At 40.7% G+C, this 58,554-nt stretch overlaps 3 protein-coding genes across 5 annotated transcripts in view; 2 read left to right on the forward strand and 1 right to left on the reverse strand.

The window, feature by feature from the left end:
- Positions 1 to 15,068: 15,068 nt before the first annotated feature.
- On the reverse strand, positions 15,069 to 18,467 carry LOC146389931 (heat shock 70 kDa protein 12A-like). The gene is made up of 4 exons (XM_084913943.1): positions 18,186 to 18,467; positions 17,641 to 17,865; positions 17,400 to 17,571; positions 15,069 to 16,222 (listed from the first exon to the last, which is right to left on the reverse strand). Exons 1-4 carry the CDS (start codon positions 18,465 to 18,467, stop codon positions 15,153 to 15,155), a joined length of 1,749 nt encoding a protein of 582 aa, XP_084770069.1. The 3' UTR covers positions 15,069 to 15,152.
- Positions 18,468 to 18,630: 163 nt separating this feature from the next.
- LOC146389932 (uncharacterized) lies at positions 18,631 to 25,870 on the forward strand. The gene is made up of 12 exons (XM_084913723.1): positions 18,631 to 18,653; positions 18,892 to 18,927; positions 22,222 to 22,257; positions 22,364 to 22,411; positions 22,723 to 22,770; positions 22,918 to 22,965; positions 23,784 to 23,831; positions 23,906 to 24,083; positions 24,165 to 24,263; positions 24,349 to 24,426; positions 24,600 to 24,891; positions 25,842 to 25,870. Exons 1-12 carry the CDS (start codon positions 18,631 to 18,633, stop codon positions 25,868 to 25,870), a joined length of 963 nt encoding a protein of 320 aa, XP_084769849.1.
- A 31,026-nt stretch (positions 25,871 to 56,896) lies between these two features.
- Positions 56,897 to 58,554, forward strand: part of LOC146389933 (desmocollin 2-like protein) — a 13,242-nt gene continuing 11,584 nt past the window's right edge. For 2 of the 3 annotated variants that reach the window (XM_084912686.1, XM_084912693.1), the window contains exons 1-2: positions 56,897 to 57,045; positions 57,992 to 58,554. The exon at positions 57,992 to 58,554 is cut by the window's right edge. The gene's annotated coding sequence lies outside the window, so the exon portion shown is untranslated. Of the gene's footprint in view, positions 57,046 to 57,991 lie in introns of those variants that run through there. The other variant, XM_084912697.1, reaches the window with a different exon arrangement.

Raw genomic sequence — 58,554 nt, forward strand, 5'->3', positions numbered from 1 at the left:
GAGTTCTCTCTGACTGTCTCCTTGGTGCATTTAAACCCCTGTTCCTCTCTGTCCTCATCGTCTGTTGTCTTCATCTCCATTATCAGTCATCATAATTTTACCATCTCTGTGCAAGTCTGCAAATTTCTTTATTAAATCATAAGATTCTTAAATTCGTCATAAAACATGACATCACTGTTTTGTACATTTTAACATAATTTAATCCCCACATTTGTGAAAGAAAAGCAAAACACTTTTTTGAAAAATCTGTAACAAAACCATCAAATCGGATCAAGGTTATTTAAATGCTGCAAAAGAAGAATGGATTGGAATAAAAAAAATACATATCCTAACCTTAATTACTGGGGGAGAATAATGAATGATGCTCATAGTTAGGGATGGGTATCGTTTAGGTTTTATCCGATACCGGTGCCAAACCGGTACTTTTGAAACGGTGCCGGTGCTTAAACGGTGCTCGAACTGGTGCTTAAAGAATGGAGAACACAAAATTGGTCCAAAAACCTCTCATGTTCAGCTGTTTTTTTGTAAAAAGATAACAATGTTAGCCTTTTCTGCAGCTATGGGGCATATATGGTATCATTCTTGGCTGGAAGCAGTGCTTAAACAATGGAAAAAACACAAACTTTGTCCAAAAACCTCTCATGTTTAGCTGTTTTCCACTTCTTCTTTGGTCATTTTAACATTTTTGGCCAGGGTGAAGGGAGTATCTGCCATCAAACAAGAAGACAGCCGCATGTAACTACAACGGTGTTTGCTAGTTCACCTTACATGCATTTATTTAATAACGTGGTTAGCCTACTCAACGTAAATTACACACAAACAACATTAAGCTACTCACGCAGAGAAGAACGGCTGCTGCTGCCATCATCATCCGTCATCATTTCTGCTACACTGGCAGGGCTAGGGGCCTGGACTCTACTCTTCGGGTTTTTGGGGGATGTTGCTCCGGGTCAGATAACAGGCACCACACCCACAGTAGATGTGCTCGGTGTGAGGTCTCGCAGCAAGCTATCAAATACGGCGCATTTCTCGGCTTTTAAAAAAAACCGCTATGCATCGCCAGATGTTTCATCAGATTCGAGGTGTTACCTCCTTTGACAGTATCACAGTATCACCTTAAAGCACTTGTTGCAGGCTGCTGAGTTTGCATCTTTTGCTGTGAAGTACAGCCAGACTTTTGATCGCTTCACCTTGGGCATTTTTAATCTGTAGCTCTGCTCTAAAAGAACGTACGTACCTGGACCCGCCTGCTATCCTCGGAAACGTAAAATGATTGGCTAGAATCTAAAGTGTATCACAGCTCAGGAAAAAAAAGCACAGAAATAAAGCACCGAAATGTGCGCTGCTTTTCGGTCTGGTTACTACCGTACCCATCCCTACTCATAGTGAGTAAAAAGTAAACTGAGTGCATTTTTTGGACAGAGATTCACTTTTAATGTGTATGTATAATATAATACAGATACATAAAAAACACTCCGGAAACAGAATTATTACAAATAAATTATTACAAAATATTAAAAATATATATATATATAAAAATGGAGGCAACTTTGCCTGTGGTAGAATGTATACCATGCATGAAAACATCTTTACTGCAGACACTAATTTTACTAATTTAATAAGACTAATTTTGTGTTGTAAGATTTATGAGTTTCATGCTTTCATAGTGGTACTTAGGAGAGCTTGACATTTTTTATCAGGTGGTACACACTGTAAAAAGTTTGAGAAACACTGATAAGTGTGTGTGTGCTTTTGGAAAACATTTAAAGCTGCAGTCCAGAATCTTTAAAACAAGCTTAAAACATTTTTAGAATATAAACAGAGCATCTGCTTCTCTTTACAGCTCCTCACTCCACCAGGGCTGTTTGGCACTTTCTGATAGTGTGCAAATGTGATGTACGTACTGCAGCAGTCATACAGACAGCTGGACGGTCCAAAAGTTGGCCTACCTATTACTGGCTGAGGTTTTAGTAGAGTTGTGGCTGAACCACATAAAAATATATCATTAATTTTCATCTCCCCGATCAATGATAATGTTATGTTGGAATGTTTTTAAAGAGGGTCAAAATGTTTCAACCCAGTTTGTTTAGCAGATTCTGAATAGCAGCTTTAATATAGGGAGAACACAACTTCCTGATTGTGTGAGTAAAATCAGGTTTTTTCTCTTTGTCAGTTTAACAGTTTCTGTTGTGCCTGTCACTGTTCCCTGTCTGTTTTCTTACCTGGTTCTTCCTGACCTTGTACTTTCTCCTCACGTTCCCCTCTTTCCTCTCTCCCTCTTTGGACTGACAATCATACACAAATAGATTGTATTCAATTAGATGAAAAATTATATTAATATGAAAAAAATACTATTAAGATCACCAACAAAAAGTCTTCTCTCAGTGTACTTTCAACCAAAAGGCAAATAACCAAACCACATGAACATCTAATAAAAGATAAATATTGAAACACTGATCCAACATTATTCTTGATTGATGGATCATTTGATTTTACACTTTTACCTGAATGTGGCTCCTTTTTTTTGAAAAAACTTCCTTGTATCCATTATGAACCTGGCTGTCTCTTTGTACACACACACACACACACAACAGGAGTTATAAGGTCAATGGGCATTCAGTCAGTTAGCTAGTTAGTATCAATTTCAAACAGGACAGTGGTAACAACAGTAGGTCACGGACAATTTTAAGTTTTAGATTTTAAATAGGCTGTATACATTTCAATGGGAGCAACAGGACGGTCAAATGTTGCTGAATTTACTACAGAGCAGGACGGATTTTAGGGTAGCAAACATCGTCGGAAAACACGTTTTCCACACTGCAGGTTACCTGGTGTAATGCTTTTCAGCTAAAAAGAAACATGGTCTGACTCCTACCTAACTATATAAAGAGTAACTGAAGGTTAAATGCAGCTAACATGTCCTGTTTTAAGCCAGGCACTTACACCTCCGCTCTGCTGTGTCTCAGCCACCATTGCTCTGGCAGTAGTGATGTGCGGATCGATCCTGAAATATCGATTCCTCCGATACCAATCATTTATGTTCTAGAATCGATTCTCACATTAAAATATCGATATTTTAGTAATTTAGGGTAAATTTGTAGTTTATCATTAACAGGAACACAGTGGAAAGAAACTATAACATTCGGATTGTCTACATTCAAAGGAACTACTTCCTCTTCCGCCTTTCATAGTCATTTGCGAAATAGGCTGTCTGTCTCGCAGCCCCTTGGCGTGCGCACTCACAACAATGGCTGAGCGTAATTGGAGTCATGTGCGAACCTATTTTACCTCCACAAAAACTGAGACGTGGTTTGCGATACATGTGGCAAAAACGTGAGGTGTTGTGGCCACACTAGGGAGGCATTCAAAAAGGCTGTTGGGGGGATAAATACATTTTACAGTGTTTATTTATCGGATAAAATACGTTAAATGTCCGGAAACAGCGGGGGTGTCCAAATTCAGAGGCTGCTTCCACCTGAGGACCCGGACTTCGCGGTCTAAAGAAAGAAAGAAAAAAAAAGAAAGAAAGAAATAAAAAAATATTTTGATTTAATGCTGATAAATGAATACTGAGAATTTAGAAGGAAATGTTTTCATCTCAGAACCTGATTAAAACTGTCACACTAATCTCTATGCTTTTTTAAAACTCAGCAAATATGAAACTAAGTGCTGTTTTGAATGCTCTCATTTTTATGTGATGTGTAAATAATTCAGAGCAAAGTGTTTTGTTCCTCAGTGGTTCACTCTGTAGCCTCACAGTAACGTGTCTACTTCAGGAGCTCCAATTTCTTCAGCCAGCATATACATTTCAGGCAGAGGGAATGCTTCATGCACCAACAACAACATCATCACACAGCCACATCCATTTATACCAAATAAGGAAGCACTAAGATTTTATCGAATAATCAATCTAACCTGCTGAAATTATGAAAGCCAGATTTTTAGCCACCATGTAATACCATCTGCAAAGCATCTGATTGGATGTGACATCATTATTCAGGATAACCTACTGACCTATTGCCAATCAAGTAAAAACATACCCGGATAGATGAACTATCAGTCAGGATTGGTCTCCCTAAAACCCAGAGAACTGCTAAAGCAACCAGATGTATGTGTCAGACACTGAGTGCCAGTGTACTGTATGTGTGTGTTTGTGTGTGTGTTTATGTGTGTGTAGCACCCCAAAATGGGCTACGTTTACCAATCAATCAGCAAGTTTAATTTCAGTTATTTAAACATACAGGAAAACATGACTCATGATTAATATGCTGGTTTTACAACACATACATGCAGATTGTAAACTGGCTTGTTTACTAAGAAGCATGTTGACATTGATCGAGGTGTCTACTTGTGTAAAAACAGTAAAAACACAATAAAAGGTCTTGTGATGTGATGACAAATTTGTACCAATGCGAGAGAAAAAGTGAGCTAAACCAGTGAAATCAGCGTGTTTGCAGACAGAAAGATAATGAAGACATGCTGCTAGGAAATGAAAGATACAGATAAAACGAATGTAGTGTGTATTGTGTAACTGCCTCAGTACTCATGGACATTATAAATTCTGTCTGTATTCTCTTTACAGTCATTGCGAAACATTACAAACGCGGTGACACGTTAACACTAGTACAGTAAATATTAGTAACTACAAACTAATTTTAAAGATTCTGCTGTTGGAATTTAGTAATTTAATACAAACATACCTTATTATTATTATATATCTCACAACTACCTCATAATAATAATAATAATGGATTGCATTTATATAGCGCTTTTCGAGAACCTCAAAGCGCTGTACAATTCCACTATTCATTCACTCTCACATTCACACACTGGTGGAGGCAGCTACAGTTGTAATAATGAAATCTCTTCCTTGTTTTATACTTTATTCCACACAGTTAAGTATTGCAGGGTAGTTTTAGAAGTAGATGGAGGGAGGGTAAGGCGTGGTTTCCATGGTGATCTCTGCATAAGGCAGTGGTTCCCAAACTTTTTTTGCTGGGCCCCCCTTTGTTTTACAAGAAAAATGTTTGCCCCCCGTGCGTGCCAAGGCACATCAGCTCTATGTTCACAGATGGAAAAATGAAGCATATCAAGAAAAGAACACTGTCCCAACTGTGAAACATGGGGGAGGCTCGGTTATGTTCTGGGGCTGTTTTGCTGCATCTGGCACAGGGTGTCTTGAATCTGTGCAGGGTAGTCGCAGGTCATAGGTCTTACAACAGGACAATGACCCAAAAACAAAGCTAAAAACACCCAAGAATGGCTAAGAGGAAAACATTGGACTATTTTAAAGTGGCCTTCTATGATCCCTGACCTCAATCCTATTGAGCATCTTTGGAAGCAGCTGAAACATGCAGTCTGGAAAAGGCTCCCTTCAAACCAGAAACAACTGGAGCAGTTTGCTCATGAGGAGTGGGCCAAAATACCTGCTGAGAGGGGCAGAAGTCTCATTGACAGTTACAGAATTTGTTCGATTGCAGTGATTGCCTCAAAAGGTTGTGCAACAAAATATTAAGTTGTGGGTACCATCATTTTTGTCCAGGCTTGTTTCATACATATATTTTAAAATAATCCAGTTGAAGCATGGTTGAAAACCAATGTCTGACTTTCATTGGTTAAGATTTATAGAATTTTTATTTATTATTACTTTTGTCAGATTAAAGTTATTTCTGTGACCATTGTGGGTTTTCTTACATTGACCAAAGGGTACCAACAATTTTGTATTACAAGTAGCAGCTAAAGTTCATAAAATATATTGCAAGCATATTACTAAAATATACAAATAAGAGCATCAGTGCTTGAATCTGGTGTGTATGAATCCTGTTTCCTGCAGGGTTCATGGTGTTTGTCATTATTTACACTCTCCTCGGTGTGTGTATAATGGTCCTGTCAGTTTCAGAGTTTCAGTGTTTTTTAAAGGGAGTGTTTGCCCAGTGCACCAGACAGGCTAGGACTGTCCCTGTGTGTGGAATGCATTTTATGTTCTCTGTGAGATTCACATAGTACACCTTGCAAGGTGTGTGGCCAATGAGTGTATGCACTCTGTAAAAAGTCAAGAAAAAAAAAATAAAAATAAGAGCCACTAGGTGGCAGCACCGGAGCTTCAGTTTGCTCAGCACATGATGGTTTTCATCTGAACTTGAGACTGACCCCAGCTTGGCTGCCCCCAACAGGCCTCATGTCCCATCAGTGATATATTTATATACAGTAATATTTGAATCTCTGTGTTACTTTAGTGCTAATATATATAACTGCTGGTATCTACTGATCTAGTAAGAGAGAGGCAGCAGGAGCAGGTCTACACATTACTGCATTTAACGTCTGAGCCCCGCAGATCATACAGTGAAGTGATAATGCTGACAGTCCTTGGCTGATCAGTTTTTACGTTATTAGAAAGATAAATAAAAGTGAGATTTTCTGTGTTTGCAGGCCCAGCTGGTTCAGAGACTTATCACCCGTGAACAAAGCAAGACAAACAGCGATCCATTTTAACTTGCAAGGGAGGTCGATCGGATCAGGCTGCAATTCTGTACCCGACCTCAGACGACTCCGACTCCCAGTGTCCTCTTGCTGCCATGATGTCGGGGCAGCATGGGTGTGAGCAACATGCTGCCCCAATGCCATGATGCCGCCCAGGGCAACCATCCATGTCGCCCATATCAAAAACCGCTACTGGAGACACACAGAAGCATTCGTTATATCTGAATGGGTGTCAGAAATGATGACGGTTTAGTGGCAGTTCAACTGAGTGACAGAAAGTACCTGAAAGTGCTTCAGGTGTTTCACATTTCAACATATCCCAGACCTTGGACAGGATTTAACATGTTTGTATTTGGCCTTTGGGAGAATACGTTGGTTGCAGAGAAAGTTCACAGAGGCACAGGGAGAACATGCAAACTTCACACTGAAAGGTCTGGGAAATTTAAAGCAGCAGTTTGACTTCATTTAAAAAGATCTTAAATTACCAGACAAAACATCTGGACTTCTTTAAATTGGAAGTCTAGATGCCTTTTCTTTCCAAGCTCCTTAGAATATACTGAGTACATCAAAATTACACTGTTAATTAGCAGTAATTCTTTGAAACATTATACACTTCTTATTACACTTTAGAAAGTGCCTTTTCTTGGAAATTATTCCACTTTTCCACTTTCAAACAGGTGAATCTCAGTTCCCATTCATGCACGTCATGGAAACTGACACGTGCAGAGACTATTTTCCGAATAAGTCTGTTTGCGTGTCAGTTTTTCAGTGGTTAAATACTTTTAACTGCCATCCCCAGGAATGCACACCCTGTTCACCCTGTTCATTACAGAAAATAAGGCACACATGAACGGTATACTGGAGAAACAAACACAAAACAGGTTCAGGTTCCCACTGTTATTTCAAAGGACTTGCTTGTTGGAATGTGTGGATTTATTGTCGCTCTTTTACAAGCTTCTGTTCTTACTGAAAGTGCTGCTCAAAAAAACTGTTCCGTTGAGGAAGTTGTCAGTGACATTCAGAGTCAAGGAAGAGAAGTAGTACTCCAAACATTTTCCTCTCATAGTAAGGAATCAGACATTTACAAAAGAGTTGAGCACATTTTAAACCAATTAGATAACTGATTTTCAAAATTAACACTGAGAAAAAAAAAGACAGAAATATTATGATTAAAAATGTGAAATAGTTGAGCTTAACCTCCTAAGACCCACATTTTTAATTTCTCTTTGATATTTGGGCATATCGGGGTCCGATGAATGTAAAAACAAAGAATTACCAGATTTTTTTTACCTTATTTTTGTTTTTAAGATTAATAAGAGCCACATAGGAGGGGCGATCGTGGCTCAAAGGTTGGGAGTTCGCCTTCTAATCGGAAGGTTGCCGGTTTGAGCCCCGACTTGGACAGTCTCGGTCGTTGTGTCCTTGGGCAAGACACTTCTCCCGTTGCCTACTGGTGGTGGTCAGAGGGCCTGGTGGCACCAGTGTCCGGCAGCCTCGCCTCTGTCAGTGCGCCCCAGGGTGGCTGTGGCTACAATGTAGCTTACCATCACCAGTGTGTGAATGTGTGTGTGAATGGGTGGATGACTGGTTGTGTAAAGTACTTTGGGGTCCTTCGGGACTAGTAAAGCGCTATACAAATACAGGCCATTTACATATGAGCATATTCATTTAAAATGTTGATAGAACAGTAGCAGTATAATGTCCTTATAAGTGGATATCAGGCCCTTGTTGAGCAAAATTGAGTATTTTGGTCTAAATAACCCAAAATGTGATGTCCACATATGTGGATGCCAGGTCCTAGGAGGTTAATGAATTTGTACTTGGTGTAAGATTGGATACACATAGACTTAGAACTACAGGTGTTTATAGTGAAATACCTGTCAGAGACAAATACATGTATGTGCCCATTTTAGTTACAATAAATTGATTTTCAAGTATAACGAAAAATAGAGAATATTTCTTGCATGAATTTGAAAGACAAACTGGTTAATATACAAAGACATTAACGAAGGATTATATTTCCAAAATCATTCTGTTTCCACAACAGAAATATGCTCTACACATTTTACTGTATTATGATGATTTTGAAACTGCAAACATATTAGGTTCCAAGATCCTGGAACTGGACTGTATTTATTTCACTATAAAAAAACTAAAAAAAAAAACTTCCACAAAGGTTAAGTCTGTACTGAAGAGCCTACATTTAACTGCTCTTTTCTACAAAGAAGACAAGAAATATGGTTTTTTAAAAAAAACATGGTATGGAGGTCTACCCCGCCCCCCCACTGCCAGTGAAAGACGTCCCCAGATATCGGTGCATTGGTTGTTCTTTGTGTCCGGGGATGGGCATCCAGGTACACACCGACACACTCCTGGTTGCTGCTTCTCGGGGCTTGGAGCCTGGGGCTCGCTCGGGCCCCTTCGGAGGTGGGGTGCCCTCGGCCTCTTGGCCTGGGGCTCGGTCACTCTGGCATAGCTGGCTGCCGGCGGAGCTCACGGGCACGTCACTGCAACCCCCCCTGGCTTCTGCTCCGTGGCTGCTGAGTGACCCCTCATCTGGGGCTCTCCTCAGCTCTTTCTGGGATAGTGGCGCGGCTGCCCCTCTGTTGGTCTTCCTTGGTCTCTTGCGCTCTTGGGGCCTCTGGATGTCTGGAGCCTTGATCTCCTCCATACCTGCTTCATGCCCTGGAGGACGGGGCTGTGTCTCCCCACACCCTCTAGCAGATCATCACATGAAGGAACCTGTTAAATACAAGCATGCTCATGCTCACAGGTGTTTCACACGGGTGCTCACACACACAAACTACACCCTTTTTGGCTCCTACCTCAAAGCACACTGTGCGCTGTCGATCCTACGTGCTGCACAATAATGTTTAATATTTAGTATTTACTGTTATATTCACATAGATAATTGCGATGATGTTGTTTATTATATTGCTCTCTTTCTTTTGCTTGTTTTCTCTTTTTTTCTTTCTCAACAGGTGATCCAGGTGATTGATATATGTTTTTTTTTGTCTGTTTGTTTTGTTGGCTTTTGTTTTTTGCCCTTTATCCCCGTCCCTCTTCCCCACTCTTTTTCTTTCCCTCTTTCTTTCTCCCTTTTCTTTTCCCCAGTCAAGTCTGTCCCATACTTAGCAAGTAAAAATAAAATAAAATTGATGGCAAAAGAACCAAACGGGACAGGCAGGGGGGAAAAAAAGAGAGAGAGAGACAGAGAGAGGCGTTGAAAGGCTGCCCCAACGGAACTGTTTCAGAGGAAAACACGAACACAGTGTACAGTTCAGTCTAGTAGTTTACTTACAACTGGGCTACACTGCCCATGAGGCTACATTCTTCAGGGCAATGCCTAACACTCTGCCTATTGCCTTCATATTAAGTAATTTTTTGAAGAATTATTTTTGAAAATGTTTGGTCACGTCATTATTCGGGCCGCAAGTTGAGGTGACATGTGCCACGAGATTGAGACAGAGCCTTGGTCTCAAGTTTGTGTTTTGTTTGTTTCCAACAGGGTGGAATTACCAAAAATTGAGAGGGGACGGACTAACATATGAAACAGGAAAAGACCACCGTGTATTCCATTTATTTCAACAAAAAGTAACTGTATTCGGAATACCACCATTTTAAACAGTAACTGTATTGGAATACAGTTACTTATATTTTGTATTTTAAATACTTAACGGCTGTACACCAGGAACGGCTGGGACCAGGGAGCAGAGTTGCAGTCTTACACGCCTCTCTGCAGCTTCTCTCCTCCTGTTACCCCCGCAAAACCCATCTCCATAGAGACTGTGTCAGCTCCCAAACAGACGAAAAACAAACTAAAAACCAGCAACAAACAACTTAAACATAAAAAAATCACAAAGAAAGAACAATACAGTATCCACATCTGAACCAAAGAGTAAAACAGTGAAATGTGGATTATTAAATATTAGGTCGCTCTCCTCCAAGACTCTGTTAGTACATGACTTAATAATTGATCAACAAATTGATTTACTCTGCCTTACAGAAACCTGGTTGCAGCAGGATGATTATGTTAGTTTAAATGAATCAACACTCCCGAGTCATTCTAACTACCAGAAATTTCGAAACACAGGCCGAGGGGGCGGTGGGGCAGCAATTTTTCACACCAGCCTATTAATCCTATTAAGCCTGTCTTTCTCTCTCTTTCCCTCCTACTCTGCTCCTGTGCTACTGAGAGTGTAACTACCCCCCCCCCCCCCCCCCCCCCCCCCCTTCCCTTCCCAGCGCAAAGCACAAGACTCGCGTGCAGAGTGTAGCGGAAATTAGTGAGAGAGAGGGTGAGAGAAAGGGAAAAAAAATCCACGGGCTCATGTCATTAACTTCAAAGATCCGTCTCTATGAGCCGTTTCGTTCGCAACCGACACATGACTACAACTTTCATTTCATATCAAAAATCCTTGAAAGAGTAGTTGTCAAACAGCTAACAGATCATCTGCAGAGGAATGGCTTATTTGAAGAGTTTCAGTCAGGTTTCAGAGCTCATCACAGCACAGAAACAGCTTTAGTGAAGGTTACAAATGATCTTCTTATGGCCTCTGACAGTGGACTCATCTCTGTGCTTGTCCTGCTAGACCTTAGTGCAGCGTTTGATACTGTTGACCATAATATCCTATTAGAGCGATTAGAACATGCTGTAGGTATTACAGGTACTGCCCTGCAGTGGTTTGTATCACATCTATCTAATAGACTCCAATTTGTACATGTAAATGGAGAGTCCTCTTCACACACTATGGTCAATTATGGAGTTCCACAGGGTTCAGTGCTAGGACCAATTCTGTTTATATTATACATGCTTCCCTTAGGCAGCATCATTAGAAGACATAGTATACATTTTCACTGCTATGCAGATGACACCCAGCTTTATCTGTCCGTGAAACCAGATAACACACACCAATTAGTTAAACTGCAGGAATGTCTTAAAGACATAAAGACCTGGATGGCTGCTAACTTTCTGCTTCTTAATTCAGATAAAACTGAGGTTATTGTACTCGGCCCTGGAAATCTTAGAAATATGGTATCTAACCAGATTCTTACTCTGGATGGCATTACTTTGGCCTCCAGTAATGCTGTGAGGAACCTTGGAGTAATTTTTGACCAAGACATGTCCTTCAATGCACATATTAAACAAATATGTAAGACTGCTTTCTTCCATTTACGCAACATCTCTAAAGTTAGAAATATCCTGTCTCAGAGTGACGCCCCTCCCTGAGCCTGGTTCTGCCGGAGGTTTATTCCTGTTAAAAGGGAGTTTTTCCTTCCCACTGTCGCCAAAGTGGTTGCTCATAGGAGATCATGATTATTGGGTTTTTCTCTGTATCTGTTATTGTACGATCTACTGTATAATATAAAGCGCATTGAGGTAACTGATGTTGTGATTTGGCGCTATATAAATAAAATTGAATTGAAAAGTTTATAGCATGTGAAAAAGAGGTTTTATGAATCTAAGATGTCTCTATTTGTTGTTTTGTGTTTGTGTGCTAGGATCAGATACTGATGGAAGTCATTGCTTCACTGTTTGTTTTCGCTTTGCTTTACAATGTTTTATAGTGCTGGATGTTGAGTAACAGTACAGCTGTTAGAAATCAACTGAGAAGTACTTCTTCAGTAAGGAATTTTATTCTAATCAATCAACAATACGTTTTTAAACTGATATAACTTAAATTTCTATTGTAATGAAACAAAAAGCGGCAATTTGCTGTTTATATGTTTTATATTGAAATCAATTAAAAACAAACAAAAAAAGAAAGTTTGGGCTTTTTTGGATTTTTTGTTTTGTTTATTTATGTACATGTTTTTACATCAAATTGGCATAACATTATGACCACCTACCTACCATTGTGTTGGTCCCCAATTTGCTTGCCAAAAAGCCCTGTCCTGTTGAGGCATGGACTCCTCTAGACCCGTGGAGGTATTCTGTAGCATCTATACCAAGATTTTAGATCCTTTAAGTCTTGTAAGCTCTGAGGTGAGCCCGCATGCAACAGACTTGTCTGTCAAACACATGACAGATGCTCAATTGGATTAAGATCTGGGGAATTTGGAGGCCAAGTCGACATCTCAAACCGGTTGTTGTGCTCCTCAACCTATTTGTAAACCATGTTTGCTTTGTGGCAGGACGCATTATCCTGCTGAAAGGGGTCATCAGGGAGTACTGTTGCTATGAAAGGGTTTCTGCAACAGTTCTTAGGTAGATCCAAGGTTTCCCATAACACTGCCCAAAGTGTCACATCCCCCCATCAGCCCGCCTTCTTCCTGTAGGACATCCTGGTGCCACATTTTCCTTAGTTAAGCAAAACACACAACTGGGCATCTGCCGCAGTGAACATTTCTGAACAGAGATGGGCAGTAACGCATTAATTGTAATGCATAATTGTAATCCGATTACTTTTTTCAAGTAACGAGTAAAATAAGGGATTACTATTGCATAAAATGTAATTAGATTACTGTTACTTTCCCATAACCACGCTGCGTTACTACGTCATGACAATGACGTAAGCGAGTGCGACATTTGTGGCAACAGCTGTGTACAGATCAACAATGGATATTATAACAAGTGTGGGAGAGAGTATGACCGTGCAGTGTTTAAAGCATGGAAGAACTGACCTTACTTTGAGTTTGATTCTGTAAAAGTGACAAAAACATTAGCGTCCGCTGTTCACTGTGTGGGAAGAAAACTTTTTTTTACAGTGAAAAAAACCCCTAAACCTCTGAGCAAGCACCGAGTAGGCTACGCTACCACGAGAATGTGAAATTCACAGAAAAACACGCAGATTCTTCCACTGACCACTGCGGCACACCTGCACCAGGGCAAACCTCCACCTGCCCCACTCCTGCTATACAGGTGAAAATAGAGTAACAGGACTGCTGAGTCTTTGATTTTATTTATTTTCCGCTGTGTTTTATGTGCATCTATTTGAAAGAGTAAGTGTCAGCACAAAAAACTATTTTATTTTATGTGCTGGAATATGCAGAAAATCGGTTTAAATGTTAAACAAATTTAGTTACTTATTACTATTTTCAAGAAAGTTGACCAACACCGTTTCTAAAAAGAATGAGAGAGAAATTTAACATATTTAATGAACAAGTAAGGGTTAGTTGCAGTTGTTTTTAGCTAAGCTTTTAGTTAAATCACATCTGATGACCGTCATTAAATGTGTCTGTTAGCAGTTCAGCAGGTAAGGAGAGTAGAGATCAGTCTCCACCGGATCTCAAGCCTGAAACTTCTTTTAGCAGTTGGTTAACAGGTAACTCTACCACCATCAAATTTCACTTCCAGAGTCATTAGGAGTGTAAAATAAAGCAAAACATTATTTACAGCAATATTCTAAAATAATTTTCTTTCCACCTGTTGTTTACAGCATAGTTTGATACTTATAATAATGGGAATATGGTAAAGTACAGTTTTGTATTTTTTGTAATGTCATGATGTGTTAGAAAATGTGATGTATTGGTCATTTTGTCATGGAATGACAAAATTGTGTGTATTTTTAATGTTTACAAAATTAACCAGGAAATTAGTTTGCTATTGTTACTGGAGGTAGATGAAGACCTTCATCCTCCAACTCCAATACAGGTGAATGCGATGAGTCCACAGGTTTTACAGACAACTGGTTTCCTTACAGTAATGTCCCGAATCCCACGAGGGCCGGTGTCCTGCAGGTTTTAGATGTGTCCTTAATCCATCACAGCTGATTTAAATGGATAAATTAGCTTGTCAACATGTCTTGAAGTTCTCCAGAGGCCTGGGAATGAACTAATCATGTGATTCAGGTGTGTTGACCCAGGATGAGATCTGAAACCTGCAGGACACCAGCACTCGTGGACTGGGATTGGGGACCCCTGTCTTACAGGAAGAAACAGGTTTATATCGTAAAAAAATAAAATATTTTATTGAACAATGGCTTTAAAACAACATATGAAAGCCCTTTATTGTGGTCGAACAAGCATTAATAGGTGTTGTACAGGCTCATTAGGATACAGGGTCTAGTTATTATTAGCTATTAGCAATGAACGATGATAGTAGTAACTGTGTACCTTCCAATGGGAAAAAACCTTTTAACACTCATTTTGGAAGAAAAAACATCAACATTTTAGGATATTTCTTTTCCAGATTTGATGAATCCCCGAATTATCATTCAAATTACAATTAATAAAGTAATGCTACAAATAACTTCAAAGTAACATTTTCAAAACTTTCTTCTATATAATTTTGGTAAAATTATTTAAGAATTGTTCACTGAAAAAGCCCTGGATAGATCATAAAACATATAAACAGGAATTATACACTAATGAAAATATTTTAAATTATACATTTTGAAGGATTAAAATTTATGCAGTGTCTTTGGACTTTAAGGCACAGGTTAGAATTTTTACGAAGAAAAGAAACAAAGAAATTAAAATTCCAGGTTTATTAAAATTGGATTGGATTATACAAAAGTTTTATTTATAAAGTTTAACGGTAATAAAAAAAAAAAAAAAACAACATAACCACAATGTAACTTCACATAGGTTCTCATCAGATTTCATAAGAAGAAGGATGTTTTCAATACTTCCGTGACTAAAGATAAACTGCTAGAGTACCTATTATAACTTAAGGACAGCAGTGGCTCTAACAACAATGTATCTATTTGTTTGCCTGATGTTTCATGAATTCACTTCTGCCACACGTTGTTTCTGAATGATTTTATTGATTTAGCCATAAAATCTAGGTCAATTTTAACTGTGGAACCTGAATCTACGTCTATGGCTGTGGCCGTCATTTCTGTGGCACCAAACTTGATTTCTAGTTTGATTTCACGATTCATGCCGCGTGCTGTATCAGGTGACTCAAGAATAATAGAACCAATTTTCTCTATTCCCCACTCATCCACATACATTAGATCTTGGATTTTTCTCTCTGTGCGATAAAATGCAAAGGTAACCGCTGTCTGATCTCTTTCTACTGGAGTGAAGCTGTGCTCACTGGTTTTATCCCAGCCCACTTCCTCATTTTCCTTCACCAGTACACAGAAAATACCATCACACCACTCGCCCTCTTTGTTTGTGTATTTCTTGTCTGCCCTATGCTTGGATGCATCAAACCTATGAGACAAAGAAACCCCGTAAGTAAAGGCACTTATTCGAGATGCCACCAATGCTGGGTTTCTTCCAAACATCACAGCTCCCTTCATGATTGCTTCTTGAGGATGAGAAGGACACAGAACTTTACACTGATCACTAAACTGATTGGTAATATGCTGACGCAGAATCAGGCTTTGAGCGTAGCCCCCCAATAACAGAATGTACTTAATGGTGAAACCTTTCTTCAGGATTTCTCTGAGACTCTTGGTGATGCCATTCAGACTCTCAGCAAAGAAAGATCGTACTTTCTGCTTTGAGATTTTGATGGCTCCTTGATTCCAGGAAACACCTCTCAGCGATTCAAAAAACCTTTCCATTTTCTGCTTTTCTTTTGCCATTTCACCCAGGTTATATGGGCAGCTGATGTCCACATCATCATCATTCTCTTTTAAAATTGAGATATCATACATCATCTTCTGCAGCTCTCCTGGATGCTCTTTTTCATATTCATCCCACAAACTATCACTGAAGATTTCTCTGAGAAACTCTTTGAATTTGTTATCCACAGTTTGTCCCCCAAAATCATTTCCTGAGGCCTTGTGCAGCTCTTTCAGGGCTCCTCCCTCCAGGACTTCATGAACAGTGATGTCAATGGTTCCACCTGCAAAACACAGGAATTAATTAAAAGTGACAAGTGATAGCATCTATACCAGGGGTTGGAAACCTTTATGAATCTGTGGCAAGATCTGAAAACTGCTGTTCACAAACGCTGTTCATCTAATCTGACTGAGCTGGAGCTGTTTTGCAAAGAAGAATGGGCAAGAATTTCAGTCTCTAGATGTGCAAAGCTGGTAGAGACATACCCTAAAAGACTGGCAGCTGTAATTGCAACAGAGAGAGAGAGAAAGAGAGAAAGACGAGAAAAAGAGAGAGAGAGTTTTGAGATGTGAGAGATTTGTGATGTTCAGCATTTGTAGTGTGTAGTTAAATTTGTTGACTTGTGTAGTTAGTGTGTAGTGTGGATAGCTTTGTGTTATGTGTCAGAACAATGAGGCGACTGCTGATTACACCTGCTGCTGTCGGTCCCGCAGGTATCAGGCTGTGATGTTCTCCTTTATAGTGGACAGAAATTATTTTTTTTGGAGTGGCACAAATAATTTGTGTGGCATCTTATTGAATCCAGAACAGCTGATTGTTCTGTAAATAGTTTGAAATGGTTATTTAAAAAGGGGGTAAATGTAAACGGCTGCAAATAACTTTGTTGTTTGCAAAACTGATGCATATGATTTTAAAATTGACAATTTATATTTGCATTAAAAGTTGTGAAATATGATTCAATAAACATGTTTGTGGTTATAAACAGTACTTTTTCTACTCCAATTTTATGTTTTTTGGCTGATTTTAGATCAACTGTGTTAATACAGTATGTCAAAATGAAACTGTAAAAACAAACACTAACAAACACAAAACTCAAACACGTGAGGTTGTGCTGAAAAGAATGATTCCTTAGTTTGACTTCCCTGTAATTGATTCCATAAGTTTTGGAGCAATATAAATTTAGTTATCTGGTATCAATTCTGACTAACACCGCTCGATTCAATGTTTTAAATGGGAGTCCTGAATGGTTTTAGTTTCATCCTCCCAGGCTAACATAAATAAATATCCAAAACGCTACATTATGTGGGAGAGGTGTTCTGTCTAAATAATCTTCATTTTATTAATAATACATCGATAAACTTAAATTTTCTGAATTCCTGTAAACTTTGACAAAAACATCCTCGTGTTAGTAAAATGTAAAAGTAAAAAAAATTGCACTTTGAAATGAAAACATAGAGTACCTCCACAGTCCACCACAATGTATTGTGTTCCTGAAGCCTGTTCGAATGTGACTTCACTGTTATTTTCTGTTTTAAAACCATCAGCTGGCAGCTTCTTACACCAGACTGAGGCTGCTTCTGGTTCCAGTGCAATAACCAGTCTGTCTTCCTTGCCTGTGGTAACAATCCCTGCCTATAAATCAAAGGTAAATAAATTTTTCACTTTAAGCAGTACAGTTGATCTGTTTATTGTCTTTGTTACCTGTGTCGCAGCTTCTCTCATGAACTGTTTTGCTGAAGGATCCCAGATGGCAGGTACAGTCACCACCCAGGTGAAGTCAGAGGCTATGAACTGCTTCCCACCAGCATTTTCTGAGATGAATTTCAGAGCGTCATCCTTCAGGTATCTCAGAGCTTCTGTGAACACCTTCAGTGCCTTCATTGACCGTCCATTTGCAGCTTCAATTGTCACATCACTATTAACTTTCTATGATGGCAGACTGGATATTAGTTAATAGGTTTGTAACTTCCTACGTGAGAGTCTAAATCAAACAGCAATTTACAGAGATTTAAAATCTTTTTCAAAAATGACTAGCCAAAAGATGATATTTATGTTTAAAATTGATGTATTTATGTTTATGTTCTTGTGGCTATCATCTTACATTATATCACAATTAATAAGGTTGATCAGGAAAATGCAAGAGCTAAAAGTATTTAACTATAATCATCTATAACACACTCAACACAACACAGAAAGTGTTAAACCATAATATAAGATTATTGATATATTTAGATCGTTACACTTACTTTGCCATAGAGGGACATCTTGAAGCATTCAAAGAAGAATTTCTTTCTGGCTTCATCACCTCGTGTTCTAAAATAAGCTGACTGGGCTTCATAACCAAAGCTGAGAAATTTTCCATGTTCATCAAAAAGGATGCAGGTCGGAGTCTTTGGGGTCCTCAGTGAAACCTGTTGACCCCAGTACTTTAAACGAGGTTCTGTTTCTGCTTCTCTTTTTGTCAGACTGAAAGCATATCCACTGTACGCAGTGCCAAAGTCTATCGCTATAATGTATGAGTTATCCATTGTGGAAACAGTGCTGAAGAGCAGCAGTTACAGAGTATTTATAAACAAACCAGGGGGCGGACCTCACTGAACTCCACCCCCTGGTCTGTGGAGTTCAGTGTAACAGTCGTACTTGTGTCAGACTGCAAAAAGACTTTCAATAAACAAGACAGAACACACCACGATGAGTATTCAAAAGATCCGCAGGTAAATACATTATATCAACCTGTGTCACTGCATAAACTGTCAGATTTAAATGTTTATACAAGTTAAAAGTATATAAACATGAAAATGACTGAATGTAATTTAAAGTTTTGTTCATCAGTTTTCCTTAGTTTGAAATGATATGATGAGTATGTAGTCCATAGCTTAGGTTTAGTATTTTTCCTCTCTGGACATCTGCCTAGATATCTGTGATATCAGTGTTTCTTTACCTTCAAATTAGAGATCGGAATCAATCAGCAGCTCCACAGGAGCTGAGGTAAGGATTCACTCTTTTTAATATTATTTGATGTTTCTGATCAGGAATTTTAAAAATTGCTTCATTTACCTGGTTTCCACAGCTGAACATAGGATAGACTGCATGAATTATACTATATTTTGCTATGTGATCATCTCATCATAAGATTTTTTATTTTATTTTTTTTAAAAAAGCTCAATAAACCTTACTCTGAAATTAATGCTTATAATTTTTTTTATGTAAAATTAATATTTTTGGGCATGAATATTTCTTCATAATTCTGGAATACAATTTCCTAATACACCAGATAGTAACACAAACAGCAGAAGTGGCCATTTAGCATACAGGCCAACACAGACATGTAATCACATACTTAATATATTTTGGTAGTTTATTGTCATTGAAGAGTTTTGTAGAACATCACTCATTATTTCTGGTGAGTTTAGGTTTATGTTTACTGAATTTTGTACATGTTTTTTTGTACATATTTTCTATGCTGCAGATTTCAAATGGGGTGGCAAAATCAAAACCTTTTTTTTTTTCAAACTCACATGTCAGGTTAAATCAGTCATGTGATTTGGAGGTGCAGTGTTTCTGTGGACCCCAGAGGGTTAATGACACTCACCTTCATTCCATTTCCAGAGTGTAACAACCAACCACATGTGAAATCTGAAATTCCCACGATGTTGTTCAAAATGTGCTCTGGCACAATCATAAGCATCGCTTGCTACTGAAAACAAGGCTGAACCATTTGTTAATGGTGTGTGTGTGTGTGTGTGGGGGGGGGTAACACTGTGCAATATATATTTAGTTTTAGCATTTATATTCACTGTTAACTGTGAATCCGCTCAAAGTGTTAATGCTATCTTATTTTAATAAACAACACTGTACCTGCCTTCACGACACGTGACCATGTGAAGCTAGACAGCCAGTGAACAAAATAGATGAGATCTCTACACAAGGCTTGCTTTTCGTGATTTTAATGAAGATCTTTTTAAGCCTTTTCCTCTCTCGAGGCTTCTCCTTGCCATCTCTTTTTGGTAACTGAAATATACAGAAAGTAAAAATAAATTGCTGGCTAATACACATCTTAATTTACAAACTTAATGATTAGCCTAGCTTAACACATGCGTTGCATTAGCATTACAGTTCACTTCATGTAAACACTTATAAAAGTTGTTTCTGAACACATTAATATTCACAAAGACAAACATTTTCCAAGGTACAAGCATGTAGGGCAGCGGTCTCCAACCTTTTTTGCGCCACGGACCGGTTTATGCCCGACAATATTTTCACGGACCGGCCTTTAAGGTGTTGCGGATAAATACAACAAAATAAAACTAGTACTGGTACCAAAAAAAAAGAAGATTTATTCATAACACACGTGAAAAGACCCAGGAAAACCGAGTTAATGATAAAAACCCTCCCTTCTTTTCCTCCCCATCCCCGGCTACCTCCCTCTTCCCGCTCCACCACACCCACCCACACAGGTAGGGCCTTGGGGTGCGGGTGTGTCACCAGGGTGCAGGGGAGACATGTCTGTCTGAGACATGTGTGTACATGTCCATTTATGTCAATCCTTACATTGGGTGAGTGCTGAGTGTTTGTATATGTGTGCATGAGGGTGGGAATGCATGTTTGTGTCTGTGTGTGCTTGTTTGTCTGTGTCTATATGTCAGGTCGGGTCTTAGACTCCACCTCTCTGGGAACTCCCAGGCCCTCCAAAGTGTGGAGGCCTATCTCCCCTCACCACACTCCCTGCCGGTGACTGATGCCCTCAGGGGTTGGTGCATTGGTGGTTCTTGGTGTCCGGGGCTGGGCGCTCAGGTATGTACCAGCTCACTCCCAGTGGTTACTTGGCGGGGCCTGGCGCCTGTTGCTCGGTCAGGCCTCTTCCGGGGCGCGGGGGGCCCTCGGGCCTCCGGCCTCTGGGCCTGCGGCTCGGTTCACTCTGGCACAGCTGGCTGCCGGCAGAGCCGGCAGGCACGCCGGTGCAGCCCCCTCTAGCTTCTGCTCGGTGGCTACTGGGTGACCCCTCGTCTGGGGATCCTCAGCCCTTCCCATGAGGGTGGAGAGATGGATGAGATCCGCCCCTGAAACCTGACAACATTGATTTTTAAACTTAGTTTTACTGGTTTCAGTAAGTAAAAGAAAAGAAACATTCCAAAAATCCAGACCTGTGTTATTGAGCATCAGGAAGTGTGATCTAAGGAGCTTGGAAAGAAAAGCGTCTGGACTTCTTGAGTTGCTTGAAGACGTTTCACCTCTCATCCGAGAAGCTTCTTCAGTTCTAAAGGTCCAATTGGTGGGGAGTCCCAGATTTAAACCCAGTGGTAGTGTCCCCCCAAAGAGGGACAAAGGACCCCTGATGATCCTCTACCTAATCACATGAGCCAAGGTGTGAAAGCAGGTGTGGGTCCTAATCAGCCAGGGTTTCGGGTGAGCTCATTGTGAAACCTGGCCCCACCCTATCATGTGATTTCCTGAGGTCAGATGGCCCAGGATGTAAATGGGCATTAAGGCATCTGGGAAGGGATCTCAAAAAAGGATTATAGATGGAAGACAGTTGGTGTTGTAAACCACCGCCTCTGTTCAAAGATGGTTTGATGATACATACAGGTGATACATACATTACTGCTACTGTTCTATTGAAATGTTAAACGAATATCCTCATATGTGGATCTCATTTTTCTTAGAAACACAAAATAGGTAAAAAAAAAATCTGGAAATTCTTGGTTTTTACATTCATCGGGTCCCAATATGCCCAAATATCAAAGAGAAATTAAAAATGCATGCCGTGGAGGAGTTCGGGTCATAGGAGGTTAAAGAAATATCCAGGTAACAAAACCAAAGGGTGGGGGATCATTACATATGGAGAGTTCATGTCAATATGCTAGAGAACAACACATTCTTCCTAGGAGTGTGTGTTGCAGCAAATTCATCACAAGGTTGTGCAACAAACCCAGGAACTCTACAGGCCTCAGTGAGCAGGTTAAAGGTTAACATTAATGACATCACAATTAGAAAAAGACTGAACAAGCACGGCTGCTTGTAAGGATTGCAAGAGAAATCCTCTTCTATCTAAAATAACATAACTAAATGGCTTAGGTTTGCAAAGCTAGGGGTGAACAAAGCACAAGACTTGATAAAGTGACACATCACTGCAGGTTACTGCTGCTAAAGTATGTTCTACAAGCTGCTGAATCCGGTGGTGGACTTGTACACAAAACTGTAGATACAGATGTATTTCTAACCAAGGGGCTGAGTGAATATATTGTATATTGTGAATAACCTCTCTATGATGTTTTTAAACAGTTTGGCTGAGATGGGAAAAAAACTTTGTGAGGCAAAGTAAACATTCTTTTTTTTCTCATATTTCACAAGTGCCTCAAGTTTCTCATTTCCTCTTTTTATTTCATCCTGTTTTATCTGTTCATGCTGTATATTTGTCTCACAGTATGGTGGTGAAACGTCATGAGGAGGAACTGAATTCAGTCAAAGAGAGGTACTGTTGGTATAATCTGGTGAAATATCACATAACATATTTGCACTTACATTGTTAAAGTATTAAACTGTGAAATTTTGCAGTCTTTTGCAGAGTGGTGTGACTGATCAATAACTTTGCAATATTGCTTATTAACAGTGGCCTACAAAAACAACAAAATTGATTTGAAAGACAAATGTAGAATTTAAACAGTTAGTGTTGGTTTCTATATGTTTGGCATTATGTTTAAAATTGTTGATCTGTTATTGTTTAATGATGAATTTGTGATCTGATGTGTTTTAACAGATTAATCTGTTTACTTTTTTAAATAGTTTGATGGAGGTGAACACATTTTACAAATTGAGCCTCAGAAAAGCAGGGTAATTATATTTCTGCAATATTTATAGACACCCATGAAACAGTATTTGTATCCACTGTCAATCAACATACACACACACACACACACACACATATATGTGTATATATATATATATATATATATATATATATTTGATTTGTTTTAACAGTTTGGCTGCAATGGAACAGTTTTATAAAGAGAAACTCCAAGAAGAAAGGTAAACGCATTTCAATGCATAAAAGACTTAAAAATGTTTCAAATCCACATCCAGGCTGTGGTGACAGTCAACTTTTATTATTTTATTTATAATTTTATTAATAGACAACAATCTTGGCACAGAGATACATTAACGTAATACCTTAATGTTAGAGCACGACAATGTGTCGTATCTAGGTATTCATGTTCATAACTTATTATTAAATGTGTTACCTGTATGACTACTTGCTGCCTTTAAATTTGATTTTCCCCAGTTTTCATCTTTAAGGAACTCCTCTGTTGGTGTGGCTGTATGCTTGTGAACAAAGAATTAGTTTGGTGGATGTATTCTTATTTTTAGATTCAAAATAGCTTCTTTGGCAACTAAGGAATTCAAAAGTCATGACAAATTATTAATTCATAGTTTTCAGATAATACAGGAAATTTGAACCACCTGGGGAACCAAAAATACCCAATACGGCAATCGTGGCTCAAGAGTTGGGAGTTCGTCTTGTAATCGGAAGATTGCCGGTTCGAGTCCCGGCTCGGACAGTCTCGGTCGTTGTGTCCTTGGGCAAGACACTTCACCTACTGGTGATGGCCAAAGGGGCCGATGGCGCGATATGGCAGTCTCGCTTCTGTCAGTCTGCCCCAGGGCAGCTGTGGCTACACCTGTAGCTTGCCTTCACCAGTGTGTGAATGAATAGTGGAATTGTAAAGTGCTTTGAGGGGTCCCGAAAAGCGCTATATAAATGCAATCCATTCTTATTTATATATATATATATAATCCTAATGTAAACAGAAACAAATCACTTATTTGTACCAAACACTATTCCACAGATCTGCACATAAAGAAACTGAAGAAGAATTGAAATCATTCAAAGACAGGTACTGTACTGAAACGTTGATTTAACACCATCTGTTTTTTTTACAATTTCAACATTATCTATTACTATTACCAGAGTGGCAGGAGAGGTTGACATTGCACTACAGGCCGGGAACTCTGAAAACATGAACAACCCAGTGAATGAAACCAGACTGAAAGAGATGTATAAAGAGCTGAGGAAGGACTGGGCTAGAATCAAGCATTATCTGCAGAAAGTTCACAGCACCCCAGAGAGAATCAAAGCCTGGATTCAGGTGGGGCATTAGAGTGAGATTATAGTGTAGTATGAACTTTATTCTTATAAAAAATATTTTTATTCCCTCTGCGAATTATAGCGCAGCTTTCTGTGTGGGACAGGGGATATGGAACAGAAGAAGAAACTGATAGAGTTAGCATTTAACCTAAATGCAGACCACGCTCAAGCATCTCAGAAGGTACTGATGTGTTTGGGATGTGTTAAACATGATCACTGAAGCTTTTGTGATAAAGATCAATGACAGGTTTCATTATTTGTTTCAGGTTCATGAATACACAAACCTAACCCTTCACAACCTTCAGCTTGCTTTTTACTACAGTTTCATAGACACTGCTGCTCAGGTTTGTTGGACATTGCACACATTGTAAATACACTACACTGTGCATTTGTGGGACATGAAACCAAACCCAGGTTATTAAATTGTTTGTTTAATAAGAAACTGTAACTTAAACACAACAGCTCTTTTTTGAATTAAATGTTTGTCATTTAAACTTGAATAATTTCTCAATGGCAGGGGTTCCACGGACAGGAAGGTGAAATTCATGATGCTAGCTTGAATAACCTCCTCTCGAAGTGCCGCTGGCTGAGCGGTTTATTTGCTTTGAACAACCCCCCTCTTCTGCCTGACTGGATAAATCATCATCCCGGGCAAGATGCTTGGAACATTTTCCCACAAGAGATCACAGCTGATTCTGCCATGTCACTCTGCCAGGGCCACTCTGCAAATGTCCTTAAATGTCTTTGCCCATTACAGGGCATGAACGAGAGTGGAGACCTCTGGAACAATGCAGCAGAACAATGTAGAAGTAAGAGAACTCCAACGTAGCTTGTGAAATAAAATGAGTTATTTCTTTTTAATATATCCATGAGAGATCGAAAAGAAGAAAACTGGACTAGTTTTGGGTTTTTAATGACAACATAGACCCTTACCCAAGAGGCTTCTTCAGTTTTACAGTAATTGCTAGAGAATTCCAGATGATTTAAAAAAATTAAAAAAAAAAAGCTATTGGAGGCTTTCCTCTTGGAGGTGGTCATGAGAGTCGCTGGCCCACTTTTGATTATGTGAGTCATCACATGAACCAAGGTATGGAAAACGTCACTGAGAACAAGATGTAAAACCTTAGTAAAACATTGCCCCACCCTACATGAGTTGTTGAAGTCACATGAGGCAAGGGGTGAGTGGAGGTTGAAACACCCAAGTAGGGATCTCAAGACTGCACTGACTGTGAATAATAGGTGGTGTTATAAGTCATCACCTGCGTTCATCCCTGAACAAAGTAAAGGTCTACAGAATCGCGTTACTTTACACTTTAAAATCAGTTCAGCATATTACATTCTGCAGCATCCATGTTCAATTCATACTGTAGCATTTTTATGTTACTGTATGAAGTATTTTTACTTTTATTTTTATGTCTCCAGTAACACTTTGAGGAACCTTGGAGTCATTTTTGACCAGAATATGTTCTTCAAAGCACAATTTGAAATAAATATGTAGGACTGCTTTCTTCCATTTGCACAATATCTCTAAAATGAGAAATATCCTGTCTCAGAGTAACGCTTAGTTACTTAGTTATGCTGCAATAGGTGTAGGCTGCTGAGGGATTCTCATGAAACATTACGTATTGTTTCTTCAGTCACCTTTCTCACTCACTATGTGTTAATAGACCTCTCTGCATTGAATCATACTTGTTATTAATCTCTGTCTCTCTTCCACAGCATTTCTTTTATCCTGTTTTCCTTCTCTTTCCCCAACCAGTCGCAGCAGATGGCCCCTCCCCTCCCTGAGCCTGGTTCTGCTGGAGGTTTCTTCCTGTTAAAAGAGAGTTTTTTATTCCCACTCTCACGAAAGTGTTTACTCATTGGCGGTCATATGATTGTTGGGTTTTTCTCTGTATATTTTAATGTAGGGTATACGTTACAATATAAAGCGCCTTGATTGTTGTTGTGATTTGATGCTATATAAATAAAATTTATTTGAATATAAACACATGTCCCCTCCGCCATCCTGACACTGCCCTACGAGCGCCCTGCTTCATCTCTCCACTGCAGAAGACCAGAGACCACACCCATGGCAAAAATTTCAGAACATTTTACCCCCGACTGACAGTAATGTGAAAGTACTGCTTTGAAAGAGGTGCATGTTTTATTTCCTTGGCTTATATAAAATTAACATGTTTGACTTGACCATTCTTAGTGTCCTGTGTGTTTTAAAACTTGGGATATCCTTTAACGTAAACCAAGGAAAATGAAGAAAAACACATGCTCCTTCTTTGTTTTTGCCTCATAGTAGGCCACTGTTATGGATGTATGTGATTTGACTTTAGAAAAAATTGAGTGGAAGGAGCAGAAGATGATAGTCAGCACGATTTGAGTGTGCGTTAATCTGTCAGAAGGACAAACTGGAGGACTGAGGGGCTCAGACCAAAGTGGGAGGAAGCTGAAGTTTTGTGGCCCTCTGGAGGTCAGATATAATTTATGACATTCATTTTGCTGTGACAAGAGGAATTTTCGATAGTGGTGAAGAGTAAAGAGAACACGCCAACATCTATTAATCCTCATACACATTTTTGTGGAAGTTTTCCAGAGACACTGATGCACAGAAAAGTTCTCTGCCGGTTTCTACATCCCACAGGGATTCTGTGGATTCCCCTTTGGACCTGAAAACTCCAGCAAGTATAAGAACCCCAATAGGCCTGTAGGTCAATGTGGTCCATCTCCTTCCACCTCTCTCCAAAAACACACCTTCCTTCTAGTTTACCGCAATCCAGAATAGTTTTCTGGATGGAATCTGGGATGAAAAGCTCAAATGAAGACTTGATGTCCTGCACATGAGTAACTGCCAGCCGTGTTGGCCCTGGTTGCATCCTTATCACATTAGCAGCTCTGCAGGGTGGCTCATTTCTTGGGCAAGAAGAACATTCAATTTCACCATTTTTTGACATCCATTTCTCTTTACTTGCTGTGTTGTGGGCTTGTTATGGTCCCGGAGCTGGCTGCTGATGGGGTACTCATCTACTCTCATCCTGATCATTTGTGAGAAGGAACCATATTGGCAAAGTCTTATTTATAGTATTATGCCCCTAATTTGCAGGTGGGAAAGGGTATGAGAAAATAAAATTTGGATCCCTCAAGAAAGAGGGTAAAATGTGTGGGAATGTAAGAGCAGACGGTGTTGATAGTTGAATAGTTGAACTTTGTGCGGGAGCAGGAGGGGAAGAAAACACTATCAGCAGCACCAGAAAGGAGGAAGACAGAGTGTGGGAACACAGGACCTACACTTTCAACACTTTTATTAGACCTGGGTCCAGTGGACCCGAACACCTTGTATGTAATGTAAATGCGTGGGGGGAGGTAGAGTATGAGGTCATTGAAAATGTGTTGGGATTTATGTTCTTCACAGAAAATAAGCCAAAGCCAATGAATTTCAGGTTGAAAAAAAAATTAATTGTTCAATTTGCCTTTTGAAAAAAAAAAAATGAAAACGGGTCTCACAGACCCGAACACCATACAAGAATAATGCAGTGTTACAAATGTCATGTTTACTGGATATAAGATCACAGCTGCTAGCTTATAGGAGGTTACATGTTTAAAAATATAATGTTGAGTATGATTGGGTTCAGATAATCAATTCGATTTACTTCAACTTAGATCTTTAGATCTAAGTCTGTACTTGTGGTGCTTCCCTCCTGTCTCTGCATTTAACGCATACACTGAGTTTTTCTGTGTGTAGCTTCTTTTAACCATAAATCACAGTGAACAAGTATCCACAAGAAAACACGTCTCAGTTTCTGGGAACTGTAGAGGCTTACAGCAGCTGTTTTTAAAGATGAGCTCTGCAGGCACAGACAAGAAGACTGAAGTCAGTTTTCTTGCCTGAAGCAGAATCAACAATCAACCTTTTTGAATCAGAATGCAAGACTGTGATTGGCTCCATGAACCTGCATGGGCACAGAGTTGTTGCATTATTCAAAAAAAAGAAACGAGCTTGAAGTCTGATGTAATAAATACATAACATGTGCTACACAGAGGTGTGCAGGACTGCATTTAGCAGTCAACAGTGGTCAGACTGGTTCAACTGTTTGGAAGGTGGTCATTGACTTAGGTGAGGAGTTGATGTCCCCTGGCTCTGATGGAGGATAAAAGTTTAGACAACACATCTCCAGTGATAATAACTTTTCAGGCACATCAGAAAATTGCATGTACTGACCATGAACATGCATTGACCAAAGTGTACCAGAGTGGGGAAACTTTTAGTCTCTCTGTAAGATTTACTCACATAAAACCTCACAAAGATCAAGACAAATCAAGTCACTGGCTTTTAATCATTTAAGTTAATTTGAACCCGGCTTCTGAAGCCAGTGTTTCTGAAGGAACTAGTCAATGTTTTATTTCCTCATTGCTTCATGAGTTTCAATCTGTGCCAAGTTAAACTGAGAACAAACAATCCGACAAACGTTTTGATGCATTCTAAATCATCCAGGAGAAATCCGACAAACGACTTTTACCTAAAAGTGGGTGGATCCAAAGGATTTCATTGGTTAGTGTTAATAAGTTATTAAGAATTGAAAGAAGAAGAAATATCCTGCTTTAGAGAAAAGGAAAGTAAAGAAGTACATTTTATTTGAAAAGACAGAGCACCTGCAGTTTACAGCAGTTGGAACACGATTTGTCTTCTGTTATAAGTTATTTAAAACATTTTTAATGCCACTGTGTGCGTCTGAAATGAATGGACACTGTAGGGATTCTCTGTTTAATAAGTAGATAGTAGATAGAAGCAAATGAGTTTTAACAAATGAGTGCAATACAAGAGAAGATTTGGGATCCTCTATAGGTCAGAGGTCAGATTTAATCACCATGAGGCTGCTCATGTTTCATGCACACTTGTTTATTGTGTAGTTAGACACAAATTCGGGTTCATTTACAAACAGATTTGGGTTAAAATAAAGGTTATCTATAGTCACTTCTACAATAATAAAAAGTATGCATCTACAAGAGCACAACACATTAATACGTTTTTAAAATCTAGAAATATTTAATACTTCAGTATTTTTTGTTATTATTATTATTATTATTATTATTATTGCTGCTATTTTCTTGTTATTTTCAATTCAATTCAATTCAATTCAATTCAATTCAATTTTATTTATATAGCGCCAAATCACAACAAAAGTCGCCTCAAGGCGCTTCATAGATACAGAGAAAAACCCAACAATCATATGACCCCCTATGAGCAAGCACTTTGGCGACAGTGGGAAGGAAAAACTCCCTTTTAACAGGAAGAAACCTCCGGCAGAACCAGGCTCAGGGAGGGGCGGCCATCTGCTGCGACCGGTTGGGGTGAGAGAAGGAAGACAGGATAAAAGACATGCTGTGGAAGAGAGACAGAGGTTAATAACAGATATGATTCAATGCAGAGAGGTCTATTAATACATAGTGAGTGAGAAAGGTGACTGGAAAGGAAAAACTCAATGCATCTTGGGAATCCCCCGGCAGCCTACGTCTATTGCAGCATAACTAAGGGAGGATTCAGGGTCACCTGGTCCAGCCCTAACTATATGCTTTAGCAAAAAGGAAAGTTTTAAGCCTAATCTTGAAAGTAGAGATAGTTTCTGTCTCCCGAATCCAAACTGGAAGCTGGTTCCACAGAAGAGGGGCCTGAAAACTGAAGGCTCTGCCTCCCATTCTACTTTTAAATACTCTAGGAACAACAAGTAGGCTTGCAGAGCAAGAGCGAAGTGCTCTAATAGGGTGATATGGTACTACAAGGTCATTAAGATAAGATGGGGCCTGATTATTTAAGACCTTGTATGTGAGGAGCAGGATTTTGAATTCAATTCTGGATTTAACAGGAAGCCAATGAAGGGAAGCCAAAACAGGAGAAATATGCTCTCTCCTTCTAGTCCCTGTCAGTACTCTTGCTGCAGCATTTTGGATTAGCTGAAGGCTTTTCAGTGAGTTTTTTGGACATCCTAATAATAATGAATTACAGTAGTCCAGCCTGGAAGTAATAAATGCATGAACTAGTTTTTCAGCGTCACTCTGAGACAGGATATTTCTAATTTTAGAGATGTTGCACAAATGGAAGAAAGCAGTCTTACATATTTGTTTAATACGTGCGTTGAAGGACATGTCCTGGTCAAAAATGACTCCAAGGTTCCTCACAGTGTTACTGGAGGCCAAGGTAATGCCATCCAGAGTATGAATCTGGTTAGATACCATATTTCTAAGATTTTCAGGGCCGAGTACAATAACCTCAGTTTTATCTGAATTAAGAAGCAGAAAGTTAGCGGCCATCCAGGTCTTTATGTCTTTAAGACATTCCTGCAGTTTAACTAATTGGTGTGTGTTATCTGGCTTCATGGACAGATAGAGCTGGGTGTCATCTGCATAGCAGTGAAAATGTATGCTATGTCTTCTAATGATGCTGCCTAAGGGAAGCATGTATAATGTAAACAGAATTGGTCCTAGCACTGAACCCTGTGGAACTCCATAATTAACCTCAGTGTGTGAAGAGGACTCTCCATTTACATGCACAAATTGGAGTCTATTAGATAGATATGATACAAACCACTGCAGTGCAGTACCTGTAATACCTACAGCATGTTCTAATCGCTCTAATAGGATATTATGGTCGACAGTATCGAACGCTGCACTGAGGTCTAGCAGGACAAGCACAGAGATGAGTCCACTGTCAGAGGCCATAAGAAGATCATTTGTAACCTTCACTAAAGCTGTTTCTGTGCTGTGATGAGCTCTGAAACCTGACTGAAACTCTTCAAATAAACCATTCCTCTGCAGATGATCTGTTAGCTGTTTGACAACTACTCTTTCAAGGATTTTTGATATGAAAGGAAGGTTGGAGATTGGCCTATAATTAGCTAAGACTGCTGGGTCTAGAGATGGCTTTTTGAGTAAAGGTTTAACCACAGCCAACTTGAAGGCCTGTGGTACATAGCCGACCATTAGAGATAGGTTGATCATATTTAAGATCGAAGAATTAATCAATGGCAGGACTTCTTTGAGCAGTTTTGTAGGAATGGGGTCTAAAAGACACGTTGATGGTTTGGAGGAAGTAATTATTGAAGTTAACTCAGAAAGATCAATTGGAGAAAAAGAGTCTAACTTAACATCAATGGTACTAAGAGTAGCTGTAGATAATATTACATCTGTGGGATGATTACTGGTAATTTTTTCTCTAATGATAAAAATTTTATTTGTGAAGAAGTTCATGAAGTCATTACTAGTTAACGTTAAAGGGATGGTTGGCTCAACAGAGCTCTGACTCTTTGTCAGCCTGGCTACAGTGCTGAAGAGAAACCTGGGGTTGTTCTTATTTTCTTCAATCAGTGATGAATAGTAAGATGTTCTGGCTTTGCGGAGGGCTTTCTTATAAAGCAGCAAACTATTTCTCCAGGCTAAATGATGATCCTCTAAATTTGTGACACGCCATTTCCTCTCCAGATTACGAGTCATCTGCTTTAGGGTACGTGTTTGAGAATTATACCACGGAGTCAGGTACTTCTGATTAGAGACCTTAGTTTTCACTGGAGCTACAGTATCCAGAGTCGTACGTAGTGAGGAGGTGAAATTATTAACAAGATAATCAACCTCTGTTGGGGTAGCGTTCAGATAGCTGCTCTGCTCTGTGTTGGTACAGGGCATTGAAGATGATAACAGTGGGTGGATTATATTCTTAAACTTAGTTACAGCGCTTTCAGAAAGACATCTACTTTGATAAAATCTACTCTCCACCGTTGTGTAATCAATTATTGTAAATGTAAATGTTATCAGGAAATGATCAGACAGGAGAGGGTTTTCAGGAAACACTGTTAAATGTTCAGTTTCTATGCCATATGTTAAAACAAGATCTAGAGTGTGATTAAAGTGGTGGGTGGGTTCTTTTACATTTTGAGAGAAGCCAATTGAGTCTAATAACAGACTAAATGCCATGTTGAGGCTGTCATTTTTAGCATCTGCATGGATGTTAAAATCACCCACAATAATTATTTTATTTGAGCTCAGAACTAAATTAGATATAAAGTCTGAGAAATCAGACAGAAACTCTGTGTAAGGCCCAGGTGGACGATAGATGATAACAAGTAAGACTGGTTTCTGAGTTTCACAGCTGGGGTGGACAATGTTAAGCATCAGGCTTTCAAATGAATTAAAAGTCTGTCTTGGTCTTTTCTTCTTAATATAACTGCACAATTTCTATAGGCTCATATAAAGCTGAGGAGCACGAGCCAAAGAAATGCTTTATGGGTAAATGTGGCTACACTTGAAACATAAAACAACAAAAGAATGAGCATTTCCTACCACTGTGAAAAATTCACGCTTTAAAAAAAACTGAAACTCAACCTTGACAGGACCATCATACACACACTGAGGAGAATGTAAATAATGACAGACACCATGAACGCTGCAGAGGAAAAAGGATTCACACACACCAGAGACAAACAGGATACAAATCAATCAAACTAAGCACCAGTGCACTTATTTTTATACTTTAGCAATATTTAGCTGCCAATTGTGATACTAAATATGTATAGTTCTACTTCACAGTGCATTACTTAACATAAAACAAAATAAACATGGTCACAGAGGTGTTGTTGTAATAGCATATTCTTATAAATACCAAATCTGTTCAAACATGTAATTTTGATTATTATTTTTATTGTATTCAGGTGATTATAGAAAGACTAAAAGAAGTATCATACCACCCACCCCTCCCACAGCATCGTCCCCTCTGCTGCAATCTCCTTCATCTTCATGGACTGCCTGTCCTTCATCTCAGGACTTCACACCTCTCAGCTTCACACCTCCCAGCTCCCAGTCATTACACCCACCCCTGGCTTCTGTGGACTCCAACATACACCCCCCTCCCCCAAAATCCACTCTTTCTATCTCAGCACTTCAAGTGAGGAACAAGCTTCGCAAGATCAAGGTGCGGAAGGCTGAAGGTCCATATGGCGTCAGCTCCAGGCTCCTGAGATGCTGTGCAGATGAACTGTGTGGCATCCTAGGTTATCTGTTCAACCTGAGGCTGTCACTGGGGAAAGTACCACAGCTGTGGAAGACCTCATTGTGGTACCGGTACCAAAGACCTCCCATCCCCAAGACCTCAGCAGCTACAGGCCGGTAGCCCTGACATCGCACCTGATGAAGACCCTCGAGAGGCTGGTTCTAAACCATCTGCGCCCCCTGGTGAGGTCTTCATTGGATCCGCTCAGTTTGCTTACCAGCCTGGCATTGGGGTGGAGGACGCCATCATCTACCAACTGCACCGAGCTCTGACTCACCTGGAGAAGCCTGGAAGCACTGTGAGGATCATGTTCTTTGAAGTTCAATTCAATTCAATTTTATTTATATAGCGCCAAATCACAACAAAAGTCGCCTCAAGGCGCTTCATAGATACAGAGAAAAACCCAACAATCATATGACCCCCTATGAGCAGCACTTTGGCGACAGTGGGAAGGAAAAACTCCCTTTTAACAGGAAGAAACCTCCGGCAGAACCAGGCTCAGGGAGGGGCGGGGCCATCTGCTGTGACCGGTTGGGGTGAGAAAAGGAAGACAGGATAAAGACATGCTGTGCAAGAGAGACAGAGATTAATAACAGATATGATTCAATGCAGAGAGGTCTATTAATACATAGTGAGTGAGAAAGGTGACTGGAAAGGAAAAACTCAATGCATCATGGGAATCCATGGGGCCTGAAAGCTGAAGGCTCTCCCTCCCATTCCACTTTTAAATACTCTAGGAACAACAAGTAGGCCTGCAGAGCGAGAGCGAAGTGCTCTAATAGGGTGATATGGTACTACAAGGTCATTAAGATAAGATGGGGCCTGATTATTTAAGACCTTGTATGTGAGGAGCAGGATTTGGAATCCAATTCTGGATTTAACAGGAAGCCAATGAAGGGAAGCCAAAACAGGAGAAATATGCTCTCTCTTTCTAGTCCCTGTCAGGACTCTTGCTGCAGCATTTTGGATCAGCTGAAGGCTTTTCAGCGAGTTTTTTGGACATCCTGATAATAATGAATTACAGTAGTCCAGCCTGGAAGTAATAAATGCATGAACTAGTTTTTCAGCGTCACTCTGAGACAGGATATTTCTAATTTTAGAGATGTTGCACAAATGGAAGAAAGCAGTCTTACATATTTGTTTAATATGTGCGTTGAAGGACATATCCTGGTCAAAAATGACTCCAAGGTTCCTCACAGCGTTACTGGAGGCCAAGGTAATGCCATCCAGAGTAAGAATCTGGTTAGATACCATATTTCTAAGATTTTCAGGGCCGAGTACAATAACCTCAGTTTTATCTGAATTAAGAAGCAGAAAGTTAGCGGCCATCCAGGTCTTTATGTCTTTAAGACATTCCTGCAGTTTAACTAATTGGTGTGTGTTATCTGGCTTCATGGACAGATAGAGCTGGGTGTCATTTGCATAGCAGTGAAAATGTATACTATGTCTTTTAATGATACTGCCTAAGGGAAGCATGTATAAGTGGCTGCAAATTTTACCAGGGTTTTAGACGAATGCCCCCCTGTGATTTTACCTGCACCCTGTGATTTTATTTTTAATCATTTTAACAGCAAACTGAAGAAAAGCCTTGACTCCGTTGCTCCACTCACCACCAAAAAGATTAACGTAAAACATGCATCACCCTGGAGAAACGAAGAAGTAAAAAAACTCAAAAGAAATTGCAGGGCAGCAGAAAGGAGATGGAGGAAAAATAAAAATGCAATCAACCATCAAATATTTTGCGAGCAACTTAAAATCTACAATAATACATTAAGGAATTCAAGAAATTCATACTTCGCCAAAATAATCAGTAATAACAAAAATAATCCCAAGGTTCTCTTTTCCACCATATATCATTTATTTAACCCTGATTTTAACAGCTCCCAAAGAACCCCCACAGACTCACTCTGTGAGCAGTTTGCAGACCACTTCAGGGGAAAAATCAGCGCCATCAGATCTGATATTTTATCTTCTCACGATATGATTTTAAACACATCTGAGGGCTCGATTGTACCTGAGGAGACACTGGACAGCTTTGTCCTGGTTAATGCTGAGAACCTTAAGAAAGTTTTCTCCACAGTGAGACCCACCACATGTCTTTTAGATCCAATCCCCTCTTCACTTTTTAAAACACTTTATGGATTTTTTGAAGCTGAGCTTTTATACATAATGAATTGCTCTCTTCAGTTGGGTGTCTTCCCTGCTGCCTTTAAAACGGCGGTGGTGAGGCCCCTTCTGAAGAAGAGCAATTTGGATTGTAATGATTTTAATAACTACAGACCTGTATCCAACTTACCATTTTTAAGTAAAATTTTAGAAAAAATTGTTTTTACTCAGATTAATGATTTTCTAAATGATAGACACATCCTGGAGATATTCCAGTCTGGATTTAGGGTGAACCACAGCACAGAGACTGCTCTCCTAAAGGTTCTAAATGATCTTAGATGTAAGTGGGACTCCCAAAAGCTCTCAGTCCTGGTGCTACTGGATCTAAGCGCAGCCTTTGATACAGTAGACCACACTATTCTTTTAAAGAAGTAGCTCAGGTGGCAGAGCAGGTCAGCCACAAATTAGAAGGTCGGTGGTTCGATCCCAGGCTGCCTCCTGGCTGCATGCCAAATATCCTTGGGCAAGATGCTAACCCTGTGTTTGCCTACTGGAGGTGGTCAGCAGAGATAGGCAGTAACGCGTTACTGTAATCCGATTACTTTTTTCGAGTAAAGTAAGGGATTACTATTGCAAAAACGGTAATTAGATTACCGTTACTTTCCCGTAGGAACGCTGCGTTACTGCGTTACTAAAACCGTGATTTTTTGCGAGAATGTCTCATGACAGTGACGTAAGCGAGTGCGACGTTTGTGACAACAGCTGTGTGCAGATCAACGATGGATAATATATCGAGTGCGGAGAGAGTATGAGCGTGCAGCGTTTAAAGTGTGGAAGTAGTGACCTTACTTTGAGTTTGATTCCATAAAAAGTGACAAAAACATTAGCGTCCGTTGTGCGTGGGAAGAAAACTTCTTTTTACAGCGAAAAAAACCCCTACGCTTCCAAGCAAGCACCAAGTGTGCTATGACGTAATGGGAAACTCACAGAGAAACTCGCGGATTCTTCCACTGACCGCTGCGCCACACCTGCACCAGGGTAAACCTCCGCCTACCCTGCTCCTGTTTTACAGGTGAAAATAGAGCAACAGGACCGCTAGTCTGTGACTTTATTTTCTGCTGTGTTTTACTTGCATCTATTTGAAAGAGTGAGTGTAAACACACACAAAAAAATATTTTATGTGCTGGAATGTGCAGAAAATAGGTTTAAATGTTAAACTAATTTCTTCCAGTCAGATGTGACGCCCACAAGTGTGTGGTCACAATTGTAATTTTTTTGTGAATTGTTTTTGATGTAAAAGACCTGATTTTATGGTGGTATTGCACTTTTCATTTAGAGTTATGGACAATGTAATTGCGTGGCATTGTCACAAGGGGGAGATAGTGGTGAGTGCGATAGGCCGTTGCAACGCGTCTCTGCCTCAGACGAGGAAGAGCCTGCAGACCAAACGCAACTGATGTCTCCTGTCTCTGCTTTTCTGTTAAAAAAACAGGTTAGTGGTTCAAGTTGCTCACTGCAATGTACATATAAAGGCAAGAAACCTTTTTCTGTCTTTGTTTAAAGACCACGAATGTTGTGAGAGAGTGTGTTTTCACTGACTGGGAGAAAGCTAACTATACCGCCATTTGTGATGGCAGCCGCCATTCCACTCATAGTCTAAATAGGCAGCTGGTCTTATTACCTGTTTTATTTGTGACAAACGCAGCTCTTAAGACGCTTCTTTTATCCTGACATTATTGGAAGTTACAGTTGATTAGGACCTACCCAGTTCTTATGTGTGAAATGTAAATAGTCTGATGTATACTGTTTGTGGATGATTGTAAACTGTTTGTGAGCAATGGTAGAATATTTTTGTTTATTGGTTAAAAATGTAATATATTGTTGAATCTGTTAAAGTATAAAGAAAGTATTACGGCGACATAAGCAGGTTAATTGCAGTGTTAATGGTGCTGCACAGAAATGTTTTTGATGCTGAAATGCAGTAGAATTGGTTACAGATTTATTGTAAAGGACACTCATATACAATGATTATTTTGCAAGTTTATTCTTGCGAGAGTGCAAGGTAACCAAAAGGGTTTTAGCTATGGACCTAATTGAATGTTTGTGTTGTTAAAAGAGAAATGTGTATGTCTAAATGAAAAGAAAAGGACGTTGTTAAATTCTGTTAATAAACCAGACGAGGAAGAGCCTGCAGACCGAACGCAACTGATGTCTCCTGTCTCTGCTTTTCTGTTAAAAAAACAGTTTAAAAACAGACCCCATCGAAGGCCTGTAACATAATTTTGGTGGCCCGTACGGGGATCAGCATGCTACGAGGGCAACTGCTGATCCTTTAATCAACGAACCAGAGACAGCCATCACAGGGCAGGCGTGTTGGAACAGCAGACGTGCAACTGAGGCAGCAGCGGGACCTGTGTCGAGGAGGGGAACCCCTGCTGGAGAGGTGACGGGCTGCGTGTTTGAGCTGACTGCACTGTGAGGAGTTGCAAGCCAAAGAACACACAATGGAGGACAGTGAAAGAAAAGAACTGGCTTGGCAGATCAGAAAGAGTCTTTATGCACTGACAGCAGAGGAACTCTTCCAGATTGCTACAAACATCACACCAGTACCTGATGTGGACCCCGCAAGTGTAAGACGTGGTGATGAGGAAAGTTGTTTTGATTATGTTTGTGCTTATCTGCGCTGTAAGACATTGCTTGACTTAGAGGATCAGGGGTTTTCACACCTACTGTTGTTGAAAGATGCTATTATTCATCTCATTGATAGTCGTACCGCTGAAGTATCTCACCCTGTAGTCTCAGAGGAAAATGTTGTTACTCTCACAACACTTAAGCACCCTGAACAGAGTGATGTACTTACCTCAGCTATATTGCCTCTTGAGTCTGTTAATCCACAAATAACAGAGTATGAAATGCTAAAGGCTAACTACGAGGCACTTGGTAAAAAGTTAGCAGATTTACAAGTGACATCCGCAACACAAGACACACCCACCCCCACTATTACACAGTCACTCCAGCCTCGAGCTGAGAGCGTGACAAACAGCCGCTCCACCACAGACATGCGACAATCTAAGCCTGATCATATGGTTTCCCTAAGAGACCTGCCATTTTTGCAACGCAGAGAGTTTAAAGTACATGGGGGTCAGGTTGGGGACATTGCATCTGACATTAGCTACCATGGACTGTGTAAGCAGATTGAGGAGGGGCTCAAGGTGAAGCACAAAGAGGGAGAGATCATTCAAGGTGTGCTCCGTATTATCAAGCCTGGACAGTTTAAGGACATGTTGATCAGTAAAGATGACTTGACCCTCATTGAACTCAAAAGCTTACTACGTTCACACCTGAGTGAGAAGAGTGGGAGTGAGTTATTTCAGGAATTGTTGAGCACTAAGCAACATGACCATGAAACTCCACAACAGTTCCTCTACAGGATGATTGGACTGAAGCAGAAAGTCATGTTTGCATCCAGGCAGGATAACATGGACGTTGCGTATGAGACACGTACGATCCAAAATGTGTTTCTACGCACCATTCATCAAGGTCTTCTACCAAAATATAGTGACATTCGTAATGAACTCAAGCCACTACTATCAGACTACAGTGTGTCAGATGAAGCCTTGATAAGGCAAGTGAACAAAGTGTCAAGTGAAGAGAGTGAGCGACAGCGAAGACTGGGATATTCCACTCGACAAAAGGTAACACATGCTCATACTGCTCAACTTGAACCTGCTAAAGACACTGAAATGACTGACTGTAAAATTAAGAGTAAGAATAAAGTTATAGAAGAGCTGGCTGCAAAGGTGGAAACCCTGACCAAAGTGGTGGAGTCTCTCACAGCCAGTCAGGCTCGTGAACCCACTTGTCAGTGTGCACACCCAAAGCAGAAACCCAGACAAACTGCAAAACAGTACGGCTGTCCCAAGTGTATTGAAAGCGGGGCCACTTCATGTACTCATTGTTTTATCTGTGGGGAGACAGGTCATAGGGCAGTGGGATGTCTCAAACGAAGCCAACCCAGAAGCGCTAGTTGGCCTCCTGCTGATACACACACTCCCAGAACCAGTGGACAGCCAGACCCAAAATCACGAGATATGTGCTCAGAAGAGTTTGCTCATGTCAGAAGTAGTTGGGCGACCCTTCCGACGAAAAATGCAGACACAGGGGCAAGTGAGAGAGTGGCACAGCTTGTTGGAAAAAAATGTAAAATCAAGTGTTACATTCATAGCTTTGCAGTGGACTGTTTATTGGACACAGGTGCACAAGTGAGTCTCATTGATCGCCAGTGGGCAAAAACCTACCTCTCTGACCACAAACTCCGGCCACTGACAGAACTTATTGGAGATAAGGCTCTTAGTGTGCTTGGTGTTAATGGCCAGCCATTACCCTACGACGGCTGGGTGGGCGTGATGGTGAGTCTCCCAGAGAATAGTGACCCAAACTTGACTGTACAAGTCCCCTTTTTAGTAAGCAGTGTGCCCATGGACTGCCCCCTGATTGGTTTCAATGTAATTGAACAGCTGATACTGGGGCCAAATGCTAGTACAAACCTCATACCCACCATTGTGAGCCTCCTGCGCAGCGCAATGAACCTCCAGGATGACACAGCGACGGCACTGGTCAACTTCATCCAGACCAAGCTTACCAGTGATAACGTGGTCAGCCAGAGTGTCCTAAAAGTGGGCCTGTATGATGTAGTAATCCCAGCTGGTCAAGTTAAGTATGTTAAGTGTAAAGTCTCCTCTACAGTTGACAGGTCCAACCCCCTCGTGCTCTTTGAGCCAACTGAGAGCAACCCACAACTGCAACAGCTTGATGTTGGCAACAGCCTCCTCACAGTTTGTGATGCCAGAGTCCCATATGTCAAAGTACCTATTGGCAACCACACTAAGCACGATGTGACCCTCACCGGCAGAGCAGCCCTTGGAACTATTGAACCAATAGCAGGAGTCGTACAAACTGACTTACCAAACCTCGGTGAGCCCAAAGTGACTCAAGATGTCGACTCTGATGTATCTCAAATACCCCAGCAGTGCGGTGAAGATCAAGAAACACAGGAATGGGATCCACCTGTTGATGTTAGCCACCTGACTGAAGACCAACAAACTGTTGCCAAGAAAATGTTAAGGGAAGAGTCAGGGGCTTTTGAACGTGATGAGAATGACATGGGGTGCATTCCCAGCTTGGAAATGACAATAACACTCAAAGACACAACCCCAATTCAGAAATCGTACACCTCAATTCCAAAACCCCTCTATAAGGAGGTTAAAGAGTATATTGAGGACCTCCTAGCAAGAGGATGGATTGTAAAGTCTAGATCTCCTTACTCTGCGCCAATAGTTTGTGTGCGGAAAAAGGATGGCTCCCTAAGGCTCTGTATAGACTATCGTCTCCTGAACCAGCGCACAGTACCTGATCGCCACCCATTACCAAGAATCCAGGACCTCATTGACACCTTGGGAGGTTACAACTGGTTCTCCATTTTGGACCAGGGAAAAGCCTATCACCAGGGCTTTATAGCAGAAGGATCCCGCCATCTGACTGCATTCATCACCCCCTGGGGCCTTTATGAATGGGTGTGAATTCCCTTCGGCCTTACCAATGCGCCTGCTGCATTCCAACGCAGTATGGAAGAAATGCTGGCTCCCCTTCGGGATGAGTGCTGCATCCCATACTTGGATGACATCTTGTGCTACGCCAAGACTTTTGAGGAACATGTGGAAGGGCTGAGGAAAGTCTTGAGAGCCCTACAGAACTACGGAGTCAAACTCCGGCCGACAAAATGTGACCTATTTAAAAGAGAAGTGAGGTATGTTGGGCGCTTAGTGTCAGCTGAAGGAGTACGCATTGATCCAAAAGATCTCGAGGCAGTGTACGCCCTGAAAAAGGAGACACCTGCCACAGTGGGAGATGTGAGGAGGATCGCTGGGTTCCTGAGTTACTATCGCTCATATATCCAGGATTTCTCGAGAATAGCAAAACCCATCTATGAGCTTTTGCAACCCAAGAAAACCAAAGAGGAGCATCTTCTGGGGAAGGTTACAGGACAGAAGGGGAAAGGTGCACAGTTACCATCCAAAACACCAGTTGAGTGGGTCGAGAAGCACCAGGGTGCCCTGTGTAAGTTGATTGATATGTTGGTAAACCCCCCTGTACTTGCCTACCCGGATTTTGAACTTCCCTTCGTCCTTCATACAGACGCATCTGATAAAGGACTTGGGGCCGTTCTCTACCAACATCAGAATGGGAGGCTAAGAGTGATTGGATACGGCTCCTGAACACTGACACCGGCTGAAAAGAATTACAGACTCCACTCGGGCAAGCTTGAGTTTCTCGCCCTCAAGTGGGCTGTCTGCGAGAAGTTCAGGGATTACTTGTTCTATGCCCCGTATTTTACTATCTACACAGACAACAATCCCTTAACTTATGTCATGAGTACTGCCAAGTTGAATGCGGTTGGGTTCAGATGGGTGGGAGAGCTATCAGATTTCAGGTTTGATATAAGGTACAGACCTGGCAAAGTAAATGTTGATGCAGACACCCTGTCGAGGAGTCCCCTTGACATTGACAGATACGTCACTGAATGTACAAAAGAGCTCTCCAAAGAAGCTGTTGCCGCTACTTGGGAGGGATGTGGAGCAGGCAAGCATGGAGATGTTGCATGGATCGCTGCTCTGGCTCTAGCACAAGGTGACAAGCTTGAACCAGTAATCCAAGAAATGGTCACGCCCATCAATTTGGATGAACTACAAAGGGCTCAAAGAGCAGACCCTACGATAGGTGAGATCATGAAAATGAAAGACTCAGATCAAAAGCTGACAGATGACATGAGACGGAATGTGAGAGGTCCTGCAAGGAAAATGATGCATGAGTGGACAAAGCTGAGCTTAGAAGACGGAGTGCTGTATCGTAAGACTGCAGAAAAGCGCCAACTAGTCTTACCAGCTAGCTTCAAATCCCTGGTCCTGAAACATCTGCATGATGACATGGGACATGTCGGGGTAGAAAGAGTTCTCAGCCTGGCGAGGCAACGGTTCTACTGGCCATACATGAGGCGAGACATCGAAGCCTATGTCACCCGGCAGTGCCCGTGCATCAAACAGAAGAAACCGGTGACACATGTCCGAGCTCCCATGTCCAGCATTACCACAAGCTCACCAATGGAATTGGTTTCAGTCGATTACCTCCACTTAGAGCCAAGCAGGGGCGGATATCAGTATATCCTAGTTGTGGTAGACCACTTCACTAGGTATGCCCAGGCCTATCCAACCCGCAACAAGAGTGGCAAAACTGCAGCTGAAAGGATTTTCAGTGATTATATCCCCAGATTTGGCTACCCTTTAAGGCTGCACCATGATCAGGGACGGGAGTTCGAGAACGAGCTCTTCCGGACTCTGCAACAGTTGAGCAATGTGGGGCACTCTCGAACAACTCCGTACCACCCTCAGGGCAACCCAGCTGAACGCTTTAATCGTACCATCTTGCAGATGCTGAGGACCCTGGGTGAAGAAAAAAAAGAAAGATGGAGAGAGTATCTCCCACAGATGGTTCATGCGTACAATTGCACGCGCCATGAAGCAACGGGCTACTCACCATTCTTTCTGCTTTTTGGTCGACATCCACGAATGCCAGTAGACCTTCTGTTCAAGTTGGTTACTGATGGAGAGCCACAAACTGCAAGAGGTTATGCTGAGAAATGGAAAGAACGAATGACTGAAGCTTACAGGATTGCGTCTGGAAACAGCCAAAAGTCAAGTGATCGTGGGAAGAAACACTATGACCGGCACTTGAAAGGAGTGGTACTCCAACCTGGAGACAGAGTACTAGTGTGGAACCTGACTGAGAGGGGTGGTCCTGGCAAGTTAAGGTCCTACTGGGAGAACACCATTTATGTGGTGAAGGAACAGATCAATGACAGCCCAGTGTACAGAGTGACCTCAGAGGCAAAGGGGAAGAAAGTGCGTGTTCTGCATCGCAATCTATTGCATCTTGTCAATGAGCTTCCTGTGGACTTGCCTGCTGTAAATAAGGGGGACGGGCCATCTGCCGTCAAGAAAAAGAAACCAAAACCAGCTCAAAGAGAGACAGAGTTTCAACCCCACTCTGACACAAGCTCTGATGACGATGAGAGTTCAATGTATTATGAGTTGAGGTATGATTTGAGGAGTGGGAACAAAGAGGATGCTCTACATACCTGTAACCATACTGTTGGACCCTCAAGCAGAACAGGTGAGTTCAGCAGAGTGGTTAACTTTGGTGCACCTCAGCCAACAGAAGCAACAGTAGTGGGGGAACCAGAAGCAACAGATGAATTGAGGGAAACAGGAACGGAACAAGATGGTGGACACCAAAGCACTGAACTTGACAATGACATGGGAGAGGAGGAACATGAGAGGGTACGGGAATCAGGAGTCACTGAAGTGCCTTTCACAGTCGACGGAGGAGAAGTTGGACTGCCGCTTTCAGAAAGGGCACAGTATACACCTAACGGGACCCCGCCGACTAATGAATCAGTTCTAAGAAGGTCTACTAGAGAACGACGGCCTGTTACACATTTCACATATGACACCCTTGGCCAGCCCTCTCTCCAGGTGCATCCATCAGTCAGTTGTGCTGAAGTGCACGAGTCACCAAACACAACACACTACACCATGCCACCATATCCCCTGTTACCTTACTTCCCCCTAGTGCCATATCGCATTCCAACATCTCACTGTGCACACCCAGGCACCTTCCCTCTATATTATAACTGTCCAATCTATACATGTTAGTACACAAGGAATGTGGGTATGTGGGAAGGGGATGTGATTTGAGCTGTTTGAATAATGAGTATAATGAGTTTTAAAGGGTAAGAGGTTAAATGTCAGGAGCCATTTTCTTTTTGTTGGGGAGTGTGTGACGCCCACAAGTGTGTGGTCACAATTGTAATTTTTTTGTGAATTGTTTTTGATGTAAAAGACCTGATTTTATGGTGGTATTGCACTTTTCATTTAGAGTTATGGACAATGTAATTGCGTGGCATTGTCACAAGGGGGAGATAGTGGTGAGTGCGATAGGCCGTTGCAACGCGTCTCTGCCTCAGACGAGGAAGAGCCTGCAGACCGAACGCAACTGATGTCTCCTGTCTCTGCTTTTCTGTTAAAAAAAACAGGTTAGTGGTTCAAGTTGCTCACTGCAATGTACATATAAAGGCAAGAAACCTTTTTCTGTCTTTGTTTAAAGACCACGAATGTTGTGAGAGAGTGTGTTTTCACTGACTGGGAGAAAGCTAACTATACCGCCATTTGTGATGGCAGCCGCCATTCCACTCATAGTCTAAATAGGCAGCTGGTCTTATTACCTGTTTTATTTGTGACAAACGCAGCTCTTAAGACGCTTCTTTTATCCTGACATTATTGGAAGTTACAGTTGATTAGGACCTACCCAGTTCTTATGTGTGAAATGTAAATAGTCTGATGTATACTGTTTGTGGATGATTGTAAACTGTTTGTGAGCAATGGTAGAATATTTTTGTTTATTGGTTAAAAATGTAATATATTGTTGAATCTGTTAAAGTATAAAGAAAGTATAACGGCGACATAAGCAGGTTAATTGCAGTGTTAATGGTGCTGCACAGAAATGTTTTTGATGCTGAAATGCAGTAGAATTGGTTACAGATTTATTGTAAAGGACACTCATATACAATGATTATTTTGTAAGTTTATTCTTGCGAGAGTGCAAGGTAACCAAAAGGGTTTGAGCTATGGACCTAATTGAATGTTTGTGTTGTTAAAAGAGAAATGTGTATGTCTAAATGAAAAGAAAAGGACGTTGTTAAATTCTGTTAATAAACCAGACGAGGAAGAGCCTGCAGACCGAACGCAACTGATGTCTCCTGTCTCTGCTTTTCTGTTAAAAAAACAGTTTAAAAACAGACCCCATCGAAGGCCTGTAACACAGAGAATGTTGCAGATAATTAAAGTTTTGCTTGATGCATAAAGTTAAAAGATTAAAACTAATAAAACAAGTTTTAAAAAGGGACTTTTCCATTTGATTACATTTTGTGATGGATTATGCAGAAAAAGTAGAATTGGGCTGAAAGATCTATCGCTTTATCACCTATTCAGGTTGTAAATCGTGTTTTTAAAAAGTAACTAAGTAACTAAGTAATTAATTACTTTTGAAAATAAGTAAGCAGTAAAGTAACGGGATTACTTTTTTGGGTAAGTAATCAGTAATTAGTTACTGATTACTTTTTTCAAGTAACTTGACCAACACTGGTGGTCAGAGGGCCCGGTGGCGCCAGTGTTCGGCAGCCTCGCCTCTGTCAGTGCGCCCCAGGGCAGCTGTGGCTACAATGTAGCTTGCCATTGCCAGTGTGCGAATGTGTGTGAATGGATGAATGACTGAATGTAGTGTAAAGCGCTTTGGGGTCCTTAGGGACTGAGTAAAGCGCTATACAAATGCAGGCCATTTACCATTTCCCAAACAGACTGAAACACATGGTGGGCCTCTCTGGTGCTGTACACAACTGGTTCACTTCCTATCTCTCAGACAGAACGTTTATGGTGAGTATGGATACGTGCTCCTCTAAGATCCATAAAATGACATGTGGTGTGCCTCAAGGGTCGGTTTTAGGCCCTGTACTTTTTAATTTGTATATGCTCCCTCTTGGCAGTGTCATTAGGAGGCATGACTTCCACAGTTACGCTGATGACACTCAGCTGTACATCTCCGTGTCTCCTGATGACACTTCTTTGCCTCCCTCCTGCTGTGTGCCCAGCCTGGAGGCTGCGGTCTGTGACCGGCTCCCGGTGCAGACGGATCCCTGTTATAGTGTTTCCTCACTTGGCTCATGCATACCCAGCCCAATTTTACTCTTTAAGTGTGCGTGTGTGTGTGTGTGGGGGGGGGGGGGGGGGGGGGGGGTGTATTCATGAGCGTTTATGTTAATGAGAGTGTGGGGAGTGAGTCGGAGGGCGGGGTGGGGTGGGCTGCTTTTAACCATGTAAAGCACTTTGTGCTACATTTTTTGTATGAAAAGTGCTTTATAAATAAAGATTAATTGATTGATTGATTTCTCCGGTGCTTTTAACACCATCCAGCCACGACTTCTGAGAGACAAGCTGGAGCTATCGGGAGTGGACCACCACATGTCCCAGTGGATACTGGATTACCTCACAGAACGTCCACAGTATGTGAGGTCACAGGGCTGTGTCTCTGATACACTGGTCTGCAGTACGGGGGCCCCACAGGGAACTGTGCTGGCACCGTTCCTCTTCACCCTCTACCCTGCAGACTTCTCCATCAACTCCCCACGCTCATCAACTCCCCACGCTGCCACCTACAGAAGTTCTCTGACGACTCTGCCATAGTCGGCCTCATCACAGGTGAGGACGACTCAGAGCACAGACAGTGGACTCTGGACTTTGTTGACTGGTGTCAGCAACCACCTGCTGATCAACGCCCGGAAAACAAAGGAGTTGGTGGTGGACTTCCGGAGACGCAGACCCACCACACTGACACCGGTGAACATCCAGGGAGTGGACATTGAGATAATGGACTCTTATAGGTACCTGGGTGTTCACCTGAATAATAAACTGGACTGGAGCCACAACACTGATGCTCTTTACAGGAAGGGTCAGAGCAGACTCTACCTGCTGAGGCGGCTGAGGTCATTTGGAGTACAGGGAGCGCTTTTAAAGACCTTCTATGACTCTGTGGTGGCATCTGTCATTTTTTACAGTGTTGTATGTTGGAGCAGCAGTTTATCAGCAGCTGAGAGGATGAGGTTGGATAAACTCATCAGGAAGGCCAGCTCTGTTCTGGGATGCACCCTGGACCCAGTGCAGGTGGTGGGAGACAGAAGGACTCTGGCCAAAATAACATCTCTGATGGACAGAGTCTCCCACCCCATGCATGTAAATGTTGCTGAACTGCAGAGCTCCTTCAGTGACAGACTGCTGCATCCTTGATGTATGAAGGAGAGTTTCCGTAGGTCCTTCCTCCCTGCAGCTGTCAGACTGTACAATCAGAACTGTTCCCAACAAACATAGATGTTTACATCAGCGCTGTAACTGCAATAATTTAATCAAACGATTCGCATTACAACCTGGTTTGCCTCTTATCTGTAGTTATTTTTATTTAATTTAATAACTGCACAGTACTCTGTTTATAGTAACCATTGTCCATATGTAAATATGTAAGAAAAATTGTGTATGTTTCTGTTCCGTGTCCTGTGTACTGTTTGTTTATTTTGTATATGTGTCTTTCTTGCTGCTGTTACATCCTAATTTCCCCTTGTGGGACAATTAAAGGATTATTCTATTCTATTCTATTCTATTCTATATAGCTGCTGTCCTTCTGTCACAAATTATACCTGACACATGTCTACACTCACTCCACCCTGCCTATACTGACATTTCACCTTTTCTTTGAACTTTGCTTTGGATGGTTCGCTCCGTAACCTTCTGAGACCCAGTCATTCATTTTTGTGCACTGTAGTACACATTTAGTTTTTGCTTGTACCTCTCATACTCTACTTGCCACTCTTCTAAGTCCTGATGTTTCTTAGAGAGGACAACAGTACCATTAAAATGATATCACATGTGTGGGGCTGTGGCCTTGCCAACTGTCTTTTTCCCACCTTTTCAAAATGGCTGGCATGCCCACAAGCACATTTTATGGAAGGAAGAAAGGTAAGCATGATATTTACATTTAAAAAAAATTTTTCATCAGATTTTGATTAATTTTCAAAAATAAACATCTAGTAAGTAATTTGAGGGGTTTTTTTTAGAACTAAGCTTATTTAGTTTCACAGCGGAAATGACTAATTTATTAATGTGTACTCTAGTGCACGTCAGGACTTTGTACTTATATTTATTTCACTTTTTCCTAGTAGACAACTCTTTGACAAAGCCAGAGAGAATTCTTGACAGAATCATTGAGGGAAATTCAGACATAGATTTTTCAGAAAATGAGAGTCATGTGAGCCAGATAGGAGAGGGTGAGAACCCAGGACAAGCCACACAAAGATTATCAAGATGCAGTGGCAGATGTAATGGAGAAAGACGCAGGGCTACCTGAAATCTGTCGTCCTATCTGGTCCAAAACCAACATGTAGGAGAATCTGGAATTATTGATTTGGAGTTAAACAACAATATGGGTAAAATGCAGAAATGTTTTCCAGTAAAGTAAAAAAACAAGTGTCACAATTATAGTTGAATCCATGACACGTGATTGTTTTTACAAGATCACGTCTTTGCTGAAAGTGGTCGATGATCTCAATGTGCGAAAAGAACTCACAGTATCTGGAGTTCAAGCTCATCTTGGCTGAGAAACCAGGGACAAACATGTGAACAACACCTGAATAATACCAGTAATGAAGAGTTCTCTCCAGAAATCAAGAAAAGGAAGCCCCAACCAGATGAGAATGTAAGAAAATATGGTTCACTCCACTTGCCTGAAATGGTTAACAGCCCAAGGCCTTTCAGTTGTAGAATGGTTGGGTGCAACAGTAAAACATATGTGAGATGTGGGAAGTGGCAAATGTTCCTTTGTGTCTCAAAAAAAAAATCAGTACTTCCTCAGATATCATAAATGAATTGACTTTTGTGAAATAGAAAGCCCAGTGCAATCACTTTTTCATAAACCAATGGCTTACAGCTAGTGAAGTGTCAGTGACTTCTAAACTGACCCATGATCTACATTATTATGATATTGTTATATAAATAATTTTTAATATCCTGCTTACAAAGATATCAGTGGAGCATTTAATTTTTCTAAATGTCTGTGAAGGTTCTCAGTCATCCAGGTCATCGTAGTCAAAGGAGCTTGCAAAGAAAAGCGTCTGGACTTCTTTGAGTTGCTTGAAGACGTTTCACCTCTCATCCGAGAAGCTTCTTCAGTTCTAAGGGTCAATTGGTGGAGAGTCCCAGATTTAAACCCAGTGGGAGTTTCCCCCCAAAGAGGGACAAAGGACCCCCTGATGATCCTCTACCTAATCACATGAGCCAAGGTGTGAAAGCGGGTGTGGGTCCCAATCAGCCAGGGTTTCGGGTGAGCTCATTGTGAAACCTGGCCCCACCCTATCATGTGATTTCCTGAGGTCAGATGGCCCAGGATGTGAGTGGGCATTAAGGCGTCTGGGAAGGGATCTCAAAACAGGATTATAGATGGCAGACAGCTGGTGTCGTAAACCACCGCCTCTGTTCAAAGATGGTCGCTCACAGTGGACGTAAATGGCTTCTTTCACTCCTCTTTCAAACCATCTGTCCTCTCTGTCCAAAATGTAAACGTTGGCATCCTCAAAAGAGTGTCCTTTGTCCTTAAGATGCAGATGAACTGCTGAGTCTTGTCCCGTGGAGGTGGCTCTTCTATGTTTTTTTCTCAGACTATGTATTTTTCAAAATTCTATAAAGTGAGCGCGAGAGCCCTCGGTGCGCCTGCTCGCTGCTGAAGTCAAAGTGAACTTTATTGTCATCTCCGCTACATACTGTCCAGTATATAGAGAGACGAGACGACGAGGCTCCAGTTACAGCAGTGCAAGTAAACAAACAATATATATAAGAAGAGTAAGAAAATAAATATACACTTTAGGACTTGGGGTAAAGAGATCAATAACAATTTAAAATGTATAATTTACAGTTTGATGATTTAAAGTCTCACACAACCTGTCGAAAGGTGAGGGGGGGGGGCTGCTTCCAAACAGAGCACATTTCATTCATAATGTTGTAAATCTAAGCCCATTATGTATTCCTGATTTGAATCCTGGGTTGTGTGAAATCCCAGAAGTAAACCCTAGTGAATCTCTGAACTAAGGTGAACTAGAGGGAGTGTTCGCCCGGGGCGCCAAACAGGCTAGGACCGCCACTGCTGACAGAGGCGAGGCTGCCGGACACTGACACCAACCGGGCCCTCTGACCCCCGAGACTGATGGAACCGGGGCTCGAACCGGCAACTTTCCAATTACAAGACAAACTGCCAACTCTTGAGCCACTCCACACAGATAAACAACAGATTATAAAGTGGACTTTTTCTGCTGAGGGTTATGTAGTTATTACATAGTTAAACAGTCAAAAACATAATACATGTTAATCAGAAACTAAAGGTCAGTCACATCAGTAAGAAGAACTGATGTTTTTACTGCAGATTCTTTTCCATTTACAGCCACCTTTGGTTTTTAATAAAGTGATATTTTTCACCAGGTTCTCCACACTTATACATACTGAAAATAATGCCATTATGTACCCAGACTAAAAACATGGAGTAGAAAGGACTTGTAGTAATTTGAATCATTTTTGAATTTCAAACACGGATCCAAAGTTTCTTCTATCATGTCCTGTATTTACACTCTGCTCTCTGTGTTAGCCCTGTTTTCCTATTACATTGTGACTCAGTAGCAGTAATGTAAGTTCACCCATGTCCCCAAATAATCCAAACCAGTTTCATTGAAACTGGTTATGTCAAACAAAACTGTCAAATTTGAACGCAGACTATAAGGTGATGTTTAGACCGGGCATATATCAGTGCTTCTTACTAAAACATTTCCAATACAAACAAAGGCAACTAATTTTTAAACATAGTTTTAAAGATACAATAGACTTTATAAAAGTTTGACCTTAATGTGACGTTGGTCCAAAGTATTTAGGATCCGCATATATCATTCCCTTTATGCATGTTGTCAATACAAGCACTGGCAGTGAGAACAAGTTTTAACATAGCAGATAGTTGAGAACAATCTCTTGACCTTGAAGGAGAGGTCATAGGTTAAAGGTCATACAATATTTTAAACCTTCAAACTGTGCTATATGTTGACAAAACATACCCAACTTTTAAGAATCATAGCGTCTAAATTCTACGTTTTCTAAGTTATATGGTTGTCCATGCTATAAGATTTACTGCCAAGAAGCTTTGTTACAACAAAGAAATAATCAGCTAAACACAAATGAACTTCCTATTTGTGAAAAACAAATTTAGTTGGTTAAAAAATCTGCTGTATGTTCTTAAAGCACTTAAAGTAAGTGGGTTTAGACATGTTCCTGTACGTTGTACCAGACACTTCATTCTTCTTCTCAGTGAATGAGATGTAACACCTTTAATCCTAAGTCTGTTACTGGGCTTACCTTCCTAAATAACACAACTCTGTATCATCAGATTCTAATACCAGTTCTGTTAACACCAGTGCTGTGTTATCATAAATGACGTTTAATAATAAATATGTTGATTTGAAAATCTTTGAGTAATCGCTTTGATAACTTTGGCCATAAAACACGCTCCAACACTGTAACACTCCTCTCACAGTCATCTTTTCGCCTTAGTGTAGCATTGGTAACAGTGAGATAACACTGCCACCATGAGGTCAAACTGGGACATTACACCAGATAATTCTCATCCTCCAAATGTTTATTAAAAAAATACCTCCACACATTTGTAAACACTAAAAACATCTAAAGAGCAAAGTTTCTTACCATTTCGTTCAATTTTAATCATAACGTGATAAATTGCAACAAGTGTTGCCCAGAGGTGCTTTATATTGTAAGGTAAAGACTCGGCATTTGAAACATGAAGAGTAATGAAGCAGGAAAATAAGACTGTGAGATGATCATCCATCATTTTTTAATGAGCATCAAACCACACAGAGGAATTTAGGACAAACATTTACATAATGTCCTCTTTTTCTTAAACGAAGCATGCAGTCAAGTAGATACACCTGCTAATAAACTCAAAAATTAAATTACATTTTTTCTGCTGCAGTAAACTAAAGTGTAAGAGCTACAGAGAAGATTTAAAGTGACATGTCCACACAAACCAACTCATTCATTTATTTGTCTGTTTGTGCAGGAAGAGTGCTGGGATCATGATCAGAGTGAGTGTGATGTCTTCTTTCAGGCTAACGTCATTAAACACTTCAAAACAATCTAGAGAGGTCAGAATTAATGCATTATTTAAAGTGAATTGCTGCCTAATGCTCTAGTTTACATACATACAGAAGTAGTGAAGGTGAGGCAGTTGCGAACTACAGTCTGAAGTCATTAATGATTCTTCAGCGCAGACCTGATGCAGATGCAGCTTCCAGCTCTGATAAGTGAGGCCTCACACCTGCATTCTTTTTATTGACAAGCAGGGAGCAACTCACAATCATGGCAGCAGTCACAGTTTCCTGGTGACTTTCTGGGCAAATTTTTGGTCATATTAAAACAATAAGATGAGCATTGATCCGGATGAAACAAGATGCTCCAAAATTATGAATGATTTCACTGTTTTAAAATGTTTAACTGTTTTGTGCGTCTGCCTTCACACTGTGGTGATGGAGACTTGGCATATTTCAGAACAACTTCAGGAGAAAGCTGGAGGTAAAGGACAACGACTTGTAAAGGGTCAAGACAGAGTTATCTTCAAATAAAATATGGAATGAGGACTGTCTGCCTGCTTAGTTTTACTTTGTTTGGGAAAGAAGGCAGTCTTGAGAGATGAAGTGAAGTTCATTGTTACAGTGATGAAGATCTGGATTGAATTTAGTCAATGAGGTTGTGGCAGGGGTGTGGTGGTCTTTGGCCTGCTGTAGGGTAGGGGTGGCACAGTGAGCTCTCAGGGTGGCGTGGAGGTGTGGCAGCGAGGCAGATGTGTGCGCTCAGCCTAATGGCTCTTTTTCCCTCTGTTTGGATACAGTGACGGTGGAGACAGAGGAAGAGAGACTGAAGCAGTGACTGTTTCCTGGGCTCAACAACAAAATTTTTCTTGAGCACAGAACAGCCTGTGTGTATTGGATCCATTTATCACTGAGGTAAACTCCATGTCTGAGCCATGTCAGAATCTGAATGCAGCAAAGTGGATTTGGTTTATGTGTGGACACTTAATTAAGCTTCAGTGAGAGAAAAGATCAGAAGTTAGATTTAGATGCATAGAAATAGAAAGGGGACTCAAGACAAATTGAAGTTACTAAGCTAAGATTTTATTGTGTGGATTTTAATAGTGTCATGGTCCTGGGTCGTGCGACCCAGTGTTGAGTTTTATGTATCTTTTGTATTCATTTATGCTCTAGCTTAGTTCGTCTAGTTAATTTCTAGGGTGCTGTTTAGCCCTTTGTTTCTTAGTTGTTTATGTCATCTCCTCCTGTACTCAGTCTCCCTGGTTCGTGCGTCTACCTGTCATGGCCAATTAGAGGAGAACCACCTTCCTCCACAACAACCCCCAAAAAGCAGGAGCAGCATCTGTATGTCTGATGTGTGCAGTGGCATGGTTGGTATGTGACAGTCAAGCAATGGCACTAGGTTCATCGCTGACATCAGGTGAACTCCAGGAAGCCCTGAAAAGTATGGACAATTCTGGCACCATTATTCCACAGAATGTTGCAGGAAATCAACGAATATGGCAGACTACCATTAAATATGAATTCAGCCATCATTATTCTCCTGCTAAAACCAAAGCAAAGACGTTCCTACCATTTTAATGTTGATCTTAAAACAATCTGCAAAGCTCTCTAAAAAGATTAGAGAAGATAACCCATCTCACAATACATCCTGACGAACTGGTTTCTTAAAAGGGAGCCATTCATTAAAAATGCACATAGATTATTTAATTTAATAGACTGTTCATGTGATAAAAGCACTGAAACTACAATATTGTCTCTAGATGCAGGAAAAGCATTGGATAGAGTACACTGGAAAGTTTTTATTTGTAACTCTACACAAATCTGGTTTTGGAAACTGTTTCATAAACTGATTAAAAATATTATATAATTCCCCAAAAGCATATGTCAGGCTGAATGACCAAACATCCTCCAATTTTTGTCTCCAGAGGGGCACCAGGCAGGGATGCCCACTCTCCCCTTCACTGTTTGCAATTTTTATCAAACCACTAGCAGCAGCAATTAGACAGGCTATAATTATTAAGTGCATACAATGCAAGAGTGTAGAACATAAAATCTGTTTTTATGTGGACGATTTGTTACTTTTTCTTCAATTTTCACAAACCATTCTGTCTGGGGTCATTCCATTAATAAACTCTTTCTCAAGAGTTTCAGATTATTCAATAAACTGGTTCAAGTCTACAGTTCTTCACATAAAGTAGGCTGTAGGTTACATTTTCTATTTGCAATTGTTCCTGTGTGCCAACATGCCCACATTACTGTTGCACTGCAGGCTCCATGAAAACAAGAGAAATCTCTAAAGCACAGGAGTCGAACTCCAGGCCTTGAGGGCCGGTGTCCTGCAGGTTTTAGATGTGTCCTTGATCCAACACAGCTGATTTAAATGGCTAAATGACCTCCTCAACATGTCCTGAAGTTCTCCAGAGGCCTGGTAATGAACTAATCATTTGATTCAGGTGTGTTGACCCAGAGTGAGATCTAAAACCTGCAGGACACCGGCCCTGGAGGCCTGGAGTTGGAAACCCCTGAAGAGTGTAAAAGTGGTGATCTTGAAGAACCAAACACCTACACAGGCATCAACATCGTGACAATAAAAACTGAGAGCAAGAATGAAGATCCAGCACCTGCAAACTGGACTCTGGATAAAAATATCTCTAATATCTAACAGTTATCCAAATGTAATAATGCTTAGTAATTAACATTTAAATTTAATACAAAAGGTTTATATATTGTGTCATAAAATAAATAAATATATATTAATACATAATCAATAATGATTTTGTTATGGTAGAAGGTGAAAAATCAAATCAAAACATAACATAGTTATTTCTGTAGTTCAGAAAGGTATCTAAAAAAATAATAAATATGCAAAAAAAGTGCATACAGGTTTTATTATTGAAGCTATTATCATCACAAAACTTAACTCGGATTTACAACTGCCGTGGTGCAATTTTTTTTTTCTTGCATGGGACTTGCTGATCTGCTGCCCTAAGAGAATGTGTAGACTTTTTGTTTGTTTTCTCTTTTTGTCACTTTCACTTTGATAAGGAGTCAGCTGTAGGATTGCATAGTAGGTTTAACTGGCTCAGTGATGTTTTGTTTATTTTAGCTGGTTACTGCCCTGAAGCCACACTAGTTTGTATCTAAAGTAAATGGAGTGTAGGACTGTGATTACACAGCTCTGTATTGTTTACCATCTTATGATTTACAACAGTTGAACCACAGTAACAACTCAACACTAGTATGGGAGATATGAAGCTACATACACTTTAGAAGAATAAACACATTTTTGACAACTGACATTTTTCCTCTGCAATCAGACTTGTAAATCATCAAACCTATTTTGTAGCACACGAGTCCCTGCAGATGGGCTGTGTACTTTCTGTAGATGCAAAATATTGTGTGCCTCCCTCCATACTTGTTATCTTGATATTCAGAGTAGACCGCTTGGATGTAAGTGACTTCTTACATTCCTTGATTTCAACCTGATTATCTTAATGTCAGATCTAAAGTTTGTCATTTGACTCTTAGGTAAAACCCAGACCTCAATTTGAGGGTTTTCTTATCCGCCTCCAAAGCACTTGATGTCTATCACACACGATTATGGCCAAGTCCATGTTTCCTATGAAGGCCTTTCACTGGAGACTGAGGTCTGAGTGGGTATTAGGCTTCATGGTTAGAAGAGTTGTTTATGTTGTTTCTTTGATGGATCATTTACCTGCCATTTTGCCATTTAGACTGTGAAGAACTTTTTGTGAAAGTAATACCTTTATAAAAAATACTCTGCAGTGCTCTTCAACAAACTGCCTACTCCTTAGCCTGCTCAAAAGCACCCATATGTGTTTTGTAAGTGATATATTATCTTATATGTTGACTTCTAATATCTCAAAAAAATAATAACTTTTAAAAACTTATTAAAAAAACCAAAAAATAATATCTTTTTTGCTTTAGGATGTGGTGATGGCTTAGTCTCTTTCTTGCACCTTTTGCAAAGTATCAAATCTGTCTTCCCTGCATGTTTTCTTTTGAAAGCTCCAGTTAATTCCTTCTGGTTTGTTCTTTTCCTGTATTACGGAATAGTGGAGTTTTTCCCAACCGCAAATAAATGGTGAAAGAAAATCTAAATTTGTAAAGTGAAACAATTGTTAACCATTCCTCGCCGTCAGTCCCCTGACCGTGGTCGGAAGACGCGAGGGGAGATGCTTCCTCCAGGGCCGAAGTTTGTCCTCCTTCGGGGTTAACTCCCTTCACTTTTGTGGAGTAGTGAGACAGACAGAAATCAGCCGAGGCACCGGAAAGTACTGAAGAGATGAGGCTTTAATAACAGTACTGCACACTTCGAAAACACATTGTATAGGCTGTAGCCCGTTAGAACGCTGCTCCCGGTCGCCTTCTCTAACCATGACACACTCTCTCTTTTTCTCCTCTTTCGCTCCCCGCGTTTTCTTCACGCGCATGCTCACACACACATCACATACACTCCTTACTGCACCCAGTCACACACAAGACGGCAATTCCCGCAACACAATGTTACTTGCAGAGACTTGAAGTGTAAATACAAAACAAATTTAAGGAGTGATTTATCAATCATTCAAATAGTTACACAATATTCGATCCTCTACTGAGCATGTTTCTTTCTTTCTTTTTTCATTCAAACCTGTGTAGCCAAGTGAACTAATACTACGCATGGAAAAGGTTTAAAAAGAGGGGATTGTGTTTTGACTGGTTGCCTGTCTACCAGAGGTCTGTTGTAGGGTTGTCATGGTGATGACTAGACCTCGCGTTTTGGGGGTATACTGTCCCTTTAAGAGCTGCCGTAAGCCAAAGCACGCATGCACTCAAGTTTGTGTCGCACACTGAGCGCTGTGAGTGGGAGCACTGGAGAGCAAAAGATTCTGTGGCTAGCTACACAAGAGAGTTCCGAACGTGCGACGGGTGTATGTTCAATGGTCACGTGCTATGAGAAGGACCGAAGAGCGGGTTGGCGTGAGTAATGACAGTGTTCTAACAGATTTAAAAGTTGTTAAGTTTATACTGTTATTCACTTTTCATAACTCTGTTATGATTCGGAGGGAGATCACTTCAAATCAAAATCAAAATTTATTTATATAGCACTTATTAAAACAACAATGTTGACCATTGTGCTTCACAGTCAGTAAAAGCATGAGACAATTAAAAGAAAAAATAAAACAGGAGAACAAACAATAGGTAACAACACAACAAGCTAGCACAGCCAACTAGTTAGAATCAAAAGCCAAAGTAAAAAGATAAGGTTTAAGACGTGATTTAAAAGACTGGATAGACTCGGCAGTACGAATATGAACAGGGAGGTTATTCCAGAGTCTAGGTGCCACAGTTGCAAAGGCCCGGTCACCACTTGCTGTGTGATTCCTGCGTGTGTTGTCCTAGCACCGTGGCTGTGTAGAGAAACCGAAGTGAGTTCATGATGTTCGCCCATAGAAATGTATATGTTTAAAAGACAGTTTACAGTGTACTTTATTGCCAGTTGAACCGTGAAATTGTGGGATGCAAACAATGTGTTTATTTGTTTTGTTTTCTCTTTTTTGTATTTGTTTCTTGACAGGTCACTACTGTTGTTTATACTGTCTGAATTAACGTGAATTAATGTGTACATATGATAGTTACTGTTGTCTCAGTCCCTGAAAGACTGTTTTAGGCTGAGCCAGTGGAATAGTTAAATTTTGCCATTTCCACTCAAAACTATAGAATTAAAACTGTGCTCCTCCGAGTACAGTCGGAGAATAAAAAAAGCCCACAAAAGAGTATTTCCTGTGTCCTATCTCATTCCCCATGACCGGGCCACACCTGGAACTGGGACAGTTCACATATGAAGTCTTGTTACGTTACTGCCTCTCCTTTCTATATATGTAAGCATTAAACCTTGTCAAATGTTTCTTCCTTCCCTCTATAGATTGTGGTGTGTGTTTTTGACAAGCATACTAATGTGGAGATGGAGGATAAATTTCCAGTGATAGTGCCTGTAGATGCGTCTGATGGCCCAAAGCTGACTCAGAGCCATAACACCATCAACGGCTCCAGTATGGAACAGATGTGGGTGTGTCCTCATCTCCCAGAGGAGTCCAAATCGTCATCAAACAGCTAGATACTGTAGGTTCAGTGAATGCTTAAATTGCACTGATTAGAATATACTGGACATTCAAAGCTAAGATTCAGCGCACTGTGTTAGAGGCTGCGATTTGATGAATACATCATATATACAACCTGTGATCATCGTTTATGTCCAGTTGAGAATGAATCTGTGCACTCATATGTTCAACTCACAGCTGTTATTTTAATCAGCCTGTCTCAGTTGTTTTAACTCTAAGTATCACAAAGTAATGTGGTAACATCTGGACTGACGTGTTTACTGTCAGCATTTTAATCGCTAGTTTAAAGGCTGTAGGTTGCAGCCATTGCTCTAACACTATAAATGTAACAGGACTCAGTCCTGGTTCTAATAGTCCGTTGTGATGG

This window comes from Perissodus microlepis, chromosome 3, assembly GCF_051167445.1.
Source record: "Perissodus microlepis isolate ML-2025 ecotype Zambia chromosome 3, ASM5116744v1, whole genome shotgun sequence".
NCBI classification, from domain to species: Eukaryota; Metazoa; Chordata; class Actinopteri; order Cichliformes; family Cichlidae; genus Perissodus; species Perissodus microlepis.

What these genes read in the sequence shown, in the direction of transcription:
- LOC146389931 (XM_084913943.1), bottom strand. Translation starts at nt 18,467, where the DNA reads ATGGATAACTCATACATTATAGCGATAGACTTTGGCACTGCGTACAGT. An exon ending in AGATGTCCCTCTATGGCAAA is followed by an intron (nt 17,866 to 18,185) that starts GTAAGTGTAACG and finishes CTGCCATCATAG; the next exon opens with AAAGTTAATAGTGATGTGAC. An exon ending in CATTGTGGTGGACTGTGGAG is followed by an intron (nt 16,223 to 17,399) that starts GTACTCTATGTT and finishes TGTGTTTTGCAG; the next exon opens with GTGGAACCATTGACATCACT.
- LOC146389932 (XM_084913723.1), top strand. Translation starts at nt 18,631, where the DNA reads ATGAGTATTCAAAAGATCCGCAG. An exon ending in TTGAAATCATTCAAAGACAG is followed by an intron (nt 23,832 to 23,905) that starts GTACTGTACTGA and finishes TACTATTACCAG; the next exon opens with AGTGGCAGGAGAGGTTGACA. An exon ending in GAATCAAAGCCTGGATTCAG is followed by an intron (nt 24,084 to 24,164) that starts GTGGGGCATTAG and finishes TGCGAATTATAG; the next exon opens with CGCAGCTTTCTGTGTGGGAC.